This window comes from Euphorbia lathyris, chromosome 3 (assembly GCF_963576675.1).
Source record: "Euphorbia lathyris chromosome 3, ddEupLath1.1, whole genome shotgun sequence".
NCBI classification, from domain to species: domain Eukaryota; kingdom Viridiplantae; phylum Streptophyta; class Magnoliopsida; order Malpighiales; family Euphorbiaceae; genus Euphorbia; species Euphorbia lathyris.
Window position 1 is genome coordinate 105,632,601 of NC_088912.1, and position 72,089 is coordinate 105,704,689.

The 72,089-nt window shown below is 35.7% G+C and overlaps 3 protein-coding genes across 3 annotated transcripts in view; 2 read left to right on the forward strand and 1 right to left on the reverse strand.

Moving 5' to 3' along the window:
- The first annotated feature begins 15,612 nt into the window (after positions 1-15,612).
- On the forward strand, positions 15,613-28,326 carry LOC136224353 (sphingoid long-chain bases kinase 1). Its single transcript, XM_066012679.1, has 9 exons — positions 15,613-15,845; positions 15,982-16,713; positions 16,796-17,167; positions 18,656-18,749; positions 18,865-18,902; positions 20,823-20,969; positions 21,312-21,411; positions 23,056-23,993; positions 27,835-28,326. The coding sequence occupies exons 2-9, from the start codon at positions 16,240-16,242 to the stop codon at positions 27,982-27,984; spliced, it is 2,313 nt and encodes a 770-aa protein (XP_065868751.1). The 5' UTR covers positions 15,613-15,845; positions 15,982-16,239; the 3' UTR covers positions 27,985-28,326.
- A 31,987-nt stretch (positions 28,327-60,313) lies between these two features.
- Positions 60,314-61,207, forward strand: LOC136224359 (ferredoxin-thioredoxin reductase subunit A2, chloroplastic-like). Its single transcript, XM_066012684.1, has one exon. The coding sequence runs from the start codon at positions 60,396-60,398 to the stop codon at positions 61,017-61,019; it is 624 nt and encodes a 207-aa protein (XP_065868756.1). The 5' UTR covers positions 60,314-60,395; the 3' UTR covers positions 61,020-61,207.
- Positions 61,208-66,495: 5,288 nt separating this feature from the next.
- Positions 66,496-72,089, reverse strand: part of LOC136224358 (uncharacterized) — a 7,604-nt gene continuing 2,010 nt past the window's right edge. The window contains exons 4-8 of the mRNA XM_066012683.1: positions 71,020-71,098; positions 70,467-70,526; positions 68,761-68,882; positions 67,402-67,473; positions 66,496-66,653 (exon numbers count right to left, since the gene is read on the reverse strand). Coding sequence (XP_065868755.1) covers positions 66,551-66,653; positions 67,402-67,473; positions 68,761-68,882; positions 70,467-70,526; positions 71,020-71,098 — 436 coding nt within the window. The 3' untranslated portion in view covers positions 66,496-66,550. The remainder of the gene's footprint in view (positions 66,654-67,401; positions 67,474-68,760; positions 68,883-70,466; positions 70,527-71,019; positions 71,099-72,089) is intronic.

Sequence of the window (72,089 nt, forward strand, 5' to 3'; positions counted from 1 at the left end):
CCAAAGTTCATAAGGGGTTTTCTTAAGAATATGTCTAACTAAAGCCCTATTGAGTATATAGCACGCTGTGTTGACAGTTTCACCCCAGAAATACTTTGGAAGCCTATTCTCACTCAGCATTGTCCTAGCTATTTCAACTAATGTTCTGTTTTTCCTTTCAACAACCTCATTTTGTTGAGGAGTCATAGGAGCAGAAAAATTATGGTCAATGCCGCTGACTTCACAGAATTCGTCAAACTGTTGGTTTTTGAATTCTCCGCCATTATCACTGCGGATGTGAGATAATTTTAAATCTTTGTCATTTTCAAGTTTTCTGATCAGTGTTGAGAACGTCTCAAACGCTTCATCCTTGCTACTCAGCAAGATGACCCAAGTGTACCGAGAGAAATCATCTACAATGACCAAGGAGAATTTCTTACCGCCCAAGCTGAGTGGCTGGACAGGTCCGAAAAGATTCAAGTGTAGTAATTCCAATGGACGCTTAGTTGAGACAACATTTTTACTTTGAAAAGACTTTTTGGTTTGTTTACCTTGCTGACAAGCATTACATAATTGATCTTTCTCAAATCTAAGTTTGGGCAATCCCTCAACTAATTGCTTTCTTACTAATTTGGCAAGGAGGTCCATGCTTACATGACCAAGTCTCCTATGCCATAGCCAGGAATTATCTTCCTTTGACACTAAGCATATGTTTTTCGAAAAATTCTTTTCTAAACTCAACATGTAAACATTGTCAACACGAGAGGCAGTTAAAATCAAATCGTTTGTTTTTCCCTCGAGTATCCGACACTCAGTGGCATCAAATACAACCTTTCTACCGCTGTCACACAGCTGAGCTACGGTCAATAGGTTATATTTGAGACCCCTGACTAAGGAGACTGACTCAATAGTAGGGTTACCTCCGATAGTACCTGATCCTACTATCTTACCCTTTTTGTTGTCTCCGAAGCTTACACTTCCACCTCGTTTATGCTCAAGTGTGGTGAACTGAGTTTCATCACCAGTCATATGCCTCGAGCATGCGCTGTCAATGTACCATAGCTTTGACTTCTCCGCGCATCTCAGGCTCACCTGCAATTTAAACTATTCATTTTTAGGTACCCAATTCTTTTTGGGTCCTCGTTGGTTAGCACGAACAGGTGAAACATCATATTTTATTTTGTGACGACATACATTTATGGTGTGGCCATTCTTACCACAATAGTCACAAAAACTTATCCTTTGAGGACGTTTTCTCTTTTGGTCAGCATGATGATGCTGAGCATACCAACACACATTTATGGTGTGTCCACGTTTTCCACAACAGTCACACTGACTGTTCTGCTGAGTGTACTGTGAAGGAAAATAGGCAAACGTTTGGCAGCGGAAATATAAAAATTTTAACCTTTTTCCATTAACCCAAGATCCGTTAATCGTTATTTCATATAAAGAGGGATAGAAAGAAATACCTTTTGATGTTCTATCTACCGTTGCAATCGAAGTGCCCACAACTCTTCCTTCGAGTTCCCGAGCACAAGACAAAACACAATTCAAAACCAAGTTAGAATTCAACCGTATGAAAGCAATCAAGAATAGATTGCCTCTAATTAATCAACACAAGATCAAGGAATAGAGAAAGAGATTGATAATCAATTGAAACGGAAGGAAGCGGTGAATAATCTCGTCCTCAACAAGGGGGTCGAAATTCTCCTCTTCGGTGGACACTATGTTAGCCGAAATTTACATATAAGGGGGGTATATATACTCTCTTGTATCTAAACCCTAGTTAGATAGAAATAGGTTACTGAATAAGAATTTAATTCGGAATATAATTCTTATTTATTATCTATAATTATATCTAAATATAAAGATAATAATAATAACCTTTTAGGATAATAATAGGAGCAATTTAATCTCATTAAACCTCCTAACTTATTTATCCTTTAATTAATTTAATTCACAATCATAATCTAATTAGGATTGCTTAAAAATCAAATTAATTTCTTTATGTAATTTATACACAAAAAATCGCCCCCCTATTTACTGGGCCTTAGTGGACTCAGTTGGGCTTCCATCAATTAATTAACATCTGTTTCTCTTTTGGGCTCCAAGTCTTATGTGTGACCCATTAGGTTCTTATTGCTTCTAGCCGTATGCAACTATTAAATTAATTTTCTCAGAATTATATTTAATCTTTGCATAACGGAATGAGTACGCGAAATGTGATTAGCAAATCCGAAACATTCCCCCAGAGCTATAAGAAGATAGGTTGATTCTGTCGTTGACCTTTCCGTATTAGTTACATTATAATTCGATCCTTTATCAACTACATCCTTGAACTGAATCTTATGACTATGGATAATGTCAAGTCACATATAGCGAGATGTTCATTTTACTTGTACAGGCCGAGTTAACTCCAATTAGATATGTTATGTGAAATCTGTATTTCAAGTCTTAAGCTATCACCTTGCAAGGATTTAGAGTCAAGTCTTCCACAAGCGATCCTTGGACGTATCTCCCATTTATCGGGAGTGACAAATGCTCAATCCAATGTATAACTATCCTGCAATTACTTCCTGTGATACCCAACATCTGCCGTTCACATCCCAGAGTCATCTCTGTTATGGATCGTGTTACAACAGGATCAAAGCATCACATTCCATAATCCAGAATCACTAATTAACATTCCTTTGAGTCTGAGGATTACTTATACCTATTAATACCAATGAGATGAACATGTGACAAGGATAAATCTACCCATCCTGTTATCTCAAGTCAGGTCCCCAATCCTAATGAACTCCCTTTCATTGGATCCATGTAACTGTCTAGATATCTGCATATCTGAAGCTTGTGAGATCAGCTTTCTGTCTCGACAGAAGACATTGTTACATGCAAGTCTCAATAGTGATATGTCAATCCTATTTCTAAACATATTACTTGACTTGGGGTAGTTTTAAGTTTATTAGTTTATTATAAAGTTTCGTCTCACTTCATGCTTGTATGAACACTTTATAATCACTTTAAACAAACTTAGGGATTTCCTTTTATTAGACTTATTTAGTTCTTAAAAGAGGTTGCCTTTATATAGTTATGAAACCATATCTTATTAAAACAAATGATGCTAAGAACACTTCATTTACATTAAGTTTATATCCTAGAACAATTGTCTATAGGACACTAAACCCCAACATACTGTCTATGCTGACCAGCACCTTGATACTCAGTATATGGATAGAACCTTTTCTTAGCCGATGTACTCAGCTGGTTCTGTATAGTTGTGATGTCCTTTCTCAGCTTCTTTGACTCAGATTGGACTTCCGAGACAAAACCATGCATGACTTTTACATTTTCATCTTGCCTGGTGTTGTCTTGGAGAAGATATCGGAGGTCACTTAGTTTGACCTCTTCAATCTCATCACATCGCCTGCTGAGTGCTCATATTTTCTTGTTACACTTTTTGGTCAGTGTATAGAGATCACTCAGGGCGTTAACCATTTCATTTCTGAGCAAAAGAAGAGATGTTACCTCATTGGAGTCTTCCTCTTGGTCAGATCCATTTGAGAGGTCAGCTTGCTCAGATCGGCAGTGGTCAGCAGCTTCATCGGCCATAAAACATATGTTTGCTGACTCATTTGCATCAGCTTCTGATGAGGTTGACTCATCGCTGTCACTCCATGTGGCCACCATGGCTTTTTTGCTACCTTTCTTTTCTTTCTTCAAATTTGGATAGCTTGATTTAATGTGCCCAGTTTGATGGCATTCAAAGCAGGTGACAGGCTTCGAGCTGTCCTTTTTATATCTACTGTCGCTGGACTCAGCTTTGTATCTATCGCTTCTTCTGAATGGCCTTTTGCTGTTCTTATCATTCTTTCTGAACAGCTTCTTCATTTTTCTAGTAAACATGGCCATCTCCTCATCATCTGATGAGTCAACTTCTATTGAGTTAGCTTTCATGACAAGTGATTTTTGCTTCTTGTCTTCTGACTTTTCTTTAGCTTCAAAGTTTTTCATGGAGATCTCGTGGGTCAGCAGAGATCCGATCAGCTCATCGTATTTGTACGTGGTTAGGTCCTGAGCTTCTTCCACAACTGTTTTCTTAGCTTGCCAGCTCTTGGGGAGACTTCTTAAGATTTTCTTCACATGTTCTTCTTCCGTGAAGTTCTTGCCAAGTCTTTTAAGCTCATTGATGATGTTGGTGAACCTTGAGTTCATTTCTGAGATGTCTTCACTCTCATTCATCTCAAACAGCTCGTATAGTCTCATGTGTTGGTTCACTTTGGACTCCTTGACCTTACTTGTGCCTTCATAGGTCACCTCCAGCTTTTTCCATATCTCTTGTGCTGACTCACAACCTGAAATTTTGTTGTACTCTGCAGCATCTAAGGCACAGTGAAGCATATTGATAGCCGAAGCGTTATTCTGTAATTTCTTAAGGTCATCTTCTGACCACTCAGTTTCACTTTTAACAACTTTTTTTGTTGTTGACCATTTTATAAGGAACAAACGGGCCTTGGACTATTGCAAGCCATGCACTCATGTTTGTTGCTTGAATAAAAATTTTCATCTTGTTCTTCCAGAATATATAGTTTGACCCGAAGAACAAGGGAGGCCGACTAATAGATAATCCCTCGGGGAGTATCTGTGTTGTTTGATTTCCAGGAAGGAAACGAGTGCTGTTCTTAGCCATTTTCAGGGATCAGCTTAAGATAGTTTTATCTTTGAGTAGAGAGCTAATAAGCTCTGATACCACTTGTTGGTCCCGTGTAATTAGTTCCAAGGGGGGGGGGGTAGGAACTAATGTACCTTTTTCGTTTAATTATGCTGACTTAATTAATTCTTTAAATTATTTTACTCAGTTTTGGTCAGCACGGCCGAGAGAGATGTAAGACAGCTTTAGTCAGAGGCTGACTAGAACCGTTTTACTTGTGAGTTGGGAATTGACACTTAAGGTCAGCTTCCAACTCAGCACTCAGATTACTCAGTGTCAGCTTATACAATTTATATCCTGAGTAATTTAAACAAGCAACACATACATACATATATATATATATATATATATATATATATATATATATATATATATTGAGAGAGAGTTAGAAAATACTCAGCAGACTTATCCTGGTTCGGCCTCACCGTCTACGTCCAGTCCCCAGAATCCTTCTGGGCTTTTTCAATCCACTATTAAGCTCTTTAAAGATAGAGCACAAACCGATTACAAGCAATTGATGCAAGAGTACCGTCCTCTATTCGTCTACTCAATCCTACTAAGCGCTATAACCGAACACTCAGATTTCTCTACCGCTGAGTACTAAAACCGAGCACTCAGCACCACTCTCTCAATCTTTACAATTGATACAGATTTATTCTTTCTAGATGAAGAACACTTTAGATGAATACAAATTCAATCTAGACTTTTACACAGAGATAAGATTTGGGTGTAAGTATTTGCTTTTCTTGTTTGTATGTGCTTGTATGTATTCTTTTTTCTTTTGTACTTCGGCTAAGGATCCAAGTGATGAACTTGTCCTTTTATAGTGAAATCTGATGCCTCAATCATTTGAATTCGGATCTATCCGTTGAATTCAAACGGTCTTGTTGCGTCATTTACTGGTCAGCATACAGATTTGCAGGCCAATCCTGTCGTTTGAATTTAGCAGGCGTCAGGCTTGTCTTCTTCCGCCAGGTTCGTCTCTTAGTGCCAGTTTCGTCTTTTAGCCAAATGCCAGTTGACCCATGCATCTCAAAAATGTCTCTGGGCGTAATTCCAAGGCTTCTGTATTGGCGCAGACTCTTGTCGGATCTTGTCTTTTAGTAAACGGATCATTCGCGCTGACCTGACGAACACTCAGCTTGACTTTGTTGACGTTGCCTTTGTTCTTTCTTTATATCGGAGACTGAGTACCATTCCACTCAGCGTCTTCGGGCAGCTTCGTCTTCAAGCTTTTGTTCTGAGGAAGACTATTCTTCTATAATGCTGAGTTACACTTCTACTCAGCTTGTGCTGTGTCTCATGCTGACTTTGTTCTGTCTAACTTTATATTTATGTTCTCATTTATAATTATACTCAACATTGAACAAACACATTAGTACAATTAAATCAAAGCACATAAATTTAATTGTCTTAATCATGGATTAACTTAAATAATTTTATCAAATCAAAATCATGTGGAAAGGTGTTTCAACACCTTCCAAATGAGAGACATGTAGCGCCTCGAATATGCCACAAGAGTGTAAGGTGGAGTGTCGAAGTGTCATGTCATGCCTGCGGCTAGGTTCGATTGCAAATCGGACATCAGGTTCCGTTGCGTTTAATTGAAGAGTTGATGTGAATTTGGTGGCATTGATGCTGCTGGGAAATTTGGCTACCGAGGCGAACAAGTACTGAAGCATGGTGTAGGATCAATTTGCGGTACAGAATCAGTAGTAGTTGGTCGCGTGGTTTGGGAAACTAATTCATTTTTTGGACCAGTAGCAGTACTTAATCGACTTTCAGTTGCAGGCAACATGGAGCACAAATCAGCAGCAGGGACCGATGCAAGTCGTGCGATAGACAGATAAGCAGGGTCCAAGTGTTGGCATTTGTGCATTGTAACATAATCTGAAACAACTTCTTATGCAACAATAACAATAATCCAGGGGGCAAACATCACGGGAGGCATAGGCACACGGTGTTGCACCGATTGATCAGCCCTGACATCAGAAACATATGTATTTATGGGGTCATTTATGACAAGTGCCGATGCTAATGGAAAAATTGAAGAAGAAGAGCGGGGTGGGGGAGAGGATGAGATGGATGTTGGTATATTACCTGGATATGGCCTGAGTATTGACAGGAGCTCACGGGTCATGGCTTACAACCCAACACTAGTGGAGAGAGATGGTGTCGTTGCTTGTGACGTTGGAATAATATCTTCATTGTAGCAAACAAATCTACAGATGTAGATTCTTCCGGTTGAAAAATCCAGACATAAATCACCCGAATGATTGGGGGAAGGGCCCAAATAAACACATAGTTTAGAGTGAAAATCGAATTTGTGTTTATTGTAAGGATGAAGCAAAGGATAGATACCACTACCGAACACACGCAAGGAAGAATAAGCAGGTTGCTTTTTATGAAAAAGAAAGAAAAGAGATTTGTCACGAAGAATTTTGGTTGGGAGATTATTAATCAGACGCATGCTATGAATCATGACATAATTCCAAAGATGTATAGTAATGAAGCATTGGTTAGCAGAGTGAGACATGTATCAACAACATGTCGAATTTTTCTTTCAGCAATACCATTTTGAGCATGCGTATGAGGACAAGCAATTTTGTGTAAAATACCATTAGCTTGCAAAAAAGGTTGAAGTTTTTGAAATCCATCCCCTAGATCAGAATAGAAATTCTTAACTTGTGAATTATAATGATTTCTAATCATTGCAAAAAATTTATGAAAAGGTGTGGCAACTTCACTTTTAGTTTTTAAACAGAATAACCATCCAAAGCGAGTAAATTCATCAACAATAATCAAGAAATAACGATGTTCATTAAATGATAAAATAGGGGCAGGACCCAAAATATCCAAATGTAAATTCTCAAAAATAGCAGTACTTAAACGAACAATGAAAGGTAAAGAAGATTTGGTTAATTTTCCTAAAGGACAAAAAAAAGACAACTACTGACCGGTGCCGAGGATGATATATTGTTATCCTTCAAAATTTTGCTAACCGTTTGATTCTGACAATGTTCTAAGCATGCATGCCATCATTTAAAAGACATCTTCTCTTCTACTAGCGCCTCTTTCAAGTTGGGTGGAAGCACATAGAGCCCATCCTTACCCGGACCTCGTAACAAGATTTCCCCAGTTGTTTAATCCTTCACAAGAAAATGGTTAGGCCAAAATTAAAAGAAACAGAAATTGTCACATGAAATTTTTTGAACTGATAATAGAGATTTAGTGAGTTTAGGCACAAGTAAAGCATCAGTAATACTGAGATTATTGATTTTGGACTGCCCAAAGTGAGAAATTTGCAAACCTTTCCCATTGCCAAATTGAACAGTGTCAAACTCCAAATAAGGATACATGTGCTGAAGTTGATGAGGATTGGCAGTCATGTGATTGGTGGAACCTGTGTCTGGATACTGAAAGGATCCGAAGGAGCATGCCACGCTTAACCGCGGATTACAAGCCTTGCAATTTAATTTCTTCGTAATTTTCAATTTTAAGTCTTCTAACCAACATTGTTTTTTCCAATAAATCTCATTTCTATAGATTTAATTATGAACCTTTAACTTTTTTATTCTCTTAGTTTTTCTACCATCTTTGTTAAAAGCCGGTTACTCTTTTAGGATTTTCATTATAAAATCTCTCACATACGATCACATTCTATCCGGAAAGGTAAGAAATAAATAGTAGAAAATTAAAAAGTATAAAAGAAATTGAAATTACAATATAGGCTAAACGCTTAAAAATAAAGAAAATAATTATACCATGTATGTAAATGAAAGAAAACCGACTTAATACATTTTTACCGTCTGTACTTGTTAAAAAAGTCAACTGTCCTCTATAGATTGAAAAAGTTCTATTTATTCTCGAATTTTCTTAAAGTGACTAATTAATTATTTAAAAAATATACTAATATAATAGGTCACTTTAAACAAGTTTAAAACATAAATTTAAATATTTTAAAAATACAGGGATGTAATTGGTTTTTTTAACAAATACATGGACCAGGATATATTAAGCCAAGAAAATGCTTTGGAATATATGTATATTGCAAGTAGATCTGTCATGGCTCGGGTTGGGCCTATCAGAATTTCATGTACAGATACTTAGTCCAAACTCAGTCCAGTCCACTATTAATTTAGACGGGTTCGGATCAGGTTGGGCTCGAATTTAAAAATCAAATTCCAAACTCAACTCATATAAACCCATCTAAAATTATATACATAATTTTTAAGTATAAAAAACAAAATTTATAGTTAAAATTAAATATTTAATATATAAATTAATAATTAATATTAATAGACTGATAGGTCTGTGCTATTTTTATCAATTCTAAATCCGTCCAAAAAATAGGTAAACTTTAACGGACCTGGGTCGGATTGGCATTATGATCAATTTTCATTACCGGCTTGGACGGACCGAACGGATACCAGGTTTGCAAGCATATTCCAAAACTCCAAATATGATTCCACTAAAGAGTGGAGGACTTGCAAGTATTTTGCATTTATTATTTTTTAATAAATTTATTCATTAATTTAGTTATTATCAATACTAATTAATTTATGCTCAACAACTCAATTATGGATGATTATATTTCTTTGACTATTTTTTTTACATAAAAACATTTTTTTTATATAAGTACATAAATAAAACATGTGCATCAGTCCCGTACATTTTAGTTGCAGAAGTATAAAGATCAAAATTTGCTTAATATAACATTATCGTGCCTCTTCTGAGCTTCTTAATAGAAACTCTGATGTCAGAATATTATCGTGCCTCTTCTGAACTCCTTAATAGAAACTCTGATGTCAGAATTCTACATATTTTTAGAGAAAGTAATAGAGTAGCGGCTAATCTGGCTAGATATACGTTGATTTTATTCTGAGACATCTACGTATTTCAAAATTGCCCTTCTAGTTCTAGTCGTGAATTCTGGCAAGATGTTAGTGGGATTTCCCGACCTAGAGAAATGTCCCTCTATTTTGTCTTTAGTTTTGTGTCGTTTGTTTATCTTTCGTGGCTCTTTGAGCCTATGTTGTATCAAAAAAGAATTGGTTAATATATATTTTCTTAAAAAATTTGCTTAATATATTTGTTGCGTTAAGGGTTATAATTGAATCGAGCCGAACTGAACTTTGAGCTATTTAGGCTCGGCTCGTCAGAAAATTGACGAGATCGCTCGAACTCAATATTTTATTCGTGAGCTGCTCATGAGCTTGATAACGAGCCTATTCGCGAGCTTTACTACCAGCTCGTTAATTCAGTTTATGAACTTCGAGCTTTACTACCAGCTCATTAATTCAGTTTTTGAATTTCGTTCGCGAACAACTCATTAATTATTTTTATTAATTATATTGATTTAAATTTTATTTAACACAAAACTACATGGTTTTGAAATCTATAAAACTAAGTTTACACAAAACTATATTGTTTTATATTTCCCCTTTTGTGGAAATATTATTATTGAAAAATAATCAAACCAAGTTTGCTCACGAGTGTGTTCATGAACATTGTAATCGGTCTTTCTCATGAGCATGTTCATGAACTTATAATCGAGCATGCTCGTGACCTTTTGAGCCGAGTTTTTTCGTGCTCAAGCTCGGTTTCGTTTACAAATCAAACTGAACACGATCGAGCTTCTATCGAACCGAACACTGAATCGCTCATGAACGGCTTGCGTCCTTACTTGCACTAAACTTCAATTGCTTTCCTAAATTTTTAAAAGTTTCAAATTACCTTATATTTTCGTCCAATTACATTTAATAGTCTCTTATTCGTTTCCAATTACATTCAATAACCTCTATTATTTCTCAATACATTCAATAGCACAATATTCTTATCCAATAGCATTCAATAATCCTAAAACTTTAACTGCTCCGTAAACTTTCAAAAGTTTCTCATTATTTATCTATTTAGCGTTTTTTTTATTCAGGGTGACCACTTTAACACATGACGAAGTGTTTGTCTCATTTTCTGCATTCAACAAAGAGAAATAAGGATATAATGATTACAATAATATAGGATCATTTGTAACTTTTAAAAATCCACGGGATAGTTGAAATTTTGAGACACATGGACAACAAATGCATTAATCCATTAAAGTTTAGGGGATGTTTGTTTACTCCATTTTCTCCTCCTATTTGTCTTTTCATATTAAAAATGAAAGTTTTATATGTTTGTGTAGGAAAGTGCTATTTTCATTTTATATATGAAAAATATTTTTTCCCAAAAGCAGGGAATATATGCTTTTCCAACAACAAACATCAAACAACAAGTGAGCCAAACAGATCCTTAAGCTGAACATCGGTTGCTCTCTTGAACTTTTAAAAGTTCCAAATGACTCGTATTTTTGTCCAATCATATTCAATAATCTCTATTCTTTTCTAATTGTATTTAATAATCCTCATATTCTTATCCAGTTGCGTTCAACAACCGTATAATATTGTCCAATTGCATTTAATACTTAAAAAACTTCTAACTCCCCTGAACTTATAAAAGTTCATGATAATTTATATATTTAGTATTTTCTTTTTGACATGTGACGTGTACATTAACATATGACAAAATGTTTATTCATTTTTTATGGAGATATACGGAGTTATTTAATACAATAGAAGAAAAATAAAATAAGAGTCCTTTGGAAAGTTTATATCAATGAAATTTTAGAGTTTTTATATTAAGCATTCGATCTTTCATGTCACTTGGAGGACTTCCAATACACATTTGGACTTATGTATTGTGACCTCACTTAATAAATAAAATAGTGGACCTACTTATAATACATGTGAGTCCGTATTACATATAACAAAATATGTATGATGATCTTTTCATTCGACTAAAGAGTAAGACCTTGTTCTTTTCTTTTAATGAAAGTAAGGCCTTGTTTGATAAAAACAAAAATCACTTAAATTAGTAGATTAAGTACTTATTTAGTTTAATTGTGTTTGATAATGGTTTTTTTTGTTAACCACTTAAATTTTCAATTAAGCTACATATCACTTATTTTGATAAGTCAAAATATTTAACTTAAAGTTTTAAGTTAAACATTATCAACTAATATTTTTATATTCAACACTTATTTTTAATATTTATCAAACATTTATATAATTTAATAGTTTCATTACTTATAATATTTAACACTTAAAATTCAGTACTTAATTTTTCAGCACTTAATTTTCAGTTTTATCAAACGGTACCTAAATAACTAAACTGAATGTTATTAAACTGAAATTATATTATTAAAAATAGCAATAATTCCCTTAAAAAAGTAGCAATAATTAAATAATTAAGTTTATAATAATAATAATAATAGTAATAATAAATAATAATAATAATAATAAATAATTATAATTATAATAAATAATGATAAATTATTAAACTAAACTAAATATTAATGAATTCAACTGAACTGAAATAATAAATTACTGATATAAATTATTAAGTGACAAAAAAAAAAAACATAGGACCTGTTATATTTATTAAATTAGTTATTATCCATTATTAATTATGCTCAACAACTCAATTATGGATGATTATATTTCTTTGACTTTTTTATTTTTCTATATATAAAAACATTTGCACGTAAACATAACATGTGCATGTAAACGGGCGGGACAGGGGGTTATATTCTCCATCCTGCTATCAATGTTTTGAAAACCGGACCGGACGTTGAACCGGTGAGACAACTGGTTCAAGGTTCAATAGGTTCAACCGGTTCAACCGGAATGGTTCAACCGGATAAAAAAATAAAAAAATATATATATAAAAAATAAAATGATGTTTCATTGAACATAAAATTAAAAAATTCATACCTATGATAAACAATTCTTAAGTTAACATATTAATTAAAAATTCATACGGATAATATAAAAATTCATACATCGGTAACCAATCCTTAATTTAACACATTAATTAAAAATTCATACATCTAAAATCAAACCTATAGTTTAACACAATATTAAGATTAAAATTAAATTAATTAACGCCAATTATTAAAGAGGTTGTTCTCTACCTAATTTTTAAATTTTTTCCTTAATTCAATATATTTTTCAAAAAATGACAAAAAACCAGGGTCAATCCGGTTCACTGGTTCAACATCGGTTCGCGGTTCAACCCCGGTTTGATGCGGTTTAATATAGTTGAACCTGTATAGCTAAAACCGGACCGGACACTTGACTGGTTCGCGGTTCGACTGGCCGGTCCGGTCCGGTTTTCAAAACACTGCCTGCTATACGATCTATCGGAGATTTTTCGTTCCCACCTCTTAAACTTAAACGATGAACTTTTATCTCTGTTTCCGTCCTACAGATATCTTCAATGGGTATCTTCATCCGTTTTATTATGTTCTATTAATATATATATATAAATTTTTATTATATTTTTTCTCTATGTTTTTATCATTTCGTATATTATAACGACAAATAATAAGATTAAAGTTGAATTGAGTAACGAAAAAAAAAAAATTGACCCAATTTAATAACTTAAAAGAAATCATAAAATCGCTATATATATATATATATATATATATATATATATATATATATATATATATATATATATAATAAATGTTAAACGAGAAATTAATCGGGAATCCCCATGGATTCATTTGGAGACGTATTAGGGACTGGCATAGGCGGAGATAGAAGGGGCCTAGAGGGGTCAGGTATCCCCGACAACCGAAACCACCCTTACCATGAGTAGTTTCGCCTCCCCCCGGCCGTTAGAACTACCCCTTACTATGGCGGTTTCAGCCTCTGTTCTCGACAAATTAAGGTTCGAGATAGTTAATTAACTCATTAAGTTTGCATTAATAACAAAATCCAACTTGGTTAATATATGATAGACGATAAACTTCCTTAAGATTGTTCAAAATGACTTAATTTTACTTATACAATCCAAATCTAGCTTAATTTTAGAAGTTCTATAGTGGTATCTAAAAATTGGTTTTGGACCACTTAATGATAACATGTGTGTGTATATATATATATATATGGGTGAGATCCAGTGTGACAAGGGGTTAGAGTGTGACAATGAGCTTATTGTGTGACATAACAAAACTACGTAGTTTTAATGATAATTGAAAAGGACAATGTGACAAATTTGTAAATAAAAGGAAAGAGATGATAGAGAAAATTGTTTTATTTATTTTCTTTAAAATACATTTTCCCGACATTTCTAACCTTGTTTTTCGAAAATTTTTATACTATTAGACTCGTCTAAATTAGACGGTTATTTTAAGATCCCTGAAGCTCAAGTAAAAAAAATTCCAGTGAACGGAATCCGGGTGGACGTTTTCTGGCGAAAAAAAAGTGCCCAGAAAATTCTCAAAAAATTTCAAAAATGTAAAACATTATTATGAGAAACTTTAATTATTAGGAGAATGGTGTACAAGGAGCTCTCCCGCATAGGGCTCTAAGTTTAAGAGGGCCCAATTTTTTCATTATACAAATCTAAATAAATTATTGTTATTAATTATTATATGAAAAATTAAGTGAATGTTAACTTATCCAGAAAATTAACGCTCTAAAAGTCTTAAAGGACCCAATTTTTTTTATTATATAATATGGAATTTAATTTTTTTATTATATTTATTATGTTAAATTTCAAGTTATTGTTTCATTTTGTAGAAACATTATATGAAACTATTAATTTTTTTAATTAATAGGGTCCGATTTTTCATTTAGCACAGACCCTAAAAATGTTTAAAACGGCCCTGCTCGTGGGACATGATATCTGTCCCCGTGTGGATCCCCATCCCATCCCGTTTATATCCCAGTGCATAAGTCTCCGATGTTTTATTTGCACAATAATTTTCCCTAGTTAATGACTGACCAAGTGAATTTGGTCAATTACCGTTAAATTTAAACTTATTAAAATTCTATAGTGAAAATTAAAATCATTGTAAGACTTAGATTCACATCTCTTAGATATAACGACGACCGATCAAATTCATTTGGCCAGTCACTGAACAAGTGCACTGTTTATTTGCAAAAGTATAAAGATTAAAAATTATTAATCAATTACTTCAAAAAAAAAAAGGCAAAAAACATCATGAGGCCCCTGATCTTTCATTGTTTGGTGCATTAAGCCCTCGATCTTTTATTTAGACACATTGAGCCCCTGATCTTTCACCATTTGGTGCATTAAGCCCTCGATCTTTCATTTAGACACATTGAGCCCTTGATCTTTCATATTGGGTGTATTAGGTCCTTCCATAAATCAATTAATATATAGGTTTATTAAGGGCATGTTTGGTGTGACAACAAATAATGTTCTAAAAATAACAAATTCTAAAATAAAAAATATATTATACAAATTAATAAAAATAATTTAAATAAAAAATAAAAAATTTATTGAACACAATAAAACTTTGTTTTTCGATAATTATGTTTTAAAAATAAAAATAATGTTAAGATTGAAGCACATTTTGTGGAAATAAGAAGGGTAATTTTATCAATAACAAGTAACTACAAACAACTGTTCATGAAAATAGTTTTTCGTGAAAAGCTCCAAAATGTTGCAGTGTCCAGATAAAATGCGAAATGCTGCAGTTATATAAACCTAACCAAACATGCCCTTAATAAACCTATATATTAATTGATTTACGGAAGTGTCTAATACACCCATATATGAAAGATCAAGGGCTCAATGTGTCTAAATGAAAGATCGAGGGCTTAATGCACCAAATGATGAAAGTTCAGGGGTTTAATGTTTTTAAATAAAAGATCGAGGGCTTAATGTACCAAACAATGAAAGATCAGGGGCCTCAGGATGCTTTTTGCCAAAAAAAAAAAAATTATTAATTACTTTTGAATTAATTGGAGTGCGAAAAAAGAGCAATTTATAATTTTATAGTAGTAAAAATGGCATTACAATAATAAAATAATATTATTAGAGGGAAGATGATAGATGGACTTGTTAGTCATTAGTCATTAGCGCAGAGAAGAGAAGAGAAGAAAAATAATAGACGGGCGCAGAAGGCAGGCAGGCAGAAAGAAAGAAAGAAAGAAAGAGAAAAAGCCCCTATCCCTAAAGCTGGCATTTCAACTTCTCAACCTCAATCAATCAATCAATGAATCTTCCTCAAGCTTAATCCAATTCCATCTCTGAAGCTGCAGGATCCATCTTCAATCGCTTTCTGTTTCCTCCATTTTCATAGGTAACATTGTAGCTCTCTTTGAATATTGTTCAGAGTTGCTGACTTTCGCCTGTTTTTGAATTTCTTATCAATCTAGTTCATATTGTTGTTTAATTTATTGCATTGTAAGCTGATCTGATTATTCCGGTTCATGCAGTTGGAATTGGATCGCTATATCATTTCATCCAGGCCATAGCTCCTCATTTCATATATTATTGTATTCCGAAATTGAAATTCCGTTCTTTGTGTATTCCGTCTGTTATCTTCCTGAGATACAATTGTATATAGAAAGAAGCACATTAGCGATGTATTTGCAGCTTATTTGAGATGAGAAGTTCATTTATTGGGTTTCGGATGAAGTTTCCCTAATTTTTCATTCTGTGTTCGTTGGGTGTGTTGCGAATTGTTGAAAAGTATGGAGAAGAGTGGGAGTCTTTCGAGGAATACTAACAGTAATATTACTGGTGTTAATAATAGTAAATCTGTGTTTCATCAGCAGTCACTGAAGAGATTGGGGTTTTGTTCTCAAATAGCTACAGCTGGGGGACAACACTCATCCCCGATTGTTTTCCCGGAGAAACGTAGCAAGAAGGTCAAAGCCTCTGCTAAACCTGATGATCCGTTGGATAAATCGAAGGTACAAGAGCACAGAATAGACATAATAGGAGGAGTAGGTGACGAGAAGTCTGATTTGTTGGGATGCGTTGTCTTTTCTGGGAAACTCATTTTGGATAAAAGAAAGACCATCTTCCATGATAACAGTTCTACCAAAGAGGCACAACAGCAAAGCTCTACAGACCTATCCAACCAAGAAGCTCTGGATGCGAAGCTTACTAGCAAGGCTCTCATTTTGGGTTCTCAGATGTTTCATCTGGACGATGTCATTTCGGTAATGAGGAACAAGTTCATGTTTGCTGCTAATGGAGGTTTTTTCCCCAATAACGTATGAACTAATTCCATGACTTTCACAGGTATCCTACAATATTGGTCTCAGGCATTTTACTGTTCATTCTTATCCCCTAAAAAAGGGTTCTTGTGGTCTATCTTGTTTTATAAAACCTAAACGAAGTCGGAAAGATCACCGTTTCCTTGCTTCTAGCGTGGAAGACGCACTGCAGTGGGTTGGTGGCTTTGCAGATCAGCACTGCTATGTGAATATTTTGCCCCATCCTATGGTTTCTTCAAAGAAGCAAGCTTCATCTGAATTACTTCCAACAGACACTCCTCCAGAGTTGCTCTTCAAGTGTAAGAATCCACCCAAAATGCTTGTCATCTTAAATCCACGCTCAGGGCGTGGCCGTTCAAGCAAAGTTTTTCATGGCATCGTGGAACCAATATTTAAGGTTGGTTGTTTTTCCTCTGGGTTTTTATCTTATCGTGTGTTGTCAAAAAGAAAAGTTTCCTTGATGTTTGTAGTCATGTTTAGCTTTACATGCCAATAAGTTCCTACAGCTTGCTGCTAAATTTAGATCAGTTTATATTAGATAGTTTGTGTGCTTGATGCAAGATGGAAAATGTTGTTTCTTCAATCTATCCCTTAATCTATCTTCTGACCCAAACCACAGGAGAAAAATATAAAAATGGATGTGTTCAATAGTGAATTGAGACTGGTTTCTGTTAGTTATTGAAAATTCTTTTTTTCATATACCTTTATTAACAGCAAGGACAACCTTGTGATTCTTGGTCCTGTCCCTCTCTGGGTGGCAATGCTGCCTCTACTGATCGAACATAGGAGCTGAATTTTGAAAAGTTATTTTGCCTTTATGATTCTCCACTTCTCAAATTGCAGCAGTTATCTTTGCAACCACAAGCAGTATTTTCTTGCCCAGTAATGTTGAAGCCTGTTATACTGAGAAGAAGTGGTGACATGTGCCAACATGCCATCTTCTCAATGTTGAAATAATGAGTCTGCATATGCTGGACCATCTTATCCTTTCTTCACACTTATCTACTACAGCATGTCAGCTTTATTGAAACTTGGAGGTTCATGCTCCTCTTGGAGCATGATAGGAATTGTGATGGGCCAGGAGCAATTATTTCTGATTCTAATGTGAGGACTTATTTGTGGAAGGTCTACAAAGGGTATGCGACTATGCGTGGGAAAGGAGTCCAATATGGTGAGGAGGAGGAAGGATAAGTTAGTGAGCTGGCAAATAGGACAAGGAGGGAGGACTGTTTTCGTTAGCACAGCAGTGTGTTTGGGTTTAGATCAGTTAGGTCTCACTCAGATTATTACATATGTTGCTTGTAACTTCCCAGAAATCTCTTAGAGATATTGCATAAATAAAGCTTATAAGTTCTTCCTATTTGGTGTTATTTGAGTTTCTTTTTCTGTTTCTATCAGAGCACATTGGAAAAATGCATAATGCTATGTGCACATTAACTGAAATCTGGTTCCTCGAAAAGAATTTTGCCTTTGACCTACTGTATCTGTCAACACTATCCCTGAGTTTTCACAATTTATTAACCTCTTTTTGATAGATGTAGAACATGTTAAAACCGGGTTAACAGAAGAAGTTTGATAAATACACACAAAATCTATATGACTGTCATTCCAATTGATGGTATTACTAGTTCCTTTAATAGTGTTGTTCTAATGAGTCTGCATTATCTGGTTGAAAACTAGTTTTTCTAATCTTCCTCGATGCTGATCAGTGAGCACAAGTTGTGACATTTTTCTCCCTTTTTGTTTCTTTTGGATTGAGAGGCTGCCTGAGGATATGTGCTATCTCTACTTCCTTGTGTTGTTTCTTCTTTGTATTCAAAGAAGAGCTCAATGAACTTTCCTAGTGAATGTTGCACTGACAGATTGAAAATGTAAACCATGACAGCTTGCAGGGTTTAAATTGGAGGTAGTCAAGACATCATCTGCAGGGCATGCTAGAAATCTTGCATCGACTGTTGACATCAGCACATGTCCTGATGGTACTAGAAGCATTACGATATAAGTTATAACTATCTTATTTTGGTTTTGCTTATGCCTTTTGAGGATCTTGAACATTTTCACTTCACCCATTTATTCCATTGTACATTCTTTCAGGGATTATTTGTGTAGGTGGTGATGGAATTATAAATGAGGTTAGTCTATTTTATGTGCTGCCATCCATCTCTTGTTGCTTGTAATAATATGAATGTTCTATCTATTATTTTGTTTTAGTTAGAAATATAATCTTGTTGTTTAGTTAATATTATTTTTCTTCATGGTTTTTATTGGTTCGCATCATGATGGGTCATGAGAAAAAGCTTACTTATCATTTCTATTTTTTTTAAGCGTGTCATTCAGGATACATTTTTTTTTCTTCTGTCATCCGGAAGAAAAGAATCGAGTTCATCAATCTTTTTGACATGGTGATCTCTATAGGAAAAGCATCCATGACGCAAATACCCAAATTTGACACAATTGGATATTACCAAGCATGTATACATACTTATCAAGAACATGAAACGTAAAAGAACAAAAATAGGAAGGAAGAATGGTTGCTTTATAAAGTTTTCCAACTTTTCTTGGAAGGATCGAAATCTATATTGCACATGCCAAACTTCAAGATTAAGCCTAATTCATACTGTTGGAGAACCCACTTTTGGGTCAAACATGTCAAGGTTTTATCATACATTCAAATATTTTAATTTTGAGAGGTCTTTTTGTAGATGAACATTACTAGATATCTCCAATTTCACAACTAGTGGGAATGTGGAATTCTAGATCATGCAGTCTTAGATTATGGATACTTGGCAATCTCAAAAACAAAAATTAGCATCGTAGTCTAAGTCATACAACTTAATAGTTTGGCTACTATTATACTGGAATTTGGGGATTCATAGTCTAAACCAATTTTTTAAAATTTTGAATTGAAACTAATATATCATTCTTGTAAAATATGGGAATTTGTGTTTTTTGTCCGTTGTTGACCATTGGTATTCTCTATAAGAATCTGAAAACGCCCCCAACATAACAAAGTCTTTCTTTGGGAGAAGAGAGAGCATATTACGTTCCCAATTTTATTGTTTGTATCAGAGACATTTATCTCCAAAACAAACCTTCTGTACTATGATCCACTTGTCAAATACTACTCCATCTGTTCCACAATAGATGTCTTTTAAGGTTAAGGCACAAGAATTAAGAAATGCGATTAATTTTAACTAAAAGACTTTGTTACCCTTGTATTAATTGCATCCACTAATTAATTTTTATCTATTCCCAAAGTAAAAAGCAACTTAAATAGGGGTATATTTGGTAAAAGTCAATTAATGTGTATGGATTGAATCAAATCGTCATGTATTATGGAACAAACAAAATTCTCTAGAAAGACATCTATTGTGGAACGGAGGGAAACTTTGATAACTAATGCAAGTGTGCACACCCATGCAGGGTTCTAGGTCATTCATACGAGACAAATATTTAATTATTTAGCATTTCCCTTTCAACTGTGACTTATCCTCTAGATAATAACTTATCCATGACCGTCGTAATTGTGTAAAATTCTTTCTTGCCCTTCACTGATATTTGTGCTCCGCAGTCTGTTGCTGTTCTTGCACTCTAGGCTTTCCTTCTCTGAGAGCTCCCAGCTGAATTGGATGAGGAAATATAAAGCTAATCCTTGTATATCACTTAATAATAATCAAATTTTAAACACTATTTCTTCAAAGAGTTTTCAAAAACTGCAGGTTTTCTATGTTTAATCATTTTGAAAAGCAATATAGGAGATCGTGAAAGGGTATATCTTCTTCTGTACCTAGATATTCAATTTTCTTCATCAAATTGCTTGACATTTTCATTTGAAGAGTATTTTTCATTTGTGTTGTTTCAATTGTTTGTCCCTGGTTGAATATAAAAGTTTGTAAACATTATGGACATTCTAGAACTGTAGATGAATATGCAATTAGATATGATGTGTGGTTGTATTTTTGTGCATGCATGCTACATATATTGGAGAAATTAACAATTAATTGCGGACCTTATGTGTTGAATAAATATTATAACCTTCTTCCATTTTTCAGGTTTTAAATGGTCTACTTAGTAGAGATAACCAGAAAGAGGGAATTTCCATACCGATTGGAATTATACCAGCTGGTTCAGATAACTCATTGGTTTGGACTGTGTTGGGAGTAAGAGATCCTATTTCTGCTGCTATAGCTATTGTGAAGGTACTTGAAAAATTCTTCTAATCATGCATTTCTCACACCAATTTAAAGTGTGATTTTTCATACATTTGCATACAAATATAACGTCTAGCTAAGGCTCCTTTTTTTACAATTATTACTTTGTTGATGAGCTTGGAGTCTTTTATAATTTGTATCCTCTTAGCCATTGGTGAAGGTGTCTGCAAGATGGATTGTCAAACAGATTGCAATTTTTATTTCCTTTATTTTTTGTTTGAGAGAGGGGTTAGAGTATTTAATAATCATTTTTTGTTGGATAAGTTTGAAATTTAGATTTTCCTTTTAAGTTATATTTTAGTGAAAATTCGATGCTTGTATTATTTTCAGGGGGGTCTGACTGCTACAGATGTTTTTGCGGTCGAGTGGATTCAGACCGGTGTTGTTCACTTTGGGATGACAGTTTCATATTATGGTTTTGTTAGTGATGGTGAGTACTAAATTATTGCATTAATCCATGAAGAAAGAATTAGCATAAATTTTGAAGTTCTATATAAGTTATTTGAATGGTCATAGTTGCTGGAAATTCCTATGGAATTTTTGCGCGACTAGAGAATGAACCATAGTTTTTAAAGGCGAAAGACGAGCCGAGGCGATGAGGTCAAAATAACGCTTCGAGACGAGAGGCAAGGGAGCCGCCTCTGGCATGTGAGGCAACAAGCAAATTAGAAAAACACAGAAAATAAAACCGTAACTCAAATTGATTAGTTTAACTTCTAAAGTTGTAAAACAAAATAAAACTTAACTCAAATTGACTAGTTTAACTTCTAAAGTTGTAAAACAAAATAAAACTTGTAGTCTTATAATAAAATCCTAATTCCTAATAACATATCAAACGTCATCATCAATCCAAATCCAAATCCTCATCATCAAACTCATTTGTATTCCCTGCCTTGACTTCTTGCACATCCTTCCAACAAGGATCCAATCTTGTTGTTACTTTTGATGTATTGGAATTACTAACCCTCATGTCCAAAAGCCTGCGAAATTTGGAAAAACAGTCATCTCATTATTAAGCAATCTGATATTAAACACTAGTAAGCTATCGTTTCATACACTTTCATACAGTTTTACAAACTTTCATACACTTTCATACAGTTTCACATAGTTTCACATAGTTTCACACACTTCCATAATCTTTCATAAACTTATAACTTTCATAAACATTCATGAACATAACTTTCATAAAATTTCATAAACTTTAGTAAACATTCATAAAGTTATAATGAAAATCCCAAAAATTGAGCAGCACAACAGTAATGCATCAGTAAGGATGAAGAACAGAAAAATGGAACAGGGAGCAGAAAAGTAGAACAATACATACCTTGCTGTCGGTGGTTGGCTGGCAGCCGGCAATTGCAGAGGCTTGGTGGTAGTTTCGTCGGTGTACTGTGGATGAAAGTTGCCGTTGGGTGTGGTAGAGTTCTTCTGTAGCTGCTGTTCTCTTCTTGCGATACACAGTATCTTTTGAAAAACTAAACTTATATTTCTATCCGAAAGAAAAACCTAATTTATATTTCATTTTTTATTTTTCAGTAACTTCTACTGACCTAGCGCCTTGACTTCAAGAGACGACCACCTCTGGCTTGAAGCTGCCCCTCGCCTGAGGAGGTCAGGCAGCCGCCTCTTGTAGGTTCGCGCGCCTTCCAGTGCAAAAGGCACTGGAAGGATCACCTGGGTCCCCTCTCGCCTCAGGCGACCCAGGTGATCACCTTTCACAACGATGGAATGAACATGTAGAAATTGAATGAAGCATGTGAAACACTTGGTTGGTGCCCTTGCCCTAGTCTATTTGTGCATTATGTGACTCATCAAAACTTATCTAGAGAATGCACGTTCAACAAATGAGATAGAAATTCTGGAAATAAGTTTTCAGTCGTTGTTTGATGTTTAAGATATAGCTTATAGTGATTCAATACTTTTACATTATGTAATTATTTTACCTTTTGGCAGATGAACACTGAAGATCATTCATTATTTTTTGGCAATGAATTTTAATTTCCCAGCAATGGATTTCTCAAGATATATAATAAAAATACTTGTTAATCATCTTTATGTATCAAATATTCTGCAGTGTTGGAACTTTCTGAGAAATATCAGAAACGGTTTGGTCCTCTGCGTTATTTTGTTGCTGGATTTCTTAAGTTCTTATGCTTGCCAAAATACAGCTATGAATTGGAGTATCTTCCTGAGTCAAAAACAGATCGAGAAGGGAAACAGTCAGACCGTGAGGTAATTGATATGTCAGACCTTTATACAGATGTCATGAAGAGATCTTACACTGAAGGGATGCCGAGAGCCTCTAGCTTGTCAAGTATTGACTCAATAATGACCCCTAGTCGAATGTCTGGGGGTGAGTTGGATACAACATGCAGTAGCACTCATGCTAGCACAGAACCATCTGAATATGTCCGAGGCCTAGATCCTAAAGCAAAACGCCTGTCTTCTGGGAGGAGCAATGTGTTGTCAGAGCCAGAAGTTATTCATCCTCAGTTACCACTATCAACAACTCCCAACTGGCCTAGGACCAGGTCAAAGTCAAGGACAGATAAAGCATGGACTGGATTGACCTCTACACATGATTCCTCGAGATGTTCTTGGGGAAATGCAGCAACAAATGATAGAGAAGATATATCTTCAACATTATCTGATCCAGGTCCAATTTGGGATGCCGAACCAAAATGGGATACTGAGCCTAATTGGGATCTGGAAAACCCTATTGAATTGCCAGGGCCGTCAGATGATATAGAAGCAGGGATGAAAAAGGAAGCCGTGTCTAGGTTTGAAGATAAGTGGGAATTGAAGAAGGGGCAATTTGTTGGCATTCTGGTTTGCAACCATGCGTGCAGAACTGTCCAGAGTTCCCAGGTAGCAGCACCAAGGGCTGTGCATGATGACAGTACCATGGATATGGTCTTAGTTCATGGTAGTGGGCGACTAAGGCTATTGAGATTTTTCTTGCTGTTGCAGATGGGTCGACATCTGTCTCTTCCATATGTAGAATACATCAAGGTGCGAGGACTTGCTCTACATTATGCTTTCTTACTTTGATAGTGGTTTTATTGAAAATCATATGATAGAGTATTGAGCCTATGGAACTAATAAGTCAACTGTTGGTTAAGGGTGACAAGACCGTGCTCAAATTTCATATCATTGAGCTCAATGGTTAAAATGCAAAAATGTGTATCATGAGTACGTTGTGCGTTTATACGGTACGTCTATGCTTTGGCACATTGATCCAGTCACCTGACTTCACATCTAGAAACAATTACTAGCTGATTACAGATTGTGCACATGGATAGGTAGTTAGTAGTTACCCAAGAATAAGCATAAACAAGACAAAATTGAGAGGAAAGGTGGGATGTCTGTTTGGCATACTTAAGCTTTGTGCACATGCGTCTTTGTATGTGTGCTGTTTTTCCCTCGGACAAAATTCAGTGTGCTTATGCATATTTACACACGAGCACGGCAAATCACGCCTTTTTGTTTTCCTAAATGTTCTTTGAGGAGGTTATAGTTGGCCAGCTAGTTTCGTATGACGGTTCATGTTAGCCGACCCCGAATCATTTCGGGACTAAGGCTTTGTTGTTGTTGTTGTTATGCATATGTGCCGTTTAAGACATTTAGTCACTGTGCTTATGGATATATGCTGTCTAAATATACACCTATTGCACTATGCCAATTAATTGTTTCAGATTTTTCCTTGACTTAACCCCCATAGATTTTGGTTTCTTATCTGGTCTTTTTTTGGGTAAAAAGTTTCTATGGTCACTAAAGTAAGGGCTTTGAGCATCGATGGTCATTAAAGTAGTTTTTGACCCAATAAAGTCGCTAAAATAACAAATTTTGTGTCAATAAGAGTCACTATGGCCGGATCCAACGATCTGGACCACCGAAAAGTTGCCGTCGCTGCCATGTCAACAACACCTCATGATATGTTTGACACATGTCGCCACGTAGGAATTAAAAAAAAATGAGTTGGATCAGTTTGGGATACAAGTTATGGGTTAAGATATTCAGAAACTTCATTTTATTTAATTTTCATGTATCACCATGTGGCCACGTGGCCACGTGGCGACACATGTCAGATATATTGCGAGTTGTTGTTGACATGGAAGCCACGTCAGTTTTCTGGTGGTTTTGATTGTTGGATCAGGTCATAGTGATTTTATTGACACAAATTTGCTACTTTAATGATTTTATTGAGTCAAAAACTACTTCAGTGACCACACAAAGCTCCTACTTTAGTGATTATATGAACGTTTTACCCGTCTCTTTTTGGTTACTTTTTGATGTCAATGAATAATTGGCTGGATATTAAGCGTTTGTGAGACCATCTGTGCATATTTCCCTGCACTCAGACATATGCTGTTGCTTTTCAGTTTGGTTAAGACTTCGAAGAGCTGCTTTTTACATTTTAGATACTGGTTATACATTCAAATAGCAACATTCCCATCCTATCTTCCATGAAGATATGCCATCCAAATGTCAACTATTTCATTCATCTGGTGTTTGACTTTTTAATGAGCCAACATTCAAATTCTTGAAAAGTAGAGATGCAAGTACCTCAAAATGATATATGGTAGATGATTTGAGTGTGTGTGGAAATCCATAGTTGTTAATGGCGATGCCATGGCACAAGGCACCCAAGGCTCAAGATCATGCGCCTTAGCACCCCTAAGGCAAGCAATGTTGCTCTGGCGATGCCAAGGCGGGCCTTTGTGCGCCTGGACAGGGTTATTAGAGGCACGCCTTTTGTGTCACAGGTCGTTTTCTTAGGGTTTTATATTATTCTGTTATGAACAAGGGTTTGGGATCTTGTTATGGGACCTTGCACCCTAAAATCCTCTAGGAAAGAATGCTTAAAAGTCTTCCTTCCCTTACCTATCTTGTTGAGAACGGTTAGGGTCTCGTTAAGATAGAACCCCACGATCTCAGAATTGTTAGGAGCTCGTTAAGATAGAACCCCACGATCTCAGAGTTGTTAGGCGCTCGTTAAGAGAGAATTCCGCGATCTCTGAAGGTTTTAATTGGATTTTCAACTGATGCTATTTTATTAATAATCTCCGCTTTAAATAGAAGAGACAAAATTACAAAATAGGAATGATGCTCAATCTCCACCGTTGGATTAGACACATCTAGTATCCAAAAATTAATCAAAAACAAAAGGAAAGCTCATACTTTCAAATTGCACAATCATAGAAAAAAAATAGATAGAGAAAGATGCATAATGGGAAACAAACGGAAAGAAGAACCGAACAACAGCAAAATACCGAGAAAAAGAAGCAAACAAGGGAAAAACTTGAAGTTGGAGACTTTTGATAAGAAGTAGCAATTAGTCAGCTTAGGATTTACTATTTAGTTGAACACTTTAACTTTAGAATATAGGGTTTGTTGCATATTAGAATTTAGGGTAAATAATTTATTAGTCCCTACATTTTTACCCAACACACTGTTTAGTTCTTGTATTTTAATAATCCAGTGTTTAGTCCCTACATTTTTATCTAAAAACACCGTTTAGTCCCTCAAATATTTGAATTATTGAACAGTTTAGTCCTTAAGTTTTGTTCTATTCAATAGATAGAGGGACTAAATTGTTTAATAATGCAAATATTTGTGGGACTAAACTGTTAAATAGAACAAAAGTTAAGGACTAAACAATGTATTATTAAAATACGAGGACTAAACATTGTGTTGGATAAAAATGTAGGGACTAATAAATTATTTACCCTAGAATTTATGATCAAGAATATTCACATAATTTCGTACTTATTATATTTTGATTTTAAAGTTCACAATTTCTTGTATTTTAAATATTGTCATTTATGGTGGTTCTGTATAATTTTGTTCTTTTAGTGTGCCTTGTGTCACTCGGGCGTGCACCTTACGCCTTAAATAACTATGTGGAAATCTAACCATTGACATTATGCAGCATTTCTTCATAGTTGTATCTTCAAGTTGAAACATCTAACTGAAGCTTCTGCAGGTGAATCACGTCAGTTTTCTGGTGGTTTTGATCGTTGTATCGGATCATAGTGACTTTATTGACACAAATTTGCTACTTTTGTGACTTTATTGGATAAAAAACTACTTAAGTGCCTATCGTTGCATAAAGCCTACTTTTGTGACTTTATTGGATAAAAAACTACTTAAGTGCCTATCGTTGCATAAAGCTCCTACTTTAGTGATGATCATATAAGCTTTTTACCCGTATTTCTTTTTTTTTTTTGTTACATTTTGATGTCAATGAATAATTGGATGTGTAGTGAGCCTTTGTGATGTGCATATTTCCCTGGACTCATAGATATGCTGTTGCTTTTCTGAAGCTTTTTTTGGTTAAGACTTCGAAGAGCTGCTTTTAAAATTTTAGATAGCGGGCATACATTCAAACAGCAACATTATGCAGCATTTCTTCATGGTTGTATCTTCAAGTTGAAACATCTAACCGAAGCTTCTGCAGGTGAATCGCGTCAGTTTTCTGGTGGTTTTGATCGTTGTATCCGATCATAGTGACTTTATTGACACAAATTTGCTACTTTTGTGACTTTATTGGATCAAAAACTACTTAAGTGACTATCATTGCACAAAGCTCCTACTTCAGTGATCATATAAACTTTTTACCCGTCTTTTTATTTGGTTACTCTTTGATGTCAATGAATAATTGGCTGTATATTGAGCCTTTGTGAGCCTTGGTGATCATAGATATGCTGTTGCTTTTCCGAAGCTTTTTTCGGTTAAGACTTCGAAGAGCCGCTATTTTAGATACTGGGCATACATTCTAACAGCAACATTATGCAGCATGTCTTCATGGTTTTATCTTCAAGTTGAAACATCTAACCCAAAGCTTCTGCAGGTGAAGTCTGTGAAGATAAAATCAGTGAAGCACACGCACAACGGTTGTGGCATCGACGGGGAATTTTTTCCACTTAACGGACAAGTATTCTCATATTTACTCCCAGAACAATGCAGACTCATTGGCCGTGCTCCAAACAACCACCTCTGATAATCGTAACCCGTCTTTTTAACAACTTTGAGAGGTTGAAATGGGTATTTTTATGATCTTCTGCAATTATGTTTGTGATATATGCAGAAAATGCCCTTAAACTGAGCGAGCGAGAATATACCTTTTTTTAATTTAATTTTTTTGTTGTCATTTCTAGTCCCTCATGATGGTGCCATTGCATATATGAGGTCCCTGTAAATGTATCAGTTGCCTGTTGTTTATTTTGTGTACACACATATTTGTTGTTGGCATGAGTTGCTCATTGTGTTGAAAATTTGTGTCTCTGTTTACTGATCATTGACATATTATGTTGTAAGTTTGTAAAATATGACGTTTCTCTCATTTCTTCTTTTTATGGTTCGTATTCTAAGTATCCCGATCAGGGGCGGAGACAGAGGGGGCTTGGAGGGGGCTAGGCCCCTCAGCTGCCGGAACTGCCCCTACCATGGATGGTTTCGGCTCCTCCGGTAGTTGGAACTATCCTTACTGTAGATGGTTTCTGCTCATTGTTTTTGACAAATTAAGGTTCAGGGTGGTTAATTAACTAGTTGAGTTTGTGTTTAATTTTAAAATCTAACTTGATTAATATATGATAAGCGTTAAGTTTTTAAAGTTTAAAACGATTTAATTATACTTTTATAGTTCAAATCTAGCTTAATTTTGAGAAATTTTATAATGCTACGTAAAAATTGGTTCTGAACTATTTAGATGATAATAAGTATGTTGACGCAAAAAGATAAATAAAAATTGAGCGAATTCAATTAAGCAATTTTTTTTAATGCACGCATGTGTAAAATTGGCACTCCTAACAGACCTATTATGTATTAACCACTGGTCTGATTGTTCTCTCAACTTGCTAAAAATGCTGGATAGTTCCTCAACTTGTTTAAGATGGAGTCACTTAATTATTCGGTTGTAAAGAAATAAGTTGAATGTGTTAGTTTGCGTTTTGAAAAAGTCAAATGACCAAGGTCATGGTATGGTGTTCTAATCTAAGGCGGAGCAAATATTTTTTAATCTGTTTTAATCTATTATGTGAATTATGTCCTTAAATTGAGTGAGAATGTATCTTTTTTTTTTTGTAATTTATTTTATTTTTTTGGTTGTCATTTCTAGTCCTTCATGATGGTGTCATTGCATATATGAGGTCCCCGTAAATCTATCTTTTTTTTTTTGCAATTGTGTATCAATTATTAATAGAGACGTTTTATCCCTATCTTTTAGGATAATTTACGGTTTATTCTTAAGCTAAACTTTAATTTCAAGTATATTTTAATAAATTAACGAGAAGCAGTAAATCATGTACTTTTAGTTAATTTTAGTTATTTTGAATCTCGCTTCGTTATAAATAAAACAAATAAATAAATCAAGTAATCTCGAGTTCAATGGTTGTATTTTACAGGCTTAAGAAACACATGCAAGATGCAAGAGACAGACGAAAAGCACAGAAACGACGCACCACACGCTATGTTAAGAAGGAAATACTCTTCTAGAGTCCCACACAGCGTGTGGGAAGTCAACACGGCATGTGGGTGTGAAGGGCACAAGATGGATTGAATTTCAGCCATCAACGAAGACATCTGAGTTAGCTATCCCCTGGTCAATTTGACCCCTACACAGCGTGTGAAAGGAAAATTTGTGCCCTGGTCTGCCCAAGAGCAAGTCCACACAACGTGTGATAGTGCCACACGCCGTGTGGCACTAATTTTAGCATTTTTTGTGTTTGAACGAACAAAAAAAAAATATAATTACGATTGTGCCGTGAGCTTGATTTTTGTATAAATAGGGGTGTTTGGCACCCAATTAGACATTTGGTTTTTATTCAGTTTTTATGTAATAAAGCACCTTACACATTGAGAGTGTGTTGTAATTCTTTCATTCTCCTAATGAAGTTATGTTCCACGCTCTTTCCCCAAGCTTGAGAGTTCCACCCCCGAATCCAAAGCGACGACCTTGAGTCCGGTTAGATAGTTCTAAGGGCTGATTCTTCTTCCCTTCTACCTTGTTAACTAGTTTGTACTCTTCTTATGTGCTAGATTCGGTTGTATTCTGCTTTTACGCTTTTCATAGTTATAATATATGGTTTACGGTTTTCAGTTTCATTATACTTGTTGATTTTTATTCCTTGCTTCTTAGTAAGAAAACATAGCGAACAAAAGAGAGGCAAAGCAAGAATGGTAATAGATTATCGAGAACTAAATAAGAAAACGATTTTTGATGGATATTTTTTACCTTATAAGAGAAATTTAATTAATAGATTATCAGGAAAAAAAGTGGTTTAGTAAATTTGATGGATATTCTCATGCTTCTGAATAATATATCGTATATTTTTATTTCTCTCAAACCATTTTGTTTTAAATATCTTATTTACAGATAGCTCTTCAGTTTCATCTTGTATTTTCTGATAAATATCTGGTTTAAAACTTAAAGTTTGAGTTATACCACCTTCATAAGTATCCATTTGATAGTAGATATTAGTATTTTCTGAGAATAAATGTGAACTAATCGAACCACAAACTTATAACTGTCCAAATAGTACAAGAGAAATAATCATAACTAAAAGCATAAGAATTAGATTTAAAATTCAAGATCTAGAATATGAGATAATTGTAGGAGTAACAGAATATGATAGTACATATGCACTATTATTAGGATACGACTTTTTAAATAAAATAAAATATAAGATAAATAATGAAGGAATTACGATAGAGGACCAAAACAAAATACGGTATATAAATAAAATATGAACATACGACAACAACTTGATAAAAAAGAGAAAAAATTACAAATAATAAAAACTATTATGGCAGAGACAATCATAGAATCTCAAATAAAATATTTAGAAATTGAATCTAAACAACAGAGACTAGAATGTGAAATCAAACAATTAAACTCTTTATTAGAACCACCTAAGAAAGAATGGATCAAACTTGAAGACGGATGGATAAAAAGAATCTACAAAGATGAGTGATCCTAACCAAAAATTGGACCAAATATGGATAGAGATTGTAGCAAAAGAACAATTAAAGAATACTCTTAGTTTAATACAAGAAAACCATATTCAAATCCAAGAAATGATAACACATGAATTAACAAAACTGTGGAATACATCGGAAATACCAACGTTTAAGATAATTTTGGAAAAATTAAACATGTTAGTAGCTAATATAGACAAAAGAAAAAGACCCATAGAAGAAAGCTGTAGCATTACCTCAGGAGAAAATCTAAACATTACTATAACACAAACTAAAACTCCAGAAATAGTACCCATAGATGCTTGGAGACGAAGCAAGGACCCAATAATGATGGATATAAGTGAAATAAAACCTAAAATCCCTACAACCGTAAATAAAACCTTAGATCTGTTAACCGATTTACACAAAAAAGGACAATTCTAATCTAATGGCCGAACAAGAACATAGTGTAATAACATTTCTTAAAAATCACGCCCAAGAAATTATTGAAAAGGAAAAATACAAATATGAACCGCTAAAAAACAGCAAACTCAAAGACAATGATGCTAAACCATCCAATGTAGACGTAAGCACCGAAGCCGAATACCTTCAACTAAAAATCGAAAAACAACATAAAGAAATCAAAGACCTACAAAAAGAAAACATAAAATTAGTCATAAATTCGAGTACAGAATGGGTCGAAAAATATAAAAAATATAAACACAAATTTAAAAATACTAAAAAAGAATTAAAAGAAACAAAGCTAGAATTAAAACAAACAAAAACAGAGCTAATCCACATTACAGATGAATTAAAAGAATTAAAGGAAGAAGTAAGAGTCTTAAGAACAATGGTTAAAGAAGTAAAAGGGAAAACTATTCACATCAGTAACAGTAGTAGTGATAGTTCAGATAGTTCAGATATTCAAAGTGAAAATAAACTAAAAATCATTGGGTATATAGAAGAAGAAAATAAAGATGAAACAAAATTAATAGAAGAAAATCATCAAATAATGAAAGCATTAGAACAAATGAAGAACATTAATGCAATAATAGAAGAAGAACCAGAAAGTGATATAGAAAACAACGAATACAACAACAAATACACTAGGTATGAAGAATCAGATATAGGATCAGAAAATATAGTAAACGAAGATGCCGATAATTATCCAGAAGAAGAAATGATAGACCCCAATTTAGACGTAGTAACTAAAAGAGTACCTACGATTCCACAACATATACCTATAGGCCAACAAGGAGACTTTAAAGAATTTATAGGATCTATGTCTCAAGGATTAAATCCAAATGGATATTTTTTAGACTTAGATAATGTCTATGATGAACAAGAAATAAGTAGACGAATAAATGATTGGAATTTAGGAATGTACATAGCCTTAATGAATTCACCTCACACTGAAAATTTAGATTATATGTATGACCTAATCTCTAAAACAATGATAGGAAAAGTAGGATTTTGGATGGAATCTATAACTCATCAGTTAAGACCACAAATAGAAGCTTGTGCTCATGATTGAAAATCAATGTTATTATTATTCGATATGGTATTAAAAAGAGAATTTTTAGGAGAAAGATGGTTAGTGGCTAGAGAAACAGTATTTGCTGAAAGAAAAGCTGAAATAATAATGAATTTGAATAACATGAAATGTTGTAAAATTAGTAAATTACCAGAATATACTATCAGTTTTACTAAGTTCTTTTATGAAGCTAGGTTTTTACCACAAGAAGGATTGATATACCAACAACTATATTATGACCACTTACCAAACCCATACAACGTAGAAGTTTCAAAAGAATATACTCAATTAGAACCAAAAGAAAATACATTAGGAGAAAGAATTAGAGTACTACGAGCTTATCTTATGCGAAAATGTGAAGAATATAGAGTTCAACAAAAGGTTAAAAAGGATAAGAAACTCGGGTTACGAGAAATATGTGGATTCACGGAAAAACGGTTAGTTTTTGGTTGTGATGATAAAATTAGGAGAAAATATAGACGATATACTCCTAATCGCACTTATAGACATAATCCGACATATAAGAAGTCTTATACTAACAAGTATGATAATGGACGATTTCGACGAAAACGATTTAGACGATATAAAAATAATCCCGAAAATCGGAACAGATTTAGATATAAACGAAAATTTAGGAAAAGACGAGAAAGACCACTAAGGGATAAAAATACTAAACTTACAGAATGTAAATGTTGGAATTGTAATGAGAAAGGACATTATGCTAATAAATGCCCTAAATTAAAACAAAAAGGTGTCAAATATATAGGAACAACAGAATTTATAATGAGTCTAGAACAAATAAGAGCCAGCGATGATAAATGGCATAAAGAAGATGAATTTTATATTACTGAAACAGAAGGTAAGAACTCAGAAGAATTAGAACCAATAGAATATGAAGATAGTGAAACTAATAACTAATGGTAGCCATATATGTAGAAGCACCGGTAGAATATAAACCTAATAAGATTATAAAACGCCGCATATTTATAGATAGTGGAGCTGATATATGTTTAGCGAAGCAAGATGTACTAGTTCCCCATAAATGGAAAAGATCTAAAGGACATAAGGTCAGAGTTACAGGATTTAATGAACAAATGAAAGAATTAGATATTATAGCCGAAAATATGAGATTAATATTTAACAAGACAATCTTTCGATTACCCATAATTTATCAAGAAAATAATATGAAACAACATATATTATTAGGAAATAATTTTCTTGATTTCTTTAAAGTCCAGCTAATCAAACCTGAAACCATAAGTCTTTTAACTCCTTGTAATAAATGGATTATCCTTAAGCGCGTCCTACCTTTATATCCACTCACAATACATAATATCAAAACAAACAGAGATACTAATTTAGAACTTTTAAAACAAAAATATTTAGACCATTTAAAGATCAACTTTGGAGAAAACCCTATAACGTTGTGGGAAAAAGAAAAGATATATGCTACGATAGAACTCATAAACCCTAATGATGTTGTTCGCACTAGACCAATAAGATATAGTCCTGATGATCAAAAGGAATTTGAAATACAAATAAAAGAATTATTAGACTTAAAATTAATTCAAGAAAGTAAAAGCCCTCATAGTAGCCCGGCATTCTTAGTAAGAAAACATAGCGAACAAAAGAGAGGCAAAGCAAGAATGGTAATAGATTATCGAGAACTAAATAAGAAAACGATTTTTGATGGATATTTTTTACCTTATAAGAGAAATTTAATTAATAGATTATCAGGAAAAAAGTGGTTTAGTAAATTTGATTGTAAAAGTGGCTTTTGGCAAATTAAGCTTACTAAAGAATCAAGACCTTTAACAGCATTTAGTGCACCACAAGGACATTATGAATGGATTGTGTTACCTTTTGGTTTGAAAAATGCACCCCAGATATTTCAACGACGAATGGATACGATATTTAGAAAATTAAATGACTTCTGTGTAGTTTATGTCGATGATATATTAATCTATAGCAATAATATAGCAGACCATTTACAGCACCTAGATGCATTTATAAAAACAGTACGACAACATGGAATCCTTTTATCTGAAAAGAAATCAGAAATCTTTAAAAATAAAATAGAATATTTAGGATATATAATAGATAGTGAAGGATTACAACTACAAGATCATATCGTAACTAGAATCGAAAATTTTAAAGAAAAATTAGATACTAAGAAAGAAGTCCAACAATTTCTAGGAATAATAAATTATGCATCAGATTATATAAAAGACTTACCAAAATTACGACAACCCTTGCAAGAGCTAATTAAGAAACATAAAGTATTTGAATGGACGACAACTCACACTGATACTATAAGAAAAATAAAAGAAGCAGTAAAAGTTCTCCCAAAATTAAGACTACCTAAAGATAATGATCAATTAGAATTATATACAGATGCTAGTGATATCGGGTGGGGAGCAGTACTCATCGCATATAGAAAAGAAGATATAGACAAAGAAACTCCTTTAATATGTGGCTATAGATCAGGAACTTGGAAACCCTCAGAGAAAAATTATCATATCAATGAAAAAGAATTACTAGCTGTTAAAAATGGAATTAAAGGATTTAGGTATCATTTGTTACCCATAGAATTTATCATAAGAACAGATAATACACAAGTAGGAGCATTTATCAGAAATAAAATAGATCCCCTACCAGAATTGAACAAAAGAAGGCATTGGCAAAGTTTTTTCAATTGCTATAATTTTGTTGTTAAACCTATCTCTGGAAAACGAAATATCTTAGCTGATTTTTTGAGCAGGAATGGAGATAATGATCCAGCGAATATCAGAAATCAGAAATCAGAACTGCCAGATGCTGGCAATGATCAGAAATCATGAGAACTTTCTGGACAACCTTGAGGAAGAACTCAAGAAACTCCAGTCTCAGAACAATCAGAATATACGAACCATGACTCCTAGATCATCTTATGAGTTGTTAGGAGATCTTCATAAGAAGCCAATTGAGCTGCCAACTTCATCTAGTGGACTCTCAGGAGCCACCACCTTGAACCATTCTAAGCTGATTAATCAGAACTCATCAGAAATCACAACCTCCCAGGTTATACAATTCCCTCCAGAAATGACAGAAGCATATAAGAATATCATGAAATTTTTTACATATAAGAAGAGTCAAACCGTATATAGAACCATTAAGATGACCAAATACCCTAGGTATATATGCTCAGAAGACTGCAGTCCAGATGTTGTTCAGAAACTATTTCGATATGGATTTCTGGACAAAGTCATGACTGATGAGAGCCTTAATAGTGTTTCAAAACTCCCATCTATCATACCTAGATCCATTGACGAACTTGGATTAAGATTTGGAAGAGGAATATTTTGTGTTCAAATTTTTGATGCTGCTATGGACTTAGAAGGGAAACCGATAATAATTGCTCAGATTTTTAAGACTGGTAGAAACACTAAGATTGATGTAGATAATTCCGACCATCAATGGGACATTCCATGCAAATTAGAAAATTTTAAATCTTGGTTAGGAGAAAAACGAGCACATGGAATCCATACGATCAAATGTAGACTCGAAGACTATATTAGAAATAAAAAGGTGGCTATAATAGCCAGATCGAATCATGGAGAAGTTGAAGAAATGATAACTATCAACTATTTAATGGAAATGGGTGATGAAACGAGTCAACAAATTTTGATAGAAATGCATACGAAATTGATGGATAAGAAATATAAACATAGTTCAGATACATTAGCCCATTATGAATCTATATATGGCCCAAGAAAATCATGTTTAATTAGAATTGAGCCCATAAGACCTGAGCCCATGAATATTGACTCCATAAGGCCCAAAGAAGAAGCCCATCCAGGAAAAGAGGAGGATCCATTTATTTAGAAAATGAGATAAAAATGGATAAGAAAAATAAGAAATATAAGAACGAGGTGTCAATACCTAAAGAAAAGGTGGCAATAAGATCAACACGTGGCAAGACATGAAGATATGAAGAGACATGTGTCCAAAGAAGAAGCATGAGGTGGAAACATTAGAGATTAGTGGCAAGATGTAAAACTTGAGGTGGAAGAGCAAAATAAGAAGCATTCGACACGTGTAACCTAAAAGTTTGTACTTTTAACTTTTGTGATGATGTAATCTCCTTTTTGGTAATTTCACCTTTGATCTTCTACCTATATAAGGAGAATACATATGATGTATGAGACATAACTTGCTTTGAGCAATAAAAGCTTTCTTTCTCTCTATATCCATGGCTTTCTAAACTTCCCCTTTTAGCATCCATAGTTGTTAACTACTTAAGTTTAACTTCCGTATAGCATATTAGTTTAAAAAGATCCAGAGTTATAAAGCAACAATAGTTAGCCTTCAGACGACTCCAAGAGGTGTGTAGAGATGCTGGAACACAGCCATAACCCATGATGATAATGAGAGGGTGTCAGGCAGAGTTCAGAAGTCTCCACTGAGGATTGCTTTGAAAGGTATACTAGAGTTCCTCTATAACTCTTGTTCTAATTAAATTAATTTGTTATCATTAGTTACACTTAAAAGTTTAATATATTATGGATGTTAAATTTCATTTAACAATGTTTACTTCAGCAGTCGTTTGTCTTCCTACCCTTTTTAGGGTCATAAGAGCGATCCTGCACACATTATACACATCAGAAAAAACGGTCCACATAAAATGGTACGTTTCATTATACTTGTTGATTTTTATTCCTTGCTTTGATTCTCATAATTGATTATTGTGTATATTGATTACAAACTCTGAAATCCATTAAGATTCACATAGGTGTTGTCTTACTGGAATTGACAACCCGGAAACTGTAGGAATTGACGAGCCACAAAACTTACGAGCCCTATTTTATGAACCTAAGAATTAGGGTCGCTTATGAGGGAACGACGATATAAGAACTTCACGTAGTTGGTCGGTTTACATATAATCGTATTTGCAAGAGTAAACTGTTACTCGTAAATATTCTGAAATATTGTTTATCACATGTTGTAACTTAACGCTATCCGTATCATCCCATAAGGACTTGAAATGCATGAAAACTGTCTCACCTATAGCTTAGGAGTAGTTTATAGTTGTTACCCAAACCAACCTAAAGTATTCTCAATCTAGATAACGTGTAGAACCGGATTGTTTAATACTTGTGGATATAAATCCCGTGGATTCGATACCTGAACTTAACCAGATTTATTAATTGATAACGACAGGGTACACTTATCCCTAAGTTGCAATAGATAGCTTGTCTCGAGTGTGTATAACATAGTCCGTGTCGATTGTCTACTCGTCAAGTTTTTGGCGCATTGCTGGGGATTTATTTTCTTGCAATATTAGATCACAACGTTTTATTAGACTACAACGTTTTATTGTTAGTCTAAGCATTTTTTTTTGTGGAAAGTGTTTTAATCCATACTTCTACACTGATATCATTATTTTATGTTAACATTTTTTTATTATATTCATTAATTCTTTTCTAGTTTATGCTCACCCGATCCTGGAGTAGTACTCTTATTTCTATTGATCTCAAAATTGAACGTACTTTGTATAGGATAAGAAGAAGAAGAAGAAGAATGGTCGAAGTCAACAATGAAAACCAACATGCCGAGACAAGGGCAATGTTGGAGATCTTAGCTCCACATAGACCACAAAACAGAAACGGAATCGTCGCCCCCATCTATTCCAGTCAACACCTATGAAATCAAGACAAGTATGGTCCAGCTGATCCAACAAACGAAAAAATACAACGATACCGTAAACCCTAAATCAAAATCGCAAAAACAGGAAACCAATAACACAAAACTCTAAAACCAATCAAAATTGCATAACTACAGTAGATACGTACCTTCTTGCCGCCTTTTGCCATTGAAATCGAAGAGGAGAAATGCCAAAAAAAACGCAGAGACGAAAGATCGGAAGAAGAATTTTCTAAGTCATTAATGAATTTAAATATATAAATATAGTGGGCGACTATATACCGCACTAAAATTCCGGTTCACCGCCCTGTATTGACCTTTTTGCCCTTCTCATTATTTCAAACATAAGTTTTGAAATTCCAAATCCTCTCAACATCTTTTCCATTCTAAAAAAAGCCGACCAAAAACGAGATGGCACGAAGAGGAGGCATCGGCAAAGGATACATGAGTATTACGGTAAGTATTTCCATAAAAAAATTATCAAAATCGTGAGTAATCGGGCCGAAATTCGGGATTAAAATCCCAGAATTTCGCCTAGGCGGGCGCCGGAATCCATCTCCACCTACGGTGGAACGCATGAACTATGCGTTCCACCGTAGGTGGAGATGCAGCGTGTCGAGCGATCCACCCTAAGGTGGATCGCACGGTGCACGCGCTCCACCGTAAGGCGGAGCGCGCGGCGCATGCGATCCACCTTAGGGTGGATCGCTCGACGTACGCGTTCCACTTAAGGTGGAACGCGTACAACGCATGCGCTCCACCTTATGGTGGGGCGCATGCGCCACCCGTTTGGCCTAAGGGCCAAACATTTGCGGCGCACTGGTCGGCCCTAAGGCCGACTGGTGCGCCGCACCCGTTTGGCCCTTAGGGCAGGTGGTGTAAACCACCCGCCCATGCCAAAAAGGGGCAAATTTTGAATTTTTTTTAAAAAAAATTGCACGGACCGGGCGTAGGCAAACCCGAACGTATAGAAAAAAAAATTATGTTAAATTGAATATACCTTATAAATAAATAATATTACAAGATAAGGAGGGAGCTGGCCCTAGACGCACGTCTTCACGTCCTGTTACTGCATCTGCTCGGCGGGACCGGGAGGAGCAGCAGCGGTTTATGGCGGACGCCCGGAGGGCACATGCTGCACAGGCGGAGCGTTCTGAGGGACGGGATGAGGCGGCTGGTATAGACATGGATGGGGATGCTTCTATGCATCGTCCTAGTGCTGATACTATCCCCATAGATCGTGGCGTTGTGACGATGGGTCGAGACGGACGATTTTCTTCTACCGCAGCATCTTCTTCTGGTAAGAGAAATTAAAAAATGTGTTTATTTGTATTTGTGTTAATCGTGATTATTGAAAAATATACTAAAAAATTAATGTCTACCGTTTGCTGTAATTTCAGGTAGCAGCAAGCGATCGAGGAGTGTAGAGGATGACTGGGTTGTGAAGGACCCCGTCCCCGGGGGTCCATTTGATGGTGCTGTGATCCCGAGCTTTTTGGGACATATTGCATGTGCTATATGGGCCGGTCAGGACAGGGGCGTCCTTAGGTGTCATACCAGATCAGGGTATTGCACGAAGCTGAGATTATGGTACAGTGGTTCTTCCCGGACGATTCAGTCGCGTATCGAGTCATCTGGCTTGTTCCATTTACCTGGTATTATGCACAGTCACATAGATGCTGCACTAATCACGGCATTTGTTGAGCGGTGGCAGCCAGACACGTCATCATTTCACATGCCATTTGGCGAGATGACCATTTTGATGCATGATGTGTGGGAGATATTGCGCATCCCCGTAGATGGTGCCATGGTGACTGCTGATGCGACTGTTGATGAGCTTAAGGAGTGCATGATGGATTTGTTTGGGGTGACTCGGGTTGAGTTAGATGCCCGTCGTTATGCTTCTGGTGGTATACGAGCCGCTTCCGTCATGGAGCGCTGTGGAGGTGATCGGATTCCTGAGACCCAGGCTATAGCTTGGACGTGGCTGATGCTCGGTTCCACCTTGTTCGTAGACAAGAGTGGTGACCGCATCCGACCTTCTTGTCTGTTAGAGGTGCAGGACTTGGCGGCTGGAGCCGTTGGACTTTCTTGGGGATCAGCTGCACTAGCATATCTATACCGTCATCTTGGTATTGCTACCAGAGGAGATTGCGGGCAGATGACGGGTTGTATGACATTGCTCCAGTCCTGGATTTACAAGTATTTTCCTTGCTTCAGGCCACATCGAGAGGCAGTTACAGTTGACCCGGATCTTCCTAGGGCTTCGTTGTGGCCATCTATATCGATGGAGAAGAGCGATGAGCGGCTGAGAGCATTTCGTGCCCGGCTTGATGTGTTGACAGCAGATGAGGTATACTTGCTTTATAATTATAAATACTATTCAATTAAAACAAATTTGTGTATTACTTATATGTGTTAATGTAATTTTATACATCTGTAGGTCATGTGGATGCCGTATGGCCCTGATGCCATTACTGAGACCCCGAGGACTCTATATTCTGGATGGATACGGTATCGGGATGTGATCGAGCCGTACATGCCGGGGCGATGCCTTTGACAGCTTGGACATGTGCAGACCATTCCTAGACCGATATTGCAGCCTTCTAAGGCTGTTCGCCCGTGGACCAGTTTGAAGTATCGTGTAGAGGTGCCAGCTGTGATGGTGCAGGGTATTTGGGACTCTTTTCCCCAGTCGTCCATCCTTATACTGTCTGTATTCACTCCAGCACATACTCCATCAGATTGTGAGGATCAGTACATGCATTGGTACACCCGTCACTCACACCCTCGTCTACTTCCGAAGATTGTTGCACCCGGGCCGGCTGTTTATACTCGCTCGAACAGTGAGATTGTAAGTTATTTTTGGTTTTCTTGACTGGTCTAGTAATGTGAAATGATATTTACTGAAATGTGAAATGATATTAACCTTGTTTTTTGTTCCTTACTTTTTTACAGTGGGTTAGTCGATTATCTGGCTGGGGTGAAACTGTGCTGGATCACATGAGTCATCTGGACGAGGATGCTGCGATTGTATATATGCAGTCGTTAGAGGAGATTATGGATGCTTGGCATTTGGCCAAGTGAGTTATGACTGTATTTTGTAGTATTTTAGTACTATTTTGACAGAATTTGGTGGATTGATATTTTAGTACTTTTTTGTGGTATGTTTTGTTATTATTGCAAATTTAAGAATACATTAGAACGACATAAACTGCATAAACTGTAAAAATACATTAGAACGACATAAACTGAAAAAAGACATTACAACGACATAAACCGGAAAAAAAAGACATTAGTCACTATCTTCTTCGTACACCTGAATGTTTGGTGAAGATGTCGCTGGTACACCTGACTGTATTGCAAGGTATATCTCTTTCTCCTCTGCAATATTCGTCTCATATTCCACAGGAAAAATGTTCCATGGAGCATTTCCTCTATTTCTTGGCCAAGCTCGTCCTGGCAGGTAATCGTTCTTTGAAGCGCTGATACTCTGTAGTACTCGAACCTCTAATTTATAGCGATCCCAATTTTTCATGATCGAGTAAGGATAAGTTCGATGAACCTCATGAGAAATTTCAGACTCTGTCCATCTTAAAAAGATGATGGAGTTGAAATTTTTTTTAGGGATGATTCCCCTCTGATTATCACGCAATAGTCTGGCGAACATAGCTTTCCAGTCATCAATAGGCATAAACCACTTCAGAAATGTTTGAATATGACTAGGAATATTTCCTTCATTCAAATTGTTCAACCATTCCTCTAAAGCAAATTCAAAAGGCATGTAATACATATAACATAAGAACCACAACATGTGTAGTGAGTATATTGAAAACTCACCAGCAGACGGAAGCTTGAAGCAAAACATAAATGGAAATTCAGGATGGAACATTGTTGGACTCACAAATGTCTCTCCATATACACGGATTGCGTAGTATTGATAATCAAGCATCTTCGTCGTGCAATCAGACTTATTCAAAGTTGAAACTATGCTTTTCTCGGGAGGAAAATTAGGGAACTCGTTGGTAAAATCAGATGAAGCCATTTATGTTTGAGAGTTTTCGTTGATCGTAATGTAAAGAGTAAATGTGGATAACTGAAGTAGCAACATTGTTTAATTTTATAGATGGAGAATATAGCCGTTGGAATATAGACGTTGGAATATAGCCGTTGGAATATAGACGTTGGAATGTGGATAACTAAAGTAGCAAAATTCATCAATATTCACCTGTAACATTACAGAACCACACAAAATTCATCATAATTCACCTGTAACATTACAGAACCACACAAAATTCATCAATATTCACCTGTAACATTACAGAACCACACAAAATTCATCTGTAACATTACAGAATATCAACCACTAATATCCCCTAAGTTGGGCCAATCTGGTCCACTATGTCACCCTATCCTGATAGAACCACACATAATTCATCAGAATTCACCTGTAACATTACAGAACCACACATAATTGATCAGAATTCACCTGTAACATTACAGAACCACACATAATTCATCACAATTCACCTGTAACATTACAGAACCACACATAATTCATCAGAATTCACCTGTAACATTACAGAATATCAACCACTAATATCCCCTAAGTTGGGCCAATCTGGTCCACTGTGTCACCCTATCCTGATAGAAGCGCTCCCATCCTACAACGCTTTGGCCTCGGTGCACAAACCACCAGTGTACTATAGGGGGCACCGGAAAGTTAGGCGATAAATTTAAACGTATGTAGTGCTGGCAGTGATTCCCTAAATGAGCTATACAAATCTCACGTGATGGTCTTGTAGCAGTCGATGCGGCATACAATGGTAAGATAGTACCACACAACGCTAATGTGTCCCCACCTGAGAAGCCAAATAACATGATAGCAGAATTGTACATGGTAGCAACCGGCCACAAGTCATCCCAAACGATCATCCAATAATTCGGCGTACAACCTGCACCGTCCCAACTTACTCTACGAAGAGCTGCATCAACAGTATCAACAAACACTCTTTGATACAAACAACGGTTAGCAATTACTTCATTTCGAATGTGATGCCTAACTGTCTGCCACGCTTCTTCGTCACCAAAAATGTAAGTTGCTACCGTACGTAAACCACAATTTCCATCACCTACAACGTCGTAGTATGATTCGACGTATGGTTTAATTATGCCAACTATTTTATCGGAATGTACGAATTCAGAACCATGATACGTTTTTCCATCTGCATTCATGTATATTAGTGTAAAACAACTCTATATTGCAAAACAGTTATAAAAAAAAGTTAGGTTTATCAGATATAATTTACCTGATGAGGCAGCATTATGTACCGAGGATGACGAGCTAATTCTGCCACTTCTACCACGACTCCTAGATGAACTAGTAGAACGAGCCCATCCACGACGAGTTTCATTATATTCCCAAGAACTCGGCATACGTTTTGTGGATTTGCTCACCTTAGGTCACCCCCGCACGTTAATTTTGACATCGGGTTCGGTGTACTGAGCTTGATCAGGGTGTAGTTGATCATGGATAAACATTGAAATATTACGCATTACGGATGGGTCGGCTTTAGAGACTTGGTCCACTAAGGACTTAAAATATCGCTGCTCCTCGTTCAGATCATTACGCCCGTCATTTTCATCAGTGTGACCATGATTGATTAAAAGTGTTCTCCAAAACACGTGAACACTCTCAGAACTGATCATTTGTTCCAGATCACAAGCTCGTTTCAGTTCACATGCACATGGTATCTTATGCGATGTTCTCAATACACAACCGCAACGCACGTACACTTCATGGCTCAACCCTCTCATACGCTCTAACTCTTGATTCAACAACTGCAGACAATAATGAGAGACTTTGAATACAAGTTGGCTTAATGGGCGTCCGGTGAAAGTGACTGCTTGACGAAGCCGCGACTGTTCAAGCATGTACCTGATACGAAGACAAAATTATTATTAGTTAGTGAAATGATACAACCCTAAATGCAAATTCCAAAATCGCAGTAGAAGAAATTGCAAATACCTTATATTGGTTGCTTGTGATTCAATCTGCTTGTGAACCTTCTGCCATACCGTGTTAAGGGACCCAGTTGCCGTATTGAGCCATTGCTTTAGACTAGCATGTTCGCTCTCCACTCGACAAGTAGTTGTGTTACCAAAATGTAGGAACTCCTTTGTCCAAGCAACAACAAACTTCTCCTTATGCACCAACCACGTCTCCTCAACATACGAGATAACTCCTTTGAACCTGCTCATCTTTTCCTTCATCATCATAAGATTGGTCTCGTACTCCTCAATGGTTAATAATTCTAATATTGTTCTCCATTTGCCATTCTTGAATTTAGAGGCAAGGCCTTTATCTCCAATGATTCTATACACACGATCTTCCACATCCTTATTAATATGCCAAGTGCATAGCAAGTGCGCTGCTTGTGGAAAAACTTCTTGTATCGGCTTTAATAACCCAAGCTCCCTGTCACTAACAACAACGGTCGGGTTAAGATCATCCCCAAGCAAAATCTTCAGCCTTTGCAAAATCCAACGATAGCTCCCTTCGGTCTCGTCTTTAACAATAGCATACGCTATCTTGAAGTTATTATTGCATGGCGTCATCCCAACAATCTCAACAAACGGCATTCTGTACTTGTTTGTTTTGTACGTTGAATCAATGCCGATGTACCAGTGGTAAGTCCTGAACATATCAACTGACTCTGGATGTGCCATGAACACATGCGTTATCACACCTGAATCAGCCTGTGTGTAATTGATATATTTGTTCTCCACAACAATATGGTAGAATTGACTAGCCAGGTCTCTACCTTCAAACGCGTCCCTCCTCATTTTGTCCCTGTAATTATATATGTGTTTAATTACTGAGTTGTCCTCTGGGTGTTTTTCTTTAACTGCTGCTAAAATAGCACAAGGCTTTGCTTGAGCTGAAGACATATCACGCACAATTTGTTTAGATGCGATACTGAGTCCGCTCATTTGCCGACTTCCCTCTGGATACATACGCATTGTATGGTTATGCATTCCAGTTAACCCAGCCTTAGCCTTTATCCCCCATCCCGAAAGGTCTGCATGTTGATAGGCTTTAATCTGAAATTTACATCGGCACGCTTTAGTTTTACTTTTCCTAATTGCAGGATCTTCATCATTTTTCACAACACCTCTATATCGTTCACCCCGTGAACAGCGCAACAACTTCTGTTTACCCCCATTTTTGTGCGAAGATATTACAAGCTCAAACCCATTCTGAATAGCTATCTTTTTTGCCCAATCAATAGCATCCTGACTGGAGGGGAAAACGGTATCCGTTATAAAACGCGAACTATAATCAATGTTATCGGGGTTCCAATCTTCTATCGGTACCTGAATATACGAAAAATTTACATTAAAATTACAAAAAAAAATACTTCGGGCCTATTTCTCCCGTTCGAAATTAGTTCGGGGCAATTTCTGCCCACTTTTGCCTGAACGGGCAGGCTACCCGTTCCACCATAGGTGGAAACGGGCAGCGCGTACTGCCCGTTCCAAAGGTGGAACGGGTGGCACGTACCACCCGTTCCATGGGTGGAGCGGGTGGCGATTACCACCCGTTCCATGGGTGGAGCGGGTGGCGATTACCACCCGTTCCTTAGGCCGATCGGGTAGTTCATCCGATCGGCCTAAGGAACGGGTGGTAATCGCCACCCGCCCAGGCAAAATTCGAATAAAAAAAAATAAAAAAATGATTAATAACGTTTTTAATTCTCGTAATATTACCTCGTGTTCGAACTCATTGTCTTCGGGAATGTTTTGATCCATTTTTTTCAAATCCGGGATTTGTGCTCGGGAGAGAAAACTAGAGAGAGTTTTTAAGGTTTTAGGGGGAAAAAAAGTGGCAAGGGTAAAATGGTCAAAACAGTGCGGTGAAACGGAAATTAAGGGCAGTATTCTAAATATACCTTCAATTTGGTCAGTTTTATAATTTACCCAATTTTAATTAAAAATTAATTATATTTTTTTAATTATTATCTCGAAACACATTTATTGTGGACATAGATTTGATCATATAGACATTGACAGAGATGGCCATTTTGGCTAAGTTTCGGAAGGGCGTATGCCTAACTAAGCGTGTGTTTATATGGAAATGGAATATTGAAAGGATTGCAGCTTGTCGTTTGCTATCCATAAAGGTTGGACCACAGAAGGACAGTCAAAATTTTATTTTGGCAAAAAAAATATATAATTAAACTCATGAACTTTACTTGTTTCGAGGATCTTTATCAATTATTTTTTCATATTGAACTCTTGATCATTAATTTTGTTATGGATTTGATCCTTATTTAACTTTTCTGTCGAGTTTGGGAGAGAAGAAGATCGATTTGACGATTTTAAGGCTGAAAATCACAAAATCGATTTAATTTCTGTAATTTTTTGTTTCTTTTTTACTCTCTATCTATCCTAATCAATAAACTCTTATTTTTATTTATCTACGTTAATAAGCTGAATCGTCCTAAAGATGCGTGCCGGCTCAAACTTGACGGAAAAATTAAATAAGGACCTAATCCATAACCGAACCAATGATCAGGAGTTCAATATGGAAAATAATTGATTAGGAATTTGATCTTAAAACAGGTAAAGTTCAGGGGTTTAATTATGTTTTTTTTGCATTTTATTTTCCCCTTCTAACTGGAGATCTTTCCTATTTCTAAATCTCGGTTAAAACATAACATTTTTCACAAGCTTGTGGATAAATTGTATCAATGGTCCTTGAGTTGAAGTTAGTTTAAAAAATATTATTAGATTTTATTTTGTTAATAAAATTATTGATTTTGTTTTTTTAAATAAAGTTATAAATTGAAAAAATATTGGAAAATTGATGTGGTAACTACTTTGGACAATGTTATCAGAATCGGACCGTACATTAAACCGGATGACTTGGATTGGTTGGATCGGATGACGTAATAAATAAAAAAATACTAATATCTATATATATTAAATATATATAATTAATTTAAAATTATTTTTTTAAACGAATATAAAATTATTTTTATAAATTATATATATCCAAAACAAATTATAAAAAACTTTGGTTTTTTTTTTTGTCAACTTGAGGCTTAAATATATAACGGATAAATTGAGTTTAGAATAACTTGAAATATGTAACGTATTCTATGCCATGAGATCTTTTTAAGGGTATATTATAAACTCAAAATGGACAAGTGATGAATGGAAAATTGATGTTTAAAGTGAACTATTTGAAATGGTTTGGAATAAGATAAAAAGAAATTAAGCATTCTCACCCAACACGACGATGCAAATGTCACACCAAAATGAGGTCATTTAGACCGGTCTCCTTTTGCTAAAATTTATTTTATAAATGAAGATTTTAAATTAGAAATCTTTGAGTTACAATTTATTATTATTATTATAAAAATCGCAGCAGACCGGGGCTGCAACGGTTTCCGATTAGACCTTTGGTCACTGGTTCAACCCCGGTTCACATCGGTTTTTTAAATCTCCATCGAACCAGTGAAGTTTGGACCAGACTCCTTGCCGGTTTTTGGTCGAACCGGTCGGTACACTTGTACTGAGCTGGGCCAAATGAGTTTTTATATAAAGATATTTAGACCCGACAAAGCAACACACGACCCGATGACACGACACGAACACGACATGCTTTTTTAGTGTTAGTGTTTAGGGTTTTATGACACGACACGAAAGTTGACACGACACGAAATGACACGTTAATTTTCGTGTCATTTTCGTGTCAACCCGAAAACACGAAACTGACACGGATATTGAAAATTATTGTTATATTCTCTCGTGTTTTTATGTCACTTTATTAATAAAGATAATAAAATTATAATTATTAATTGCAAATATTGATTTGAATTTTCTAAATTGTTATAAACACATTACATGACCCTCTAACATGATATTATCGAACTTTTCGATAATTATTGTTAACATACTAATCTAAAAATGATATAAAACGTTTAAAAACAGTACCATATCTTTTTATATTTTTAAGAGTTATTATTAATATATATGCATAACAAAATTACATGTAACCCGAAAACACGACACGAAATCGACACTAACCCGAACAGGTTAACACGACTTTGACACGAAAGTTTTTGGGTTGGGTTTGGGTTTACTCTTTTGTGACACGAATCTGAAATGACACGATACGAACACGACTCGAACACGATAATTGCCAGGTCTAAAGATATTCAATCTAATATGCTATTAATTTAGGCGGGATCGGATCAGATTGTGCCGGTATATGGTTACTTCACATCAAAATATAGTAATTTGTCTCTTAATAGTAAATTATTTATAATTATATTTTGAAAATCAAATTTGGATCTATCGTGTGCCATGTGTATTGTAGCGAGTGGTGATCCTCGGAATCCGACGGAAGATATTTACAAATTAAATTTGATATTTTACGTCTCTCACCACTAAAAGTAAAATTTCTAGAAATGTAAAATAACCTAATACATTCTAGCCCCTCAATTTGTCCATATACTACAACTACAACCGACACCTCAACTTTAAAATATGGGTAAATTATAAAACTACGTCAAATAGAAGGTCTATTTATATATTTAACTCATTTACTCAACCTACTATATATTTAGACTGTTTTTATGTGACTTTTTTATAATACTCTCAATATTTACACGCGCCTGTCTCCCTCCCATCTGACTTCGCAGATTCGATCTTATGTGAAGCCTGCGAAACTAATGTTTGAGTTTACTTGATGAATTTAATTAGCATATGCGAAGCCTGAAAGTGTTTTGAAGCTAATTCACGAAGTGGTATATAACAAAAAATGCCAAACAACAATGGATTCTAACATTAAAATCATAACATTATCAAAATTTACAACAAGATTGCCACAATAACAACATTAAAATCATAACATTATTAAAATTAACAACAAGATTGCCACAATAAACTCCTAACAAATCACTTCAAAGTGAACCTGACTAATCTGGATGGAAATTTCTCTCTTTACAGGAAGTCCAGACCTTTTGGGATGGAAGTGTCCCATGGTGCACACCAAGATTGGCACAATCTCTCCAAACCAGTCATTTCAAAGTGAATGTGTCAATCTTGAGGGAAATTTCTCCCTATACAAGAAGGAAAGTCATCGCCCATGCAGCCCAATACTTCGCCTTCTAGAAAGGAATGTTATGTAATCAACCACCTTTAGAAAAAATTAATCGTGTTAGGCAGGGAAAAAGAAGATTTTGACTTCGCGAAATGAGGATTAGCGAAGCATGCGAATGTAAATATGCAGGGAAAGAGATGATTTTACTTCGCTAATCGATGCTTTCGCGAGGTATGCGAGGTCTGAAACGTGAGGATCTACGTCGCATATCGATGCTTTCGCGAAGTCTGCAAGTGATATCATGAACTTTTCTACTTGCAGACTTTGCGAACTAATCGATTCGCGAAGTAGATCGTAACGTTTCAGGCTCTTTCTCTTCGTAGATCTTCGCGAAATCATCGACTACGCAAAGTGTATTCATGGAAAACGCAAAAAAAAAAAAACAGCAGATACTTACATTTTTCACACCTTTCACCCTTAAAAGCGACAGTAACAATATGATAAACTGAGAAAAACGATGGAAATAACGTAGAATAACCATTTCTTTGATGGTAACAAGAAGAAAGAAACCAAGTAACGAGCAGGAACAAGAAGATGAAGAACCATGGCTTCATTTTCTAGGATTAGGAAGTTGCAGAATCAAGAGATGAAGAGAGGAAAAAGAGAAATACATTGTGATTTGGAGAAATGGTGCAGATTTCGTGCGATTTAAAGGAAGATAAGAAGATCAAAAGTCTTGAAATCATTAATGGAGGAGCCAACAGCCGTTTCGCGCACCCAAGGAGAAGAGGGGAGAGAACGTTCGCGTAAGGGGAAGTGGGAAGGTTAGGGTATTATGAAAAAGTTATACAAAAATAGTCTAGATATGTAGTAAGTTGAGTAAATGAGTTAAATATGTAAATTGACCTCCCATTTGACACATTTTTATAATTTTCCCTTAAAATATTGCAATTAACCTTATCAATTTACTTATCCAAACAAATAAGCACTCGAATAAGTTAGAGATATGGTGCAAAAAATACCCTAACATTTATAGTCAAGTACATTTTTATCCTTAACGTTTAAAATGATGTAATTTTACCCCTAACATTGACAAGTTTGATCAATTTGAGAAATCATTTTTCAAACGGTATTTTCCTTCGTGAATCTTGTCATCTACACTTTACGTATACGTCATTTTATCACTAATTAGTAAAATATGATTAGACGTGAACAAAAATTAAAAAATATATATTGTATTTTGTACGGGTTAGACAAAAAAAAAATTCAAAATTTAGCTGAACTTAAAAACATTATTTCCAATTCTATTATTAAATCACAACAAAAATCACAACATTATTTCCAAAAAAAAAATCCCAACAAAAATAAAATTTTTTAAGAACCAACTGATATACAATTGGTGCATAACAAGAAACAAAGTATACGTGTGTTTATAATGATATCTGAAATTGACCCAACAAATGTCAGTGTTAAAATTGTTTTTTGCTACTAACGTTAGAGATAAAATTGCATCATTTTAGACGTTAGGTGTGAAATTGCTTGTAGTCGTAAATGTTACGAGTATTTTTGCACATTAAAAAAAGGGCGGCCCGGTCGCATTACGCGTCCCCGCTGAGCGAGGGTCCGGGGAGGGGTCCCACCACAAGGGTGTATTGGGGGCAAGCCTTCCCTTGCCAATTTAATTGGCAAGAGGCCGCTCCTAAGACTCGAACCCGTGACCTCTGGTCACACGACAACAACATTTTTGCACATTATCTCAATAAATTAATATATGTGATTTTGAGAGTTTTTTTTTTGGGATAATTACTAATCTAACCCAATGAAGGACCCCACTTTACATATCTAACCCACATTCCTTTCATTTTACCAAATTAGACAAATAAACCCATTTTGGACAAAACTACCCTTGTTCTCATATAACAACCATCTCCTCTTTCCCTTTCATTTACTTTCACATTCTCACAGCAAAATTCATCAACTCAACCCAAGATCTAAAGACATCCATACCCCATTCAAATTCATGTAAGTATCATTCCTTCATTTTTCATTCACATTACTAGAAATACACAGTTGGTATGCGAATACATTTGCTTGAATCTTGACATTTTCCGATTCCGCCATTGTCTCCCGATGTGTCGCATTCTGATGCTCAAATGCGACACAGAGAATCAAATGCGACAAGGACTAACATATAGCTTGTCGCATTCATATCCATGTCGCATTTGGCGGTCGCATTTGGCGGTCGCATTTGATGTAGCATGTCGCATTTGGCCGTCGCATTTTGGTATAGCTTGTCGCATTTGAGTCGCATTTTGGTGTATCATGTCGTATTTGAGTCGCATTTTGGTGTATCATGTCGCATTTGAGCATCATTTACATATGAATTGGTTTTATTATGTTTTGATCACGTGTCCATTTTACTAAATGTAGAAGTATGTCAACCAAAGAGAGGTGTACGTGTTTTTTTATCTTGGAACAGACTGTGGACCACAGAAGGAACTGTGATAACATACGTGGGTGGTAAAGCGAAGTTGTTGGTTTTGCCAACAGATATTGACTTGCAAAAGTTGAAAGAGAAAGTTTATGGTGCACTTCGCGTTGACTCAACCTCGTATGATCTCCAAATGTCCATGCAGGCGACATATGGTCCAAATAAACTGCGTGGTGGGATAGCAGATATTGATGACGATGAAGATGTCATGGGATTCATAGAGTATTGCCGAATGAATCCGACCGATTTGATTCCATTGTATGTTACTCTAAACATGCGAACAATACAAGCTTCAGCATTGCGACTTAACAAGGATGGACATGTTGGTCAAAGCAAACCAACGGAAGTAGTAAGTAATGATCCCACCATCGAACTGGATGCTCCTATACATGGTAAGGATGACAACGATTGTGGAAATGGTATCGATGATTATATGAATAATGATAATCATGATCATTATGATGAGCATTATGATAATGATTATTGTTGCGATAATGGTGACAATGTGGAGAATGAAGATACCACTCAGAATGAAATTCCTTTTAAAAGTGTTCATGAAACAGTTAAGCAATCTGAATGCGTCCAACGTATCCCATATGAGGATGGCGATGAAGATAGAATGAAAAGGATGACTGATCCGTTTCGATGGTGTCCAAAGCCATGCGATGCGCCCGTGAATATGATTGCACCTAAACAATCAAACGGAGGTACTACTTTGAGGGTCAATGATATATTTTCAAACAAAGTTGAATTGCAAGATTCACTTGGAAAATATGCAATTGAAAATTCGTTTGAATGGAAGGTTTACAAATCAAACAAGTCTTTGTTTGAGGTGAAATGTAAGGATGTGGGCAAATGTAAATGGAGGGCTAGAGGAATCGTCATTCCAGGTTCTAATTTGTTCAGGCTTTCAAGAATAGATGGTATGGACATGCACGCTTGTGGGAGAGATCAGATATGTCCGCACCATAGGCAAACGGGGAAACATGTTGCAGGGATACTACTCCGAAGCAGGTTTGATTTGGAAAATCGGGTGCATCGACTAAAGGATATTGTTTTCGATTTTGAACGAGATTTTTCCGTTAATCTCTCTTATATGCAAGCTTGGAGAGCAAGACACTGGGCATTGGAAGCACAAAGTGGTTCGCCGGAGGAATCGTTCATGTTGTTGCCGGACTACTGTGAGATGTTGAAAAGTACAAATCCGGGTACCGTGACACATATCGAGACAGATGATGATGATCAATTTAGATTTTTCTTTATGGCTATGGGTGCATCATTGAGAGGTTTTAAACTACATATTCGACCTGTCATTGCCGTTGATGGAACTTTTCTAAAAGGTAAATATCCCGGCATATTATACATTGTAGTTGGTATTGATGCGAACAAAATGATCTTTCCTGTTGCATTTGGAGTTGGACAGAAAGAAAGTAATGAATCATGGCTCTGGTTTTTCAATAAATTGAAAGAGTGTCTGAATGATGTTGAAGATCTAGCCATTATATCATATCAGAACCAAAGCATTATACATGCAGTTAGTTTGGTTTTTCCTAATGCTGTTCACGGGGCGTGCGCTCGTCATCTGCAACAAAATGTTAAGACCAAATTTCGTGGAATTCGTAAGATAGATGAGGCGTTTTGGAAATGTGCAAAATCCTATCGGGTATCTGATTTTGAGGAATCCTTTGCAACACTTCGTTCACTACATTCCGGTGCTGCCGAATATTTACTGCAAGCTGGAAAGAGAAATGGTCCCGTGCATTCTTCTGTGGTCGTCGGTATAACATTATCACGACGAATGTCGCAGAATCATTCAACGCGTTAATGGTGGAGGCTAGACGTCTACCAATCACAATGTTGGTTGAGTTCATACGCATGACACTACAAAAATGGTTTTACGGGAGACGTACAGAAGCAGGTTATAAACGTGTATTCTATTTTATTTTATTTTATTTATACATACGTAATTATTTACGAGATTAATATGTTTCCGCAGAAGAACGTGTGGGCTATTTGGCAAGGAAGTCGGAAGAAAAGATGATAAAGCGTGTAGGGGCAGCGATACGTTTCATATTTCCCTGTGGATAATCACACCTTTCAAATCGGTGATCGGGTTAAGGGTGGACTTGTTGATTTAAATGCAGGAACATGTACGTGCAGGAAATGGCAACTAGCCCAATTTCCATGTGAACACGTATGCAAAGTTGCTTCCAAACATAGGATGGATAACGCCTATAGGTGGGTGCATCGCTACTACACCAACGAGTCACTTAAGTTGGCATGGGGTGAGTCGATATATCCACTTGGTCATCAATCAGAATGGAAAGTGAATGAGAATCCTATGAAAGTGCTTCCTCCCAAGAAGGAGGGGCGGTCTGCTGGTCGACCAAAAGGTCAAAAAAGAAGGCCATCCGTGGGTGAAGATGTAATTCGCACAAGGTGTAGCAGATGCGGAAGCATCGGTCATAATCGTTTGAATTGTCCATCCATGCTTCCAAACACTACTCGGCTTCCTAGTGTAATCTCAAGTTCAGCAAGTTGTTCTAACACTACTACCTCGAAGCATTTATGATCGAGTTCATTAATATCATTTGTCTTTAGCATGTGCTTGTTTTAATACTGTATGATTCTATTGGGGGCAAACAAATTTATCTTGTATTTGACGCGACAATACTTTAGCTTGTGTGAATACTTCGTGTCGCATTTGAGCGCATTCCATTCAAATGCGACAAGGTTTACAACAATCATAGTCGCATTTGTGTGTTGAATGCGCTCAAATGCGGTTCAGCAAATTCCTTGTGTGAATACTTCGTGTCGCATTTGAGCGCATTCCATTCAAATGCGACAAGGTTTATAACAATCCTAGTCGCATTTGAGTGTTGAATGCGCTCAAATGCGGTTCAGCAAATTCCTTGTGTGAATACTTCGTGTCGCATTTGAGCACATTCCATTCAAATGCGACAAGGTTTATAACAAATATTACATATAAAACAAGATCATGAATCAGATTACAATATCATTTGAAGTCTAACAAACGTCCATGAAACAACTCAACCGTAAGTCGTAAACGAAAGAAAGTGCCATCCGTAGAATTGTATGGATATACATAAGAGTCGTCATGCGGGAGATCATATAATCCACTTAAGAATTGTGCGTTTATGCAAGTCCAAACGCCACAGTCATTTGAGCCGGACATTTGTTGTGGCACCCCTGGAACTCTACTCCAAATGATCATCCGTCGCACATTTTCCCGTCCATCTACGAAATAGCCACTCAATTCCATTACTCTAACAATGACTTGCAAGGGTGTTTGGAGGACCGCATCCAAAGGTTGCTCCGACATGTTTGATACAAGACTGTCATAGATATATAAGTGCATAGACCGCAACTCTAACACTCCTATGATCTAGTGCTCTTGCTTGTAATTTATCGGAATAAACACTCCGGACTTGATTTGACCACCATATAATGCTACTGGATCGGTGTACTTTAATGGATCGGTCCACGGCGAATTCAAATACTTGCTAACCTTAGCAACCCGTTTACCTTTTCCACGTGCTGCTCCTTTTCCACGTGCTGCTCCTTTTCCTCTAACTGTGCCTCCACCTCGGGTTGGAACTATACCTCCTCGAGTATTTTCCTTATCTTCATCTTTCCCGGTCCCTCTACCTTTATCTTCTTTTGGAGCAACCACCTACAAAGGAAAAACATGGTAATGAATAATTCATCCTTGAAGCTGTAATTCAACATCTTGTCGCATTGAAGAGAAATGCGCTCCAATGCGACAAGCTATAGTGCAACATCTTGTCGCATTAGAGAGGAATGCGCTCCAATGCGACAAGCTATAATGCAACATCTTGTCGCATTAGAGAGGAATGCGCTCCAATGCGACAAACTATAATGCAACATCTTGTCGCATTAGAGAGGAATGTGCTCCAATGCGACAAGCTATAATGCAACATCTTGTACCTCTTGCGCATATGTATAAATTCAACCAACTTGTACCTCTTGCTGCAACATTGGTGCCACTTTCTCAGGCACAGAATCATCAAGATGGACAACCTTATCTACTTGCGCAACTTCCTCGGGCACAGAATCGTCTAGTACGACAATAACATTCTCAACCTCCTCATTGCCCTTGGTCAAATCATCTTGAACCATGGCTGCCTCTTGTTCCTTTCCATCTTTCATCGGCTCCTCTTGAACCATAGCTGCCTCTTGTTCCTTTCCATCTTTCATCGGCTCCTCTTGGACCATCGGCTCCTCCCGAACTTTACTGGTCTCAGCCTCCTCATTCTCCACATTAGCATTGGGTCGACCCATCGCCTTTAATTCTTTTATATCCCCCTCAATCAATGATACTCGTTCATCTAGGTTGCCCAACCTACTGTCGACCTTGCTAAATTGTCCCTTGCACCACCTATGATGCCTATCAAGAACATCCGTTAGAACTTTTTGAAGTTGTTTTATCTCGGTCGTTTGTGACCGTGATGCAATGATATATCTATCAACTTCATCATCCCCTTCCTCACCACCCTCTTCATCATCACCTCCATCACCTCCCTCTTCATCATCACCCTCCTCATCATCCGCCTCCTCCTCATCACCTTCCTCCTCCCCATCACCTTCCTCTTCCTCAGCTTCAACCTTCTCCTTACCTTTCATTATTGGGGCAAATATTGCATTTATATTAGCTTTCCGTCCTTCAACATGGTCCACCAAATACGTGTACCAATCGAACTCTTTCTCATCATCCTCAACCACAAGACGCGCGTCTGGAGGATCAGCAACCTTACATTGCAAAAAATAAAAATAGCAATGTATTGGTAAACAAATACAAAATAAAGAGAAACATACAAATCTCATTCCACTTACAGAAAACGTTTCTCTGACTGCTTTGTTTGAGGGGACTATTCTCTGGGTCCATCTCAGCAAGCGTGGAAGTGGGTTGCCACTTCTCATCGTGTAATATGCATGAGTCACATTCCACAACTCAAGAATCCAAGTCTGCAAATAAGAGGTATCCCTTGATAAGAATTATAACATTGTCGCATTCCATTTGAATGCGCTCGAATGCGACAAGGTTAGAACCCAATCTTGTCGCATTCCATTTGAATGCGCTCGAATGCGACAAGGTTTACAACCCAATCATGTCGCATTATATTTGAATGCGCTCCAATGCGACAAGGTTAGCAACCCAACCTTGTCGCATTTGAGCGCATTCAACACTAAATGTGACACAGATGCAAATTTGGTAATCGCATTCGGGCGCATTCATACACCAAACATATATACACAAATCATACCTAGAATACGTGTGCAAATCCAATAAGTTGATATGGAACACAATTCCTATTTCCCGCTGCACTTGCCTCTAATTGCTTCAGTCTTTTGCTAATGGCCCAGTCCAAGAACCTATATGTCTCCTCCCAAGCCAACGTCCCCCATGGAAACTCATTAAACAGTCTTGGATAATCTGCAAGATCCAAAACCCAATCCTTTGCATGCCTCTCATTAGCATTATCCAATACATTGCCATGCACAAAGTACAACATGGCAATCATCACAGCATCTTGGTTAAATCTGTCAGTCGCATCCTTCTTCTTCCATTGTACACTTTGCAAAACTTCCAAGAAGTTAATTGTCGTTATTGTCTGGTATTGCTTGAAGTACTTATTTCGCAACCTATGCGGCATCTCTAATTCATACATTCTTTCCATGAATTCCCCAATGTTTACCCCAAACCTTAAACCACTTATCAAGCCAAACTCCCAATCTCCAAACCGCATATCAACTCCCCTCACCCTGAACCACATCTCCCTGTGTTTCCTTTCTTTATGTTTAATCTCCCGTGATAGGACATGATGCACTATTCCAGAAGAGAAACTAGCAACCTTCATATCCAAATATTGACCAAAACATGTTTTCCTATACATTTCTAACTGCTTTTCACTCAAATACTTCTTTATTATGACCCCAGAATCCACGTTAAACCTCACTGTTACTTGAGCATCCGAATTAACCGCCTTGGGATATTTGAAAATGGAACTATGTTTTCTCTTTTTAGATTCACTGGGATCATGCTGTAACAATTTTAAACATACACACATTAAATTCTCTAACAAAACTGACATATTCTATGTATAAGTCTTACAATCATGTCGCATTCGTCTGTGAATGCGCTCAAATGCGACAATGTTTCAGGGTGTAGCTTGTCGCATTTGAGCGCATTTAGGTAATAAATGCGACAGTTTAATGGAATGGCTCATCGCATTTGTCGCATTTAGGTAACAAATGCGACACTATGTTCACGTATAATTCCTTGTCGCATTTGAACGCATTTAGATAACAAATGCGACCATATTTACATACAGTTAACATACGAGCGCATTCGAGCGCATTTAATCTTCATTAATGGCGGTAACAACAGGGAAGAAGATGATGCATGCTTACCTTATGCTTCGTCCGTCCTTCCTCTTCGCTTGCCGCCGCCGCCGTCGCCTTCCGTTTTCTCACCATAACTTCCGCGCGCAGAAGAACGAAATGGGAACTGGTGTCGAGGTAGGAGATGAAAATAAAAATGAAAATATAAAGAAGAACAACCCGGATTATATATAATGATGAGTTCAAAACGTAAAATGCAGTTGAAACGAACTGAAACTGAAGAAGATGAACCACAATGAAGTTGAATGGGAAAGGTCAGGTGAGGAAGTCGAAGTGGAAGCAGCGGGAGGTAGGAGATGAACCTTCAAACTAAAATAAGGATAGTTTTGTCCAAAATGGGTTAATTTGTCTAATTTGGTAAAATGAAAGGAAGGTGGGTTAGATATGTAAAGTGGGGTCCTTCATTGGGTTAGATTAGTAATTATCCCTTTTTTTTCACTTTTGTTAATGTATTTAGGAGTTAAGCATGCACCCGTACGATGTGGCTGATGTGAATACCACGCCAAATTAGTTCTTATTAATTAATCTCGATTTTTTCTTAATTTTAAAAATGAAAAATTCTTTTGTCAAATACCCAGGGTCACATCGGTTCCCGACTAAATCGTCGGGTCCCGGTTCAACCCCGAGTCTCTCCAGTTTGTTGAGGATTCAACAAACCGAAGGTGTTTCTCGTTTAGATCGGTCGAACCGGCTGGTCCGGTCCGAGCTTGATAAAATTCGAAAATCACAGTATTTACTTCAACATACCAGACCAAGGCGGACAACACTTTGCAGCTAGACGGGCAGTCAGAGAAGAAGGAATGTTAGACGTCGAACATAACTAAGCTTGAAAATGAGAATTATGATAGTACCTTGCTTTTTATATGCCTGAACCCATAGAGAAGTATGATGATTCAAAAGCCTTCACTCTTATTTCGCAAGCAGGGCCAAATTAAAATCCATCATTTCCCTGAAACTCATTCCACTAACAAATTTTGGAATAGTCCATCGGATATCTTTGTCATCTCCACCAAAATAAGTTCGACAGACACTCAAGCTCCGCACAAAGTAACTCCATAATTAAAAACAAGCACATAACATAAGAAAGAGCAGACACCTGCACTTTTCAGTCGAGTCTTTCGATTACCTGAATCAGTAACAAACAGTTAGTGAGGGGACAGATTCCAACGCCCTTTCTCCTATGTTTGAGTTACTAAGGTACTTGAAAGTATAAGATAACTTGAATGCATAATGATAATAGACAGTAAAAGAATATTGCATACCGAGGGTTTAGATCCCAAGACTATTTATAGGTAATTATGTACCCGAACAACTTATATAATTTACATGTGTCAGTTTCCGATTGGCTTCAGATTCTTTCCTCTTAAATCATTCCGCATTTCATGGCGTGACATGGGAACTAAGAGCGTGCCTTTTGGATCCGAGACAAACATTGGTCCACGTGTCCTCTCAGGCAGCTTCCTGAAGAAGATTTCGTGTAGATGAGCTTTCGTAAGCTTCTTTAATATGAGCTTCTTCAATTAGGCTCATACGTTGGATTCGGCTGGACCTTTGCTCGAACCCACTTATTTTGGATAAATTATTAGAAGCATCCGGTTCTCCATGTCAAATGCAGGATCTTCCATATATATTTTGACACGTGTAACATGGACCCACGTATATTATAAGAGACCCCACTATTTTAATTATTACGTGAGACACAATACACATGTCCAAATGTGAATTGAGGGTTCTCTAAGTGACATGAATATAAGAACTCCTTATTTTATACTATATCATCAGCTCTCGATTCCGGATAGTTCCAACTTAGAATGATCATTGATTCTGGCGAATACCAACTCGTCATAAAGGAAGATATTCTTATTCAGTTTTAGATACAGAACTCGTGAAAAGCCATACTCTTAATTTTATTTTGTTTCAAAGAGAATAATTTCTTAATTCTTCAATATGATCCTATTTAATTTTTCTTTATTCAACTAATTTCAATTTTCACTAAAAAATAATAAAAAAATCTAATTTTTGAAAAAGTATATGGGATGAAATTCTAATATTATCCATTTTAAATAAATAAATAAATATTATCCATTTAAAGTTAGGAAAACACACACACAAGAAAATAAAGCTTTCATTTTCGATGGCGAAATCATATAATCTAAACACCACCACTAGTATTTGTGGAAAACGCTGAGAGATATGAGCTCAACGACTCTGGCTTTGTCGTCGGCGCCGGCGAGTGGAGCTGCCCCGGCATGTTCTCCGCTCAATCGCTGTACCGTCGCAACATCTTCGATGATTTCGAAGAAATTCCTTGTATTTCCTTCGTCTTCGTCATCAACGGCTGCTGCTCGTTCCACTTTAAATAATGATAAGACGATGATAATCTCTCAGCCGCCTCTAGGTCGCTGCTGCTACTCAACTGATTCAGCGAGTATAATGATGACAGGCGGAGGGAGGAGGAGGTCAATTTCATGCGAAGTCGCAGTAAGATCTGCCAATTCGGCTACATCATCTTTATCTACATCTTCATCAACAGTTACTGAAGATGAGGAGGACGAAGAACAAAAACGAGCTGAGAAGAAGATTGGAGCAAAAGTTAGGGTAAAAGCTCCTCTGAAGGTGTATCATGTGCCTCGGGTGCCGGAATTAGATCTGACCGGTAAGGAAGGTAATCTGAAGCAGTACGTCGGACTCTGGAAGGGGAAACGAATCTCCGCAAATTATCCTTATAAGATACAGTTTGTGGTGGATATTGAAGGCCGTGGTCCTGTCAAATTCTTTTCCCATCTCAAGGAGGATGAGTTTGAGTATCTTGATTGATGATCATTTTTTTAGTCCTTTATTCCTATTTGCTTTTACTCAGATACTTTGATCCTCCTCACTTCATTTCTCTATATATTATTTCTTCAAATTTGATCATACCCTAGCATAGTATTGTATGTATGTAGTTTACATGTTTAATTGCTATCTTACTCTGTATTAATAACTTATTATGGTCCTCTTTGTCATGGTCTTTGATCTTGCGACGTCCATAAATCGGATTGAGAAAATGTTTTATTTCTCCTGAAATTACGTTTTCAATATCCTGTTATTACTTGTTACATAAATGTATTGATTATCTGAGTAATTCAATTCTTTGCTTCAATATATAACTCGTTTTGCTTTTTCTGGTTTTTGATCTTGCGACGTCCTGGGATTGAGAAAATGTTTTTTCCTGAAATTAGGTTTTCGATTCCCTGTTATCACTTGTTACGTAAATGTTTTGATTATCTGAGTAATTCAATTCTTTGCTTCAATATATAAAACTAGCTTTGCTTCTTCTGTAATTCTTATCTGAAATTCTCTTCAGGTTCTGCATTTATCTTACTTTTGCCACTTATTTTAAGCATTACTTATATTTTTCAATTAAAGTATCCACCTAGTTTACAGACTGATATTATGACAGTGGAAAATGTTTCCCCTATGTTGCACGGACACTTCTCTTTAGTAGTGTTTCTGCATTTCGTGTCTGTGTCCATGTCTGTGAAGGTTCTGTTTTAGAAATAAGCTTCTAATGTTGTTAGAAAGCTATTTTATGAAGGTTATGTTTTAGAAATAACGGTTCTAATGTCTGTGTTTGTGCAACATAGCGTTTTCCTCCTTGTATGTATGCTCAAATTTTAAAGCATTAGCCTTGCTCTTTATGAATGAATTGAGTTTAATCTCTAGATAGTTCTTTGCCATAGGGTTTCAGTTTCTGCTTGTATTCTGTCCTTATTGCTGTCAATTTCCTATATTGCAGAATATAATACTATTTTGGATCAGTGGCCTGGACAAAGCTAATGTTGGTTTTATTCTCATGCTCGCTCTTAGTATTGGCTACTGAATTTGAAGTTCCCATAGGTTAAAAATACTGAAATAGGATGTGTTTCTGTTGCATTGAATGTTAAATTGGTAGTTTCTTTCAACTTTGCGTAGCTGTTTGGAGTTAATTTTGTTTATGAGCACACTGTAATTCAGTAATTTTTGTAGGAAATTACTGAATTTGAAGTTCCATAGGTTAAAAATACTGAAATAGGATTGTCTTTCTGTTGCTTGAATGTTAAACTGGTAGTTTCTTTCAATTTTGCATAGCTGTTCGGAGTTAATTTTATTTATGAACAAACTGTGCAATTCAGTAATTTTTGTAGGAAATTAAGTGTTCTAATGTTCTGTCCTGTGAAATCTTAATGTTATTTGATCTGCTGAAGCTTTTCATGAAGAATCACTGTATTCATTCCTGTAAAAAAGCTCTGCTACCAAGAAACTGGTAGCCAGTGATTTTTATCCACTGCCAAATTGTCAATGCTGCTGCTCTACTTTCCCTTAGGAAGTACACTAATCTAGAGAAGCTATGTGGGTCGGGCTGTTTGGAGACTCACAACGGAACGTTCTCAGTTCAGCTCAGTTCCAGCTTTCCTTTATTCTGCGTGGTTCCCGGGCTCTAGGCTCCACAGCCTTTACACTTCCATCTTCAATTATTAGGAAATAATGGAGTTTGGGCTGTAGCTATGAGTGCTACAGATGGTCTAACAAGAGGAATGGAAGTGATTGACACAGAAGCTCCTCTAAGTGTTCCAGTCAGTGGGATGACTCAGCTGGTCTATTCTGCACTTCCCTAGCAGCATTCGTCCGACAGTAACAACCAAAATGCCCCGTAAAGAGTTCTAGCATGAAGTGTTGTAGGCGTTGTCAATTTCTCAATCCTAACCTGCAAGGTATGCATTTCCTTATTGTGCAAGCATTCATACTTTTGGATCCATGTTGTGAGCTATTTGAATGTTATTGTTGTTAATGGAATCAGATGTTCAAACAGAACTTCTAATTCATACTGATCTCCATGAGTAAATGGTTTAAAATGAAATCTGATCAAGGTTGGAGATTTTGCATGTTTTGAAGTATTTGCTTGGAATTTTGTTTGCTCAGAAGTTGTTCTGCTTACAAACAGCTCCCATTTTCCGGATTGAGCCCATTCTCAATTTCCGGGGTAAATTACATCTATGGACTTCATCCCTACTAACATTATGCTCACTAAACTTTAAAATATAACACAAGTCATCTAACTTCACAATTTCTAACGTTTTGGCCACTAAATTTCAATTAGCACCTCAAAATGACGGTTACAAGTGACTTATACTTTAGGTTTAGGTTTTAAGTTTAGTGATCATAATACTAAGAGCTCCTTCTAATGTGGGAACATCTCCCACATCTTTCTGATCCTATATCCATTAAGGACAGAGTTGTATGTGAATAGAGATCAAGGGGTGAGGTTTAGAATCTTGTCATTTATACATGTAATATTTACATGATTTTAATATGAAAAAAAAATTGTGGTTTGGCTAATTTGTAAACGCATACTCATGGTTTAAAAGTTTATAAACAGGTACGTGGTTTGTGAAATTTGCAGTTAAATGATTGTGCGTCAATTTTTCGATCAAAAAATACTGTGTTTTGATTAATCATATCTGTATTAATTGCTGCTCAAAATTGCTCAATTTTGAGGTAAATAACACAACAATAATTTTTGACGAAATATCTGAATTTGCAAATTGTCTAAATAACTAGATTTATTATTATTATTATTTTACTTTTCTTTAATTTTAACTTATTACTATTTGGATTTCAACTATGTTTTTAGGCAAAGAATTGATTATTTGTTAGCATGCGATCTTGCAATTGTTGTTCTGTTTGTTTTGTTTGTCGGCAAATACTAGATAAGGGAAAAATTTGTGTTGGAAAATAAAATATTTTTCAGTGTTCAGTTGTAACATCGAAAAACGAGAAACAATGGTAATTTAGTACTATTTTTTCAAAAGAGTTAGAAAGAAGGGAAATTTACACAGAAATTCATATTTGAAATTTTATTTACAACTATGTCAAGTAATGGTTTTGAATTATATCAAACTAGTAAAATTAACATTTTTAATATATTTTAAAGATTAGAATTTATAAATTAAGTGTCTATGTTACATTTTTTAGGGTTTAAAATTTATGAATTGGAGTCTGGAATTTTAAATTATGATGTAAAATCATAATAAATAGAGAATAATGAGATATTAAGAATTAAATTTGGTGATATGACTTAGTTGTAATTTTCTACTTAATTATGATATTCATGTAATTGATCCTAGAAAGAATGGAGTAAGACTCTAAAAGTTTAGGGAAATATTTATTCTTTTAAAATGTAAATATTTTTTTTTATAAATTTTCTAGGGCTACTCTGTGGATTGGTTGATATGCAGACCTGTACCTGTAGTGTTTTTTTACAAATACAATCATGTGGTTGTAAAATTTTATATGTTTTTTTATTTTGTTAGATTTGGCCGATAACGATCTCAAAATGAAAATTTTTAAGAATTAAAGTTTTTTAGTATCATATTTTTAATTTTCTCTTTCTAAACATGATCTCTCGCTCATAAAAAAAACACCACCTAGATGACTTCAAACCTAAAAAGTTGGAGAATTAAAGTTGCTTATGATATCATTTAACTTTTAAAAATTTTCATTTTGAGATCGTTATCGATCAAATTCCGACAAAGTGAATTCAAATGCAAAATTTTGCAAATCACAGAATTGCGTTTGTAAAAAAAAATCACATGTACCGGTCTGTAAATCGATCAAACCACATGGTGGTTATTTGTACCTAACCCAATTTTCTATTAACCTAAAATTTTTCATTTGATTTCTTTTCTAAAATTTTCCGTTTTGAGTTATTTTCCTAAGCAAATAAGTATCGAAAAATTAGGAGAATATTTTTCTACATAATATATCGCTAGCCTAACTGAACCAATTGATTTGTGATGGACATTCGGGAAAGTTGAGCCGATAAGGTGTCTTCATTCAAGCAACAATAGAGAGGAAGAACGAAATGAAGGAAGAGGCCTCCTGTCACGTTGTATTTGTTCATATTCATACCCTTTATATTAAAAAATGTTTGAAGTAACCAATTAACTATGTGAAAAGTATATATTAGCCCTCCATATTTTTTTCAAAGTAATTTTTTTCAAAGTAATTTATTAACCTCTGAACATATTTAAAGTACACACATTTCAAGTTTTCCAAAATATCTTCTTACCACGCCAAGTGAATTTTAAAAGGTTAAAAGTCAACGGAACATTTTTGATGCTCAAGAATCAATTTGCAAGTGAATTTTAAGGGGTTAAAAGTCAACGGAACATTTTTGATGCTCAAGAATCAATTTGCATTTAGGAACAAGTATAGGGACTCATTATGTATTTATAATTTTTAAACACATTTTAACTTTTCTAAAGGTGATTTTAAAGGGTTCATTGTTCACTTTAAGCAAATATAGGAGTCAACAAAATATTTTAAAATGTACATATTTTAACTTTTCTAAAATCTCGATCACTAGACAATAGAACATTTTTTAAGTTCTGGGTCAGTTGCCATTTTGGAATAAGTTTTTAGGAGCGCATGATGTATTAAGCCACTTTATTTTCTCAAAGAATATACTGATTTTCCTTTAATACTTATTTGAGAGGAAGTTAATGAATGTAAATGAAAGTAATTAAAGGTTAAATATTATATTAACCTTGTTTGAGAGTTGTTTTTGGAGAGTAAATGAAAGTTAAATGAATTTGAACTTTTACTTGAGTAAATTTAACTTTCTTCAAACGAAGTTATACTTTTAATTCTCATTTACATTCTATAAACTCTCAAATAAGGTTAATTTTTAATTTTATTTCCATCACTTTCATTTTCTTTCCATTACCTCATTTAACTCTCACTAGACCTGGCAATTTCCGTATTCGTGTCGTGTCAGGTTTCGGGTTCGTGTCAAAACCTGTAACACGACACGAAAAATTTTCGTGTCACAAAATCAGAACACGAACACGACCTGCTCTTGACACGGTAAACACAACACGACACGAATTTTTTACACAACCAATTAAATTGACACGACCTAACATGCTAACACAACATGACCTGACCTGCTTTTTTTATACTCTTTATATTTATACTCTAATAAATAAGAAAAGTCATGTCTATTGTTAACCTAGTTTATTATAATTTTTAATTTTTTTAATTTCTTTAATTAAATTTCGGGTCAGTTTCGTGTTTTCGGGTTGGCACGAAAATGATATGAAAATTAACGTGTCATTTCGTGTCGTGTCAACTTTCGTGTCGTGTCATAAAACCCTAAACACTAACACTAAAAAAGCACATCGTGTTCGTGTCGTGTCATCGGGTCGTGTGTCGCTTTGCCGGGTCTAACTCTCACCTCCTCCCAGCTTAAAAGACTAAACTACAATGTCCAAAGCCAAGAAAATAAAACCTAAACAAAAACAAACTTCCACAATCCAAAAATTCAATTAGATCTTAAAGGATTTATAGCCAAAATCAGGATTTGTCATCCCCTCTTCCCAATCACCTATTCGGCGACCTCCAAAAACTACCTGCTGAATGCCTATATATCTGCCATTTATCAAATGTACAAAGCACATAGTCAGCTACGATACGAGTAAAGCATGTGAATTAGGAAAATTTAAACGAATTAAAGGTTAAAATAGCCCTCAAACTAAGCAGTCAGGATCAATTTAGCCCAAATCGAAGTTTAAACATCAACTCAACATTCAATTTGGCAATTTGGTCCAAAATTTATGAATGTTTTGGGGTTGAAACTGATTGTATCCGGATCAATTTGTCAAAATTTGCCAACTTGAGGGTTGAATTGATACATGAACTTCAATTTGGGCTAAATTGATTCTTCGTTGCCAACTTTAGGAACCATTTTGATCCTTAATTCAAATTGGCATACACCAATTTAGCTTCCAAAACTAAAGCTTCAAAGTCAATTAGGACCTTAAACTATCAAAATCATCAATCATGTCCCTAAACTAAGCTCATAAATCGAGTTCCTATTCTGAGCAAAAATCATCAATTGAGTTCTCATCGAAAATCATTTGGTTGAAAAATTTCAGACCCTTCTCTCCAAACTCATTTTGAGCCAACACAAAGATCATTACAATCCATGTCAAATAGTCACAATTTCTGATTTTAAGATAGGATGAGGAGTCAATTGATGATTTTTGGTTAGCTCAAAGATCTAATTGATGATTTTAATAGTTTAAGATCCTAATTGATTTTGAAATTTTAGTTTACAAATCAAATGAGTGTTATGCCATTCAAATTTAAACTGAGTTAACTCAAGTCCAGGACTTACTCTGAACTCAATACAGTTAAGCAGTTGAGAAGTACATCGATGGCGAAAAAATCAGATGTACCTAGATCTACCCTGTTAGACATCCATTTAATTCACATGTTAAATCTGTTCTATATGTCGTCGTTGTGCTATAAACATATAAAGTACATAGAAAGGTAAATTCTATTCATGGCTCCTCAATTTTGTGTTACTTTCATTGTGACGCGTAACCTTCAAATCGTACATTATAGACCTTGAACTTTGCACTTTACTAATATTATGATCCTTTTTACCGTTGACCAAGATAAAATGGTGATGACAACTTTAAAATGAAAAAATCCGAAGAGTTGAAGAGTTAAAAGTAGTTTAGAACGGAAGAAAATCTGTTATCCTAAATTTTCTATCCCTTCCACAAAAAAAGCCCCATTTTTCTTGTGGGTCTTCCTGACCGACACAATGTATTATTTTAATTAACAAACCGCTTTTTGATAGAGGGATAGGCAAAGGGACAAGAAATTTGGGACATCAGATTTTTTTCTGTGTAGGACCATATTTCTCATGGAACCAACGCTTTAATTTGATAGATCATCGCTGCGAAGCTTTCTCTTTATAAACAACCACTTTCTCTCTCCTAATCAAAAAATATCCAAACGATCTCAAAACCAAAAAGTTTAACAATTAATGTTGCTTTCTATCAGCTCTACAATTAAGGGTTACCTGCTATTGAAGTTGTTAGCTTGATCAACGTTAAAAAAGTTCATTATGTTAGTAAAACGCAAAGTTCAGAAGTCATTATGTCTAGTTTTGAACTTGAGGGGCCATAATAAAAGTAAGGACAAAATTGAGGGGCTGTAATTTACACTTATGGCCCTTCAATTTCGCCATACTTCCATTATGACACAAACTTCAAAATCGGAAATTATAGCCTATGAACTTTGCATTTTACTAACATTATCACCTTTTAATGTTGATCAAGATAAAATAACTAATGACGACCTCAAAATAAAATAACCCAAGAATTAAAGTTATTCAGAACCATATTTCTCATTGAACCTTAGTTTCGATTTTCCGGATCACAATTTTCGGAGTGTTCTCTCCTAATCAAACAAGGACGGAAAGACCTCAAACCAAAAAACTCTACAATTAAAGTTGCTTAAAATATCATTTCCATCGGTCTACTACAATGAAGGATCCCCCTTATTGAAGTGGTCATCTTGATCAACGGTAAAAAGGTCCATTATGTTAGTAAAGTGCAAAGTTCAGAAGTCATTATGTCTAGTTTTGAAGTTAAAAGGCCATAATAAAAGTAAGGACAAAGTTAAAGGGCCATAAGTGTAATTTATCCCATAGAAATGGGGCAGAAATTCCAGGAAATCATACCAAAAACGGCCCCAGTTATCCTGAAACTCGACATCGCTGATATCATGAAATGATGAATGCATTACTTTAGAGCCCTTTTCTGCATCATATAAGGGATTGTGCTCCATTGATTGATTTGCTAACTGCATTGATTAAACATCAACATCCGCCAAATGAGTTCCCTAATCACACTCAATTTATGTTATACATTAGTTTTAATCATCATGATTGGATCTCCGTTTTTTATTTTCCTTTCGCACCCATCAGAGAGGCAAACAGAACAACAAAAACTAGCTCACTATAGAATATAAGAAGAAAATGAAAGTATAAGGGCACTTTTGTTATTTCCAGCTGCGTCGTTCTATGTTTATCTCATAGTTGTGAAAGGCACAAGGCGCAAGGGAGTCTTGGAGGCTAGGCGCAAAGCGCAAAGCTCAGGCATGCGCTAGAGTGACACAAGGCGCACCATAACAAAATAACGTATAAAATTATAAATAACAACACTTAAAATTTCTAAAATGACAGAAGTAGTCAAATAACAACAATTTTAATCACAAAATGCATGAGATAAATTCTAATTAACTACTAAGACATAATTATAGTTCATAATAAAATTTAAATTTAAAAAATCAAAGTTCAACATCAAATAAACACTAAGTTAATAACTAATAGTCTAATAATAACTACTTTTCCTCAAACAAGACTAAGGCCATGTTCTTTTTGACTTAAATTCAGTATAAGTAAGTTCAGTTCAGTTCAGCAGCATTCAGTTCAGTTAATTTCAGTAATTACCATTATTTATTATAATTATAATAATTTATATATAATTAATAATTCATATTATTTATATACAATTCATCATTAATTATTATAATTATAACTATTTATATATAATTTATTTAATTTATCAATTAAGTTAAGTTAAGTTCAGTTCAGCAGCATTCAGTTCAGTTAAGTTAATTTAATTTAATTTAAGTCAAAAAGAGCAGGGCCTAAACTCTTTAGTCTTTATAGTCTCTATTAATCATCATCACTATCATCTCCATCATAGTATTTTTCTTCGAGGTTCTCAATCTCATCGATCATCATCCTCAAGGTACTCATCATCTACAAAGTACGTTTCTTCTTCATCTCTAAAAACTAATGGTGCTTTACCTTTTTTAACTTTTGGCCTAGGCCTAGCAGGTAAAAATTAGAGGTATTCATAACCTTTTTTCCCACTCCAATAATATGATCAGCACTTCCTTCAGCTCCAACAGCCCTACTAACATCAGCCCATGTTAAATTTTCATTTGGGAACACTAGTTCATCATAATCTGACCCCTCTCCATCCAATTTACCCATCAAGATTACCTATGGCTGTGATTAGAAGCGGAAAAAACCGTAAAAAAACCCTATAGTTGCACCTAGGTGCACCCCACTCAAGGCAAGAAGCTAGCCAAGGCACGCGCCTGGCTGCCATCACTCGCCTCACACACAAAGAGGCGCTAACCCCCGAGCCTCACCTCAGGCGCGCCTTTGACAATGATGGTTTATCTATCAATATTTTACTTTTATGTTAGGCTCTTATCTGAGTTTGTATTAGTTTGAGAGAAACATTACCTCCAATTTAGTTTCATGTAACAGTAGAAAATAGCAGAGGAATAAGATTATCTAATAAGCGATATATAATTAAACAGGCAACTCTTTAACTAAGTAATTAAGGCAAGAGTATCTATGGCTCAAACCTGCAAATTCGAACAATTGAAGGCACCCAGCCGGCCCATAACATACCATGACTGAATAACCTGCATAAAGTTTCCATGGTAAGAAACACCAGATTATAAAATAATGAAGCATATATATTCTTCCTAGAATTTCCATCATCCAAGACGATTAAATAAACCGCCTAATACATCTATTGCCCTCCAAGTTCTAAATGACCTTATTATTGTCCAATTGCATTCAATAACCCCTATTTCTCAATAGAATTTGTTGGATGAAGAAAATGGGCGACACATTCCGCCACATGTCAAAAAGAAAATGCCAAATAGACAAATAATTAGAAACTTTTGAAAATTCATGAAACAGTTGAAGTTTTGGGTTATTGAATGCAATTGGACAAGAATAGGGGCTATTGAATGCAATTGGACAAGAATAGTAAGGGTCATTTGGAACTTTTGAAAGTTCAAGGTAAAAGTCGAAGTTTTGGACCGAAATAAAGGGAGCAAACAGATGTGTTAGGCCTTAAATAAACAGAACCTTTGAAGAGATGGAAGAAGGAAATACTCATCCACTTACACTGCCAATTAGATCAACATCCCGATCAGTTGGAGAACCATACAATTCAAACCATATATTCGAATCCACAGGATTGAAACTGTATCACCAAAAAAGAACAGCTTTTGATTACACAAGACAAAAACAAGAACAATGTTTTAAATGTAAAAAACTCAAACTTTAATAAAAAACACAAATAAATCTGTTCTATAATTAAATGTTCTTTATCTCATTTTCAGAGAGATTCATTTTTTCATAAAGTACACTTACCTGTAGACAGATATTTCTCTTTATTGCAAAAATCAAAGGACCTAAATAGCGATATATATAGTATTAACTCATAGGGCAGAAAAAAAATCTTGATCATGATATATCAGTTGGTTGTTCAAGTAAAAATTTAGTTAGTAGTCAAATACTCCTACCTACAGTTAATTTCTGACATTCCAAGAAAGAAAAAGAAGGCCACCCACCTCAATTCTAAGCCCACAAAATTCTACAATGAAGATAAGTATTAAGTATAAACTCAATGCTCAAGAAGACATGAGAGTTAGGAAGCACCGACACTTCTAGGAGGTTATGTATGCATGTCGGACACTTTGGGGACAGGCACCCGGTACTTCAAAATAAGTGTCCCCTCTTTCTTTCTATTTTCAATAAGAGGACGCTTCGAGAACACTTTTGGGACATTTCGGGACACGGCTTCTGAGTTAATTAAATAAAATAAATGGATTCTTTTAATAATTTTACAAAAAAGAGGGGTTGATATAAAACAAAAAGAAATCAAAATCTAAAGAAAAGAATATAGCAACTGCCTTTTTTTTTTAGTTTAAATGGTTTAAGTATTAAATGTTTGTTTTTGATGAATTATTGACTTATTATGGATGTTATTTACAGTTTATAATGACTTCAGGTGTTACCCGTGTCTTGCATTTTTTTAAAATGCTGTTTGCCACATCCATATCTGCACTCATGCCCGTACGAGTACCCGTGTCAGTGCTTCCTAGCAAGAGAGGCACCTGGCAGAGGAATCCAGTTCCCCACAGGTTCACTTGAGAATTAAGGAGAGTATGTAACATCAGAGGATGAAGCAA

What these genes read in the sequence shown, in the direction of transcription:
- LOC136224353 (XM_066012679.1), top strand. Translation starts at nt 16,240, where the DNA reads ATGGAGAAGAGTGGGAGTCTTTCGAGGAATACTAACAGTAATATTACT. An exon ending in GTGATGGAATTATAAATGAG is followed by an intron (nt 18,903 to 20,822) that starts GTTAGTCTATTT and finishes TCCATTTTTCAG; the next exon opens with GTTTTAAATGGTCTACTTAG. An exon ending in CATATGTAGAATACATCAAG is followed by an intron (nt 23,994 to 27,834) that starts GTGCGAGGACTT and finishes AAGCTTCTGCAG; the next exon opens with GTGAAGTCTGTGAAGATAAA.
- LOC136224359 (XM_066012684.1), top strand. Translation starts at nt 60,396, where the DNA reads ATGAGCTCAACGACTCTGGCTTTGTCGTCGGCGCCGGCGAGTGGAGCT.